This window comes from Quercus lobata, chromosome 7, assembly GCF_001633185.2.
Source record: "Quercus lobata isolate SW786 chromosome 7, ValleyOak3.0 Primary Assembly, whole genome shotgun sequence".
NCBI classification, from domain to species: Eukaryota; Viridiplantae; Streptophyta; class Magnoliopsida; order Fagales; family Fagaceae; genus Quercus; species Quercus lobata.
The window spans coordinates 18,423,818-18,495,906 of NC_044910.1; the positions used below are offsets into that span (position 1 = coordinate 18,423,818).

Sequence of the window (72,089 nt, forward strand, 5' to 3'; positions counted from 1 at the left end):
ACCATGCTAGAGTCGTCAAGAGCTGCCTTTACTCCCGTCAGCTTCTTGCCGTCAATCCCCCATCACATCAAGCGATCTGGTCGTCCAACAGAAAGTTGTCGGCTTGAGGGCAGAATCGTCGTCTATAGTAAAGCTGGCAGGTTCTTTGAGTCCGACGGTTTTATCTTATATGGACAAGACTAATACCTTTCTCAAAATTACCCTTATCACACATCAATGAAAACTAATAGTCAAGAGCAATATTCTTATATTCTAACTAGCACAAAGGAAGCATATTCAAGTAAATTTATTGGTGAATACGGCTATTACCACTATGGTATTGATAACTTTGATCAAAACCCTCGTTTTTGCCTATTCACCATTCTTGTAACGTAAAATTCATTTTGCCTATTCACCATTCTTGTAACATAAAATTCATTTTAATTGGGTCTACAAACACCTCCAAACATATGGCCATTTATGAATAAATCCCATGATTGCTTGATACCAACGTTTAAGTCAATAATGTTAGTTCTAACATTATACCAAAAAAAGAATTTGTGTTTTATGTTTTGACATTAGGTCGTGGAGGTTGGGGGTAATATATTTGCAAATTTATTCCTTAATTTTAACCTTTATTTTATATTTATCTTTATACTTAAATGTTTCAAAAAATTTATTAGCATCATTTGATAGGTGGAAAATACTGACGTAGTAAACAAAATTCATGAAACAAGTCACTTTGATAACATAGATCCTATAACATGCTTAAATTCTATTTGATATGTTAGCATTTTTTAAATCCATTTGATGATTGATGATAAAGACTTTTTTCCTTTTTTTTTTTTTTTTTTTTGAAGTATTCCATCCGTTGATTGGATGATGATAAGACCCTTTTTCTAACATTTTTTAAAGTATTGAGATTGAAATATAACATTTCAACGTATAAGGATTATTTTGAAACGAAAGTCAAAGATTGGGGACCAAATATATAGTTAAACCTTTTTTTTTGGCCCATAGGAGATGTTTATGAATGAAAATACTATGGCAATTGCCAGTGGGAAAGAGGACCTAATAAGAGAGAAGAAATAAGTAACAAAATGTAGAAATAAAAAGATAAAAGTCTAATGGATAGTGACATTTTTTTTTAAACCATCTAAGAGTATTTGCATCAACTCATGTAAAAATTTATGTTTATTTAGTATAAGAACCTACTTTTCCTATTTTACACAACCACTTTTTTAAAAACACCTAAATCGGATTATCTATTTTACGCTCTATTCTATTCAAATAATCATTTCTCTTTTATTTTTCCCCCCTTTTTATTTTGTCCTTATCTCTATTGTCTCTCACATTCCATCTCAAACGTCTCCCTTTCCTCTCAACTCTATCTCCTTTTCAAAATACCTCTCTATCTTTTTGTTCGCCCTTCTCTCATTGTCAAATTCTCTCTCTCTCTCTCTCTCTCTCTCTCTCTCTTCTCTCTCTCTCTCTCTCTTTATTGGTGTGTTCATGTGGATGTGTTTGTGTGTAACAGAGGAGAAAAAAGCAAAATCGTGAGATGAGGGAGAAGAAAAGAAAAGAGTTTGGTTTGCATAGAGAAGAGAGAGCAAAAAGGAGCAAAATTGTGAATTAGTAAAATAATGGAATACTCAGCTACAATAACCGTGCATATTTACATATGAATCAACATTTTCTATCCCACTCTCCCTATACCACTTTGTGTTCCACAAATAAAAACCTACCATGTGTCCACTTATTTAAGCACATCCTAATTTTCTATTATTTTTTATTTTATTACATAAAATAAATTTATAATCCAATACATCTTTGCTGCCACTAGCAATGGTCTAGGACGACATCAACACCGCCACTTATGGTTGCCCACCGCCGCCAAGGTCTTTGAGCAAATTGGGAGAGGGAGAGTTGGAGGAAGGGATGGTGGATCTAGCACAATACACCCCCACCAACATCTCCACCAACCTTCGCCGAAGTCAACACCATCAACCATTGATGGCCATCCACTACTAGTGCCACCAAGGACTAAACCCATCTTAAACCACTAGACTTTTCTTTTAGTTCTAGAGATCCTTTTGGTTTTGATTGTTGTATGTTGGATTTGTTTATATTGTTTTATTTTCCATTCTTTTATTGTTGATTTTGTTTCTTAATATAAAATGAAGAAAGATGAGAAATTTAACTGTTGGGTATTGTTCGATGGGGTCAAATAGAAATTTAAAAATGAAGAAAGATGTGAAATTTTGCATTCTATTATTGTCCGGTGGGATTGAGAGGGGGCAGTGGCTTGGATGTCTGACAATGTTTTAGATTAGGCAATGGTGGTTGCTGTGATTGATCACGTCGAGGGTGAAGGTAGTCAGCACCAGCCAAGGTTGATGGTGGTGGTGTTTGGTTTCTTAATATATTTTGGGTAATTAAATTAAGAAAAAACATAATATGAGGATTTAATTAAATAAGGAGACATGTGGCAAGTTTTTATTTGTGGAACAGAAAGTGGTACAGATGATGTTGATTCTTTACATGGTTATTGTAGCAATTGTGTAAATAATAAATATACACATTTATCTTTCTCAAAAATAAAAAAATATGCACATTTTAGATAGATTGATGTGAGTAATTTTGGGGCTTAAATGTGTAAATTTCATATCTTTTTTTATTATACACAAACTAGTGTGATATATTGTTGATTGTTTTCTCAAAAAAAAAAAAAAAAAAAACTAGTGTGGTGTGGATGCTAACATGACTATTTTAATATATATATTGGAAAACTTAACTGGTAAAGTCTTGGATGATTGAATAAGAGATATATGGTTCAATCCCCGCCTACATCAAAAACTGATTAATGTCTTAGTCTGATAATAAATAGCTATCATCAAGAATGGATCATAGTTTGAAACTATTTTTAAATATTTATTAAATTGGGTAAATTATTTTAGGAAAATTTTTATGAGAGAGTGAAAAGAGAATTAACTTTTTTGACAACTTTTTAAATTTTCCATAAAAAGTTTCCTAATATTGATGATTATTATATGCCTTAAAGGCATACATTAACTAGACCCAAATTATAATTAAATGACACATGCAATTTATTAACATTATATAGTATATTCAATGAGGTAAATAAGGTTTTATTTTATTTTTTTTAAAAAAAACATGAGGTAAATAAGGTTAATGATGAAATTGAAACCATCTCAAGAAATTTTGGGACTAAAATGAAATGAGATTAACAAAAAAGAAAAAGAAAAAACACAAACTATCTTTACTTTTTTTTAAAAAAAAAAATTAGGTATATTCAAACGGGCTTTTTTTTAAAATAATAAATATAAATATAGTGACCAAAAAAAAAAAAAGTTTAGTAGTAAAAAAAAAAAAAAGCTTTTAGTTTTAATGGTTTAGTCTAGGGTTTCCGACCAAGATAATTTCATATTTTAAATAAGGGTATTTTAGTAATTGCAGTTGTCTGCACAATCTTATAAACCGTAAAGATCTGAAACCCTAATCTCATAGTGTGGCAGCTCAAGTCGGCTAGAAAATCAACTTCTTTGTCTCTGTTATTGTGGTGTGGGCGTGTGTGTGGTGTTTGAATTTGGTGTGATGTAAAAAAGTGTGATTGCCTCAAAGAGTAGCCATATGAACTTTGGATTTCATACCTGGCTTAGTTAGGAGGCAGATATCAAACTTAAAAAAAAGGCCTTTTTGAATTTATGGGGACTCTTTTGTTTCTCTCTCATCTGTTTTCCCCCAAACAAGCCTTTCACATTTTTTTCTCTCTTTTTACTTACACATCTACTACTCTTTTTTCTTCTCTTCTTTTATGGGTTTTCTTAAACATTAATATAAGTTTTTTTTTTTTTTTTTTTTTTTGGGAGGGGTTTGATTGCCTCAGAATAACCAGATGGTGCAAATAAAAAACAAAAAACGCCGTGTGGTTCAGACAGGGGCACACAGTAATCTGAATCTGTTTGAGGGTAAGGAACGCCTCTTCTCTTTTACTGTTCCTTTCCTAGATGGCTTCAAACATTCTTTTTTATTTATTTATTTATTTTTAATTTTGTTCGGTTTTTGTGATTGATATTTTGTCAATGTTGTATTTATAATTTTACCATATTTTGTTGTTTTTTTATTTTCGAGGTAATGAAGAATAAAGTCGTGATAACAATAAAAATAATAGTATTTGAGTGAAATACATTTCTATTATAAAGTGATTGAAAAATCTCTATGTGATACATACTTGTATTTGGAAATGGATTCGGCTTACTTTTTTTAATTGGAATTTCATTTTGTTTTAAATATATTACAAATGGAATTGAGTTTTAATTTTTAATTTTTATTTAGTAAGTAGATGATATGACAGTTTTTCATTCAAATAAAAGTAGATTTAACTTAAAAAGTTACTTGAGGCAGTTTTCCATGAAGGGGATTTGTGTTTTTGTAGTTGATGACCTCTATGGAAGAGTTGGGATGTTGAGAAATAGTAGGTGCCAACGTCTAAGTGATGTGAGAAATAATAGGTGCCATTAGATTGTAATGTCTTATTTTTCTATTGTTAAGTTGTAGCAACTGATATAATAAGTTTAATTAAATTGGATTCTAATTGGTATCCAGACGGCATTATTTTTTCAAGTTCATAGAGGTTAGGATTTCCTCAAATCAAATCTAAACTTTATCTGGATTTTTTTCAAAATAACATCATTTTTCTAACAATTTTGTTAGTTAGCATCATTTAATAATTATTTAGGAAACTAACACCTTGGGTTTGTTAGGGTCGAATTCATTGTAGCAAATCAAGTGGAAAAGTCTCAAGTTCGAGGGAATTTGCTCTTTTTCCTTGTTTCCTTTTCCTTCCTTCGTTCTTCATTCTTCAGAGGCCAAACCAAATCAAGAACAAACCCACAAAGACAAAATCAAGAACAACCTTAACAACCCAAAAACAAACCCAGAAAAACCCACCTACCGCAAAAACCACACTCACTTTAGGAACAAATTCACAAATCACAAAAATGGTTTTGGTTCGGGATGAGAGAGATGAGCTAGAGATTGGACCACTGCCAATGGTGCCGAGGATGGTCGGAGGAAGAGCCAAGGAGCTCAGCCACGAAAGTTCAGAGAGCAAAGGATTGAGTTCATTGTTTTTGATGGATCTGGGTTGGTTGTTTCCTTCTTTGTTGATTTGCGGCCTTCTTTGTGATCTCTACTCTTTCTTCTTAGTGAGTTTGTGGAACTCGAGTCTTAGACTTGATTTCCACATTGATTTTCATAGAAATCGAGTTTTTGATACTTGAGTTGCTACACTAAAACCGAGTCGAAGGCATTCGAGATGATAGTTTTCTAAATAATTTGGAAACAATACTAACTAACGAAATTATTTGAAAATTAGTGTTATTTTGAAAAAAATCTCACTTTATCTCTTTGTTATCTTTTGTTCTTGTTACATATCAAGTGTTTCATTAGATTTAGCCAAAAAAAAAAAAGTGTTTCATTAGAAACAACCAAAATTCTATTTCCTATCCCCTAAATATTTATATGTTTGAAAATTGGTGTTATTCCCACGTTATCTCTTTGTTATCGTTTGTTCTTGTTACATATCAAGTGTTTCATTAGATTTAGCCAAAAAAAAGGTGTTTCATTAGAAACAACCAAAATTCTATTTCCTATCCCCTAAATATTTATATTTTCTCTCTCCAAATTGGATCCTAATTGGTTTTCCGGCATCATGTTTTTCTCTATCAAATCCAAAAGGTTCATAGAGGTTAGGATTTCCTTGAATTAAATCTAAATTCCTTTGTTATCTTTTGATCTTATTACATATCAAGTGTTTTGTTAGAAGCAACCAAAATTTTATTTCTCAGCCCTTTAAATATTTATATTTTCTCTCTCCAAAAATTGTGTAGGTATCACTATGTTGTAGCCGCCTCTCACAAAACAAGGCAATTAATAGAGATAATTACAATACATCATCAACGTTTAACAGTCCAAGTTAGACATAAATCAAGGAGGCAAATCCTTAAGAAAAACAGAGACATGAGCAATGGCAGTGGCAGGGTAGCGTTGCAGCAGTTACTAGAGGTTTTTTTACTCCCAAATTCTTTGTCTGAACTAGAAGTATTTTTTTTTTTGGGCTGAAAAACTCTGAAGCCTTTTATGTTTAAAATGGGTAATTTTTAATTTTAGAGACTAAAATGTAAAATGCAAATGTTTGGGATAATTTTGATTTTGATACTTTTGAAGTAAACAATTTTGAACTTTAATCCATAATGTTTGATATCATTTATAATGTTGTCATTTCCATGGTTTAGAAATTTGAACCGAACTGCCCGGTCCAATCAGGTTAACTGCGAACCAAAAGTTAAACCGGTATTTTTCATTAGAAAATCAGACATTTGTTAATATTGTTAGCAAATAGCGCTTGAACCGGTGAACAATTGAACCAGTCACGATTCAATCGGTTAATTAAATAGAGTGACAGACGTTCCATGTTTTGTTTTGATTAGATGCTGCAAGTCTGCTTTCATGTTGATTTCCTTCCTTCTGGGAAGGTGCCCTTTTCCCATTGCAAACTTGTTTCATTCTTCCTCAATCATTGAGGATCATAACATGGTTGAATCAGCTTTTAATAAGGCATCCACCACAAGAAATCCTCCTGGTTGAGGGTAGACATGACAAAATGGGTCAGAATTTTTTTACCCAATCCGAAAAATATCCAACTCAAATATATATGTATATATATATATATATATATATTTATATTTTTTACTTGAAGCAAAAACCGTGTTTTTTGCGAATCAACTCAACTCGATCTGTGATCCAAACCTTTTTTGAGAACCTTTTTTTGGTAAAAAAATAATAAAATTAAGACAATATTAGTTTAATTGTTTGTTATGAGTTTTAAGGAAACAATTGAGATATTTACTTAACTGCATGCAAATGAATTGAAAGATGAATGATTGAACATTTTATAATGATTAAAGATATTTTTTTAGATATCAAATAGAAAAGTACATGTTAAAATAATCTGGTTACAGTAGAGTTAAAAATATAGATTTAAAATTGTAGACATGTGTGAGAAACATTCATAATTGTTGACTTGAATTTGATAATTTTTTTTACCCGAAACAAAAACCGTGTTTTTTGCGGGTCAACTTGACCCGATCTGTGATCAGAACCATTTTTGAGGACTTTTGTTTTTTGGTTAAAAAAAAATATAAAATTAAGATGATATTAGTTTAATTGTTTGTTGTGGGATTTAAGGAAACAATTGAGATATTTACATAATTGCATGCAAATGAATTGAAAGATGAATTGTTGAGCGTTCTATAATGAGTAAAAGATTTTTTTTAGATATCAAATAGAAAAGTACATGTCAAAATAATCTATTTCTTAGAGTGTGTATTGCTTAACAGTGATATGATATTCATAAAACAGACAATGTATAAATAAGTAAACAATCAAACTTCAACATATATTTTCAAATTAAAATAAAGTGCCAACAACAATTGATAATAAATTATAAATTAACTTTCAAGATTGTAAATTTTTTATATGTTTTTATTCTTTATCAAATGAGTTATCTAATTAGTCATTTGTAATTTTGTTTTATATTTTGAGATGTTAATATTGTGTGTATTTGTTTTACTTATCTTTGTGTTACTTTGTTTTAGTTAGCAATATTGGGATTTATATAATTTTAAAATTATTGAATAAGTATTAATAAGTTTAACTGAGTTCATTCTTGGTATAAGTGGTGAATTCAAAATAATGCACTTTACATTAAGCAATTTGTTGCATGACTTTCTAAATGGCAAATACATATGTTCTTTAAAAAAAAAAAAAAAAAAAAAAAAAAAAAAAAAAAAAATTCATGTGAAAAATATGGGTTAACCTGACCTGACCAGTAGCCCGATTGACTCGAACCCGTTTTAACCGGCAACCTGATTGACCTGACCCGACCCGACCCGCCCGTTTGCCATGTCCAGTTGAGGGTGTAATGATTAATCATGCCCTTCTTGTTCGTTTCGACAAATAGGCAATCAAAGAAAGAAAGGGATAGGGAAATATTAAAAATTGGACTAATGTTTGTTCTTAATGTTTACAAAACCCTCACTTTTTAATTTTGTTTTTCCTTGTTCTTTTAGCCTCATTTTTAACAAAAGTGGGTTATGGAACCCTTACTAAGCTAATCTCAAATAGATAAAATGTCAAATTTCAAACCACAGATAGATAAGTTGCAATTACCCTTAAAATTTAAAATAGTTTGTGGTGATGTTGTTCAAATGCTTAATTTAATAATAATAATAATAATTAAAAAAAAATTCCAACCCATGGGTCCAACCCGATTCTTGTGGGTTAAGTTAGATTTTTTTTAACTCACCATGGTGGTTTGGGTTGAAAAAACTCCTTAACTCGATAACCCAACTCATGCACACCCTAAATATAAGATAAAATTCTCAACTCTTTTATTAAAAATTAAAATAAGAAAAATTTATTTTAAAAAAAAGGGGGTTCTATCTTCTTGACCCTCATTTCTCACTTTCTTTATAAACTTCTCGCTTCTCAAACTACTTAAGCAATGTTACATCTCTAATCTATATCATCTCATATTCACAAGGTATGTTTCTTTAGTTGTGCTTGCCTCAGCTTTTGTTAGATGGCTTTTTATATTTCAAAAATTTTATAAATTTTTCATTTTTACTAAAATTGAATAAATAAAAAACCTTTCAAACTATTTTTTTGGTTATTAGTTATTACACCTCTAATAATAGAATTAAAGGTAAATAGTATGAGTACATAAAGACTTAGCTTTGCCAAAGGCAAGCAAAGCAACCAACACCACCAGTGGGTTACCAAACCTAGCTAAAAGAACTTCACATTTATTTGCTTTTTGTTAGAGCATCCACAATAATGAAGCTAAAAATTTAGCTATTTGACACCTACAAAAGTCAATTTATCACCCAACATCAATAGATCTATATTTTTAGCTATTTGATTAAATAATACAAATAACTCATTAGAATAATAATAAAAACATTCACCACAGCCACATCAAAACCAAAACAAACACAACCACCAGATTATGGTGCCTTGGATCCACCCTTAAAACCCAACAGATCTGAGCTTGAGTATCAAACCAAGAGTGTTGAGCCAGCACCCCACCATCGCACACCGACCAAAAACCACATCTCAACTGTCACCCATCTCTGCTAGCGTCGAAAACCCAAATAGCAACCTATCTCAGTCATTGCACACCAACCAAGTCGTGACCCAATTTCGGCGACGCATTGATTTTATACCCAGAGGCATTTGATCGAGAAAGAGAAGAAACAAGACCAAGAGGCACAAAAACCACCGTCGAACTAGACCAGCCACCACTGCACTCACCATCGGAAACCGCCACAGGCACTGCACGAATACAAAAAAATAAACACAGACCCATCAACCACTGAACCCACCACCAAAAACCATCACACCCACTGTAAAAATCAACACAAACCTTGCACCCACTACACAAATCAAACCAAACCCATCAACCACTTCACCCACCGCACAAATCAATGCAAATATCAACCATTGCCGATGACGTTGAGCTTCGAGTGGGCCGGCGATGGTGAGACAGAGAGGTGAGAGGTGAGAGTTGAGACAAAGGTGAGATAAAAGAAATAGAAATAAACAAATAATATAATAAATAGAGGTAGAATAAAAAATATTTGTTTTTAAGCTTTTAGCTATAGTGCACAGCCATATATAGCTGTGCACTGTAGCAATATAGGTAAAAAATTTACCTATACCACCACTATTCCAGCAACCATTTTGTATATGGTGATGCTAAAAGTAGCTTTTTAGCACCATCATTGTGGATGCTCTTACATATGATCCACCTAAAACCTAGTGAATCTCTTCAAGAAGCTCTTGAAGATAATGGACCCAAAAGTAGGCTAATGTTAACATTTGACATAGAAAAAGTGCTCTGAACTTTCTTGAGAAGCTGGATGTTCAAAAATTAAGCACGCAATTCTTTGTCTCTAGTGTGTGGTCCAATAACATTAAGAAATTTGCTAACTTGTTCCACAACACTCCCTCCTCATCTGCCACAAAGAATGAACTTGGAAGGCTCATAATCCTTTAGGTAAGGTTTGCCAAGGAGTTTAGTGGGGTGTGGAGGCTTCCTGAAGTAAAAGTACCTGGGCTCTCGTTCAAGCAAATCAAGTTGTAACATCTGACAAGGTGAGATACTGTGAATTGGGTTTGCCACCTACTACATAACTCCTTCAAGTTGGCCCCCTCTAGAGGCATGTTGTATCTACCATTGTTCATCCTAGCCTCCTTGAGAAGACACAGCTCTTTTGCGATTTCTGATTAGAACTTTTGCATATTTCTCCTTGCTCCCTTTTCTTTTTCCCACTCCCCATGGACTGGAGTCACCAATAAATATAAGGCTTGCTAGGAAATTTAGACCCCAGCTGATAGAATTAACAAGTTTTAAACCCAAGTTGTTAATTAGATTTATTATGAATAAATCTTGTTAAAACAAACAAACATCAATATCATGTCAATATCATACACAGGGGAATAGTAAATAAGACAAGATATGAGACCCAGGAAAACCAATAAAACAAACTAGTTTCACAGTAAAAAACCTGGGGGAAAACCTTCCCGAAAAGGAATTCACTATAGTAAAGAGAAGTTTCAAACCTAGTACAAAACATTTGTCTCTAGACTATACAATCCCTGTAGATGAACTTACAACAGAAACATTCTACTGTTTCAGAACTTCTAACTCTTCAATATATGAATGCCACCCTTTTACACGGATCCCAGTACGTGACTAACTCCACAGCAACCCTTTGATTGATGTAATTGACTTGCAACAACTTCACATAGAAACACCAATAAGATCTTCAATAATGGCGTGAAAGATTTTGCTTGGTTACAGAACCCAAAGGCATACAAGCAACGCATCAAAAACTCTTTCTTCTGTAAAAGTAGGCTAGGGTTTCAAAAAGAAAATCTTATGAACATTTCTAGGGTTAGGTTTTTCTTTTTCCACCTGCTTGTTTAAATAGGAGCTCAATGGGCTCTCCTATTCCAAATAGGTATACACAAACATTGGGCTTTCCTAGTCCAATAAGAATTATATAAACCTATAAACAAATAGTCTTTTAGAATAAAAATGTTGCTGGCTATAGTCTAAATCCCGTAAGCTTGATAGATCGAGACATGTGTCGAGCTTTAATGAATCTCGACAGATCGAGTTTTTGTCGAGAAGGTATCGAGACCTGCAGATTGCACTTTTCTTGAGCAGTTTTTGAGTAATCTTCACGTTTTCAATGTAACCACTTGTAATGATCATCTTGAACCTACTTAGATTTACCCAAATACAAGTGCATTTTGTCAAAAAATATGTCAATTACATAAAAATATGTCCCTTAGAGGGCTCTTTTTTCTTTTTCTTTTTTTATGCCCAGATCCAATTATGAATCGAGGGAAAATTCTTGTATGAGACTGTCTCATGAGTAATTACATGGCAAACATGAAATTATCCGTTAGGCTATAAAGTAATTACGTGGAAAATATTAATTATTTCAAGCCATAAATTTTCTACAAACGGGTTTGGCCACAGGCCTTGGGCCCTAACTTTCACAGTCTTATATATTAGGCTCAAAGCTCTATAAAACTTGTGAGATTTGGGACTTTAGAACAACATGGCTTCCCCAAACATCTAAGCTTACACAAGAGGTATTTTTTTCCTTTCCTTAAAAAGGGTTGATATCTCCAATGGTTTATCTAGGTTAAGATTACTATTTTGGAGAGTTGTGTTGCATTTTGCTTGTTTGTTGATGCCTTCTCCCTTAAATAGGTTGTTGGGGGCGAAATTTTCCCTTCATCAAATATAGTAATTGGGAGGCCAAAACCGAGTCTTGACATTATGCTTAAAATACGGCCCAAAGACTACTAGTGAAATTTTGAAAAATTCTCTTTTTATGCTTTACACCTAGGTCATGCCTAGCAAGGATCTTAATAAGACCCAAAATGTTTCCTACAACAAATGAGTAAAATTTGTCCGCAAACTTTCTTTTGCATTACATTAGTTTCTAGTTGTTTTATTAATAGGCAAAAATACAATTTGCACAGGTTAACTTCACCTAAAAATCATTTTAGTCCATTCAGTTTGAAGTTGATCATTTTAGTTTTAATAACTTCACCCAAAATCATTTTAGTTATTTAAGTTTGAAAAAATTGTCATTTTAGTCACATGACTTTAACCAAAAATCATTTTGATCTTATAAGTTGGTAGCTTTGGGTAATTTTTGTGTAAAGTTATCGAACTAAGTGAGTTTTTAATGGACTAAAATAATTTTTGGAGAAAATTACTAGACTAAAATGACAAACTTCAAATTTAATGAACTAAAATAATTTTTAGGCAAGATTACTAAACTAAAATGACTAACTTCAAACTTATAATTCTCAAACAAATTAACATGTGTAAAATATATTTTTGCCTTATTAATACTAGTACAACAATTATATAGGGAGTTACTGGTTGTTTTATTTTAATAATACTAGAAGATTATCAAAAAAAAAAAAAAATTATTAATACTAGTACAACAATTATGGATTACGATTAAATGTTTCGTATAAAACATAAATAGAAGTAAAGTAACTTGTCATTTATCCATTTGGAATTTTGGACACACCAAACAAAAAAGCAAGAGCAATTACATCATATAGACGACTAATCAAATAAGATTCTAAGCAATCATAGACACAAGTTTAATAGATGGTCTAGACTCTAGGCCTTTCGCCATATTCTGAATCTTCAGTTTTTGGAAATGTTTATTGTCACTTCAAAGGTTACGGCACACAAAGAGTATGTAAAGAGTGTTTTATTTTTTGATACAACTTTAAGTATTTTATTTTTTATCATTAAAGTTTTAATGGTGGACGGTATATCTATGTATAAGTGATGAATCTAATTATGCATTAATAAATATAAAAATGATGTCAAAGTATAACTTTAAACACATCATGTATAAATTTATGTGTAAATGGCACAGTTTAATTATGTTTTAATAAATGTGCAAATTGTGTTAAAGTGAGTGGACAAACGCAAAAACTATCCAACACATACTAAAGCAACCGGGTGAGTATTAGGGTATATTTGTTCATACATTTTGACACAACTTTAATTATTTTATTTTTATCATTAAAGTTCTAATGGCAAATGGTGAGTAACATAATCTAATTATGCGTTGACAAATATAAAAATTGATAAATATAAAAATGACGTAGAAGTGTAACTTTAAACACTCTTTGCGTAAATTTACGTGTAAGCAGTATAGTTTAATTATGCTTTAATAAATACTATGCAAATTGTGCCGAGTGGACGAAAAAGTATATCATATTTCGGTAATATTTGTTCATACATTTTGACACAACTTTAAATATTTTATTTTTATCATTAAAGTTCTAATGGCAAATGGTGAGTGACATAATCTAATTATGCGTTGACAAATATAAAAATTGATAAATATAAAAATGACGTGGAAGTGTAACTTTAAACACTCTTTGCGTAAATTTATGTGTAAGCAGCATAGTTTAATTATGCTTTAATAAATACCATGCAAATTGTGCCGAGTGGACGAGAAAGTATATCATATTTTGGTAATATTAACTCAGCATTTGTTTGGTATATTTTACCCAATAAATGAATGACATCTGTTTCAAAAAATCATATCAGACTACTCCAATAAATGATTAATTTATCTTCTGATAGTATAAAAAATTGTGATTAATTTATTGAAACAGATATCATTTATTTATTAGATAAAAATATCAAAATAGATAGTAAATTGAAATTACCAAAACATAATATATTTTATCCAGTGGACAAACGCAAAAAAAATGTCCAGCACATGTTAAAGCAACCGATTGAATAGTCAGAAGGTAACACCGGTACATGGCACCCGACACATAATTCCAGTTGGGCAATCACATCAATTATTTTCTAGTGAACTCCACGTCACCATTCTTTATTTATTTTTTATTTTTTTGATAGGAACGTCACCATTCTTATAATTGGTCGGTACGTGGTCATTTAAATTTGGTCTAATCAAGAAAAATCGGGGGACTCAAGCTCTAAAGTGGTGGGTCACAACTCAATAAATCTCTTTTGTTTGGACAGACTGATTGTTCAATCAGTCACACTCTTTTCCTTTCATTGCCCAAGCAAAATATCTGCGGTGGATTTGTGCAAGAAATTTAATTAGCTGCGCAATTAGCTGCCATCTTAAGTTGATCCATCATTAAGTTTTTCATGATTGTTTTCATTGTTGTTAAGGTAGAATATTTTGATCGGTATAACAAAATACCTATATAAAAATGATGTTATTTCAATAGATACTTGTGGAGAAAAAATAAATATGAAAATCTTCCGTTCTTAACTTAGAGCATCCGTAGTAGCTGTTGCAAAAATTATGCAATTTTGACACACCAAAAATCTACTTTATTATTTTACCACATCATTTTACAATATCTCATTTATCAAATGTTTTATATTTTTACCATTTCATTTAAAATAATATATACAATACTTTAAAATAATATAAAAACAACCTCCACAACAACAACAATCACAGCCACCTCCACCACAGCACTACCAACATCAACCTCCACTATGGCAACCAAAATCCACCACACGAAAAAAAAAAAAAAAAAAAAAAAAAAAAAAAAAAAAAAAAAAAAAAAAAAAAAAACGCCCCAACCACTACCTTCCTCTTCCAAATCATAAAACGACCACCATCACAATCACAAAACCCAGATCGGCGAGAAGAAAGAAGACAATCACAAAACCCAGATCGATGAGAAGAAAGAAGAAAGAAGAAAGATAAAGAGGCAAACCCATCACGCCGACGAGCAAAACACCAAGCAAAACACACACACACACACACACACACACACACACACACAAACCCACCACAATCCAAACCTAAACCCACAACCCAGAGACCCACGCCGATCACAATCCGAAGTCACAAACCCATAACTCATCACATTGGCGAGCAAAACACCAAGCAAAACACACACACACACACACAAACCCACCACAACCCAGAGACCTACGTTGATCACAATCCGAAGTCTCAAATCCACAACCCAGAGACCTACACCTAGGCCGATCACAATCGGAAATCACAAACCCACAACCTAGAGACCCACGCCGATCACAATTCGAAGTCACAAACCCACAACCCAGAGACCTACACCCACGCCAATAACAATCGGAAATCACAAACCCATAACCAGACCCAAGCTGATAGGCGACTCTAAGATAGAACAGAGAGGAAATCGGGGACTCTGAGATTCTTGAATCAGCGACTCGGAGAAAAAGAGAACAACAAATCAGTAGTGTCAAAGACAGAACAGAGAGGAGAGAGCGAACAAAAGGGGAAAGGGAAGAAGAAAGAGTATGGGAGAGTGGAGATGGAGGCAGTGAATAGCTGAAGGAGAGGAAGAAAGAGATATGTGAGAGAGTGGAGATGGTGGCGGTGAATAGCTGAAGGAGAAGATGAAAGAGATATGAGAGAGAAAGAGGAATAAAAAAAAGAATAAATCCATATGCCACACCCGTTCTGTACCGTGGCAAATTTGTGACTCTACTGTAGCATGTTGCAAAAAATATGAGATATGGCACATCTGATAAAAGGGGTCAAATGGTGTTTGGTGTGTCAAATGTGCCAAATATTTAGCATTTGGCACATATGGCACAGCTGCTACGGATGCTCTTAGAGACATTCTTTATCCCAAAAAAAAAAAAAAAAACTTAAGAGACATTATTCTAAATTGATCTACTTTTTCACTAATATATGTAGAAAAAAACTATTCCTAATAACCAATTCGTTTAACTAGTAAAGTTTCTCTCTTATAATCGAATAAGAGTTTTTGAGTTCAAACTCTACCCATACTAAAAATCAATTGGTGTTTTGATTTGATAATAAACAATAATTGTTGAGGACAAATTTTTCACATTACACGACTTCATTTCATTGGCGACCCGCACCACGTCAACACTATCTTAGATTTTGGGAGAATCTATTTTAAAGTCCAAAAGAATCCATATTCACAAAAATGATGCCAAAGCCCATGGTTCAAAACTCTTAGCGATATAATCTCATCAAGGCCCATAGTTCGTGCTCATGGCACAACATCTCATTTTTGGCTCATGATCCAAGCTCATGAGTCTCATCTGGGGAATTTTGGGAGTCGTGGTTTGGAGGGCCAAGAAGTATATGTTCAATAAAGCTCCAGTGGTTCAAAGTTGATAAAGGAAAGCATATTACTTGGCATATCTTCCCCAATTACCTGAACTCTAACGAGTCAGTGTGCAATAAGTAACATTTAGTAAGCCTCTTATATCATATAACACTTAAAATAATAAAACTTCACATGCTCTTTACATAAAAATTAATGTCCATCATATAATATAAGTTTTAAAATGTAATTATATCATTCCATATTAATTATATTATTATTTTCATATAAATCAATTCCAAGCACATGGCTAAATATATATTAGTATCTCATATATAGCATTAAATGCTCTCTTTACTCTCCAAGATTTGGTTAAAACACAAAAAGACCATATTTATATCTCTAAAACTTCATCAAAAATCAACCAACTAGTCTATTACTTACCCAAATTATATATGGACTAAACTTATAATTTTTTCCAGGAGATGAAACTTAGCCGAAAATACCAACAGCAGCTTTAGCGGAAGCTGCAAACAGCTCCGATAGAAGCTGTTTTGTAGAAACAGCTCCAACTCTAGCAGAAGTAGTAAACAGCTCCAATATAAGCAGAAAACAGCTTCTGTAGAAATAGTTCCAGCAGGTTGACACATGTCCTAAAATTATGTCATTTGCCCATTAATGCCTAATCCCAACAGCTGGTTGTTATACTGAAAGAAACAAGAGGATCCCATGAAGATTATCTTGCCATTTTTAGCCAAACCATGACTTTAATGCCCAATATTTTTTTCCTGCAAGCAAGATGTCATTTGGATGATATCATTCAGCTATGACAGTTGTGATTGACAGCTGTTACAGCTATAATATCAGCCTTAAAGCCTCTAACTTTCTTCTTTTGGCTAAAAAACAAAGTCCCACTAATAGAACCACTTACCTTGTCAAGGACTTTTCCTTATTTGCTATTTTTCCTTCAACTAAATTTTGATCTAGTTAAATAGCTTGACTCTATATAAAGAGGACCAAGCTACACACTAAGGGAGGACCGATCCATCCCTCTCTCACCCTCTTATGCAGAAATTTCACTCACTTTGCAAAATACACATTTTCACACTTCCCCATCTCTTTTACAAAGTCACTCTTCATAGATAACAACACAACACACATATTACAATATACTATTATCCATTACCCATCTTTCCCACACTCCATTATTCTGAAACTTCATCATTTTTGCTGCCCAAAACACATCTCCATCTCATTCTTTATTTCTCATACAAAATCTCCCTTCTTAGAAAGCAACATAACCCATAGCACAAATAATCTCATGTATTCACTATATTTAACATTCATATTATCTATCTCACACTTCCATATTCTCATATATTTTTAAACTCCATGTCTCACAAAGTATACATATACAAGATCCGTGTCCAACAAAGTATCTACATGTAATTCTTATACATATTACAAGCACCATATCTCACAATATATATATTTCTTACCATCTCTACACATCTTAAAACATATCAAAATACTCTTCCAAGAACACATTACAAAAGCCCTTTCTCATGGAAGGCGTATGAACAACAATACTAAGGCCTTTCTCTTAAAAGGCACAAAGACTTCATATTAAAATCTTTCTCATTGAAGACATACATTTCTAATACTTAAAGCTATTCTTATGAAAAGCACGAACTCACTCACGTTTGACTAAAAACTAAAAGGGCATTGCATGGGGAAAATCATTTAAGTGCATGATTAAGGGGGACAAACTTAACCAACCGATGCACATGGCTGGACATGCTCTCTCTCCCTCCAATTGCACCTATCTTTCCCTTTCAAATATAAAGTCACCATGAAAGGATTCACTTCACCATGTTGCTAAAGTGTTAAATCCACTAGTGTTGACTAAAAACTAAAAGGGCATTGCATGGGGAAAATCATTTAAGTGCATGATTAAGGGGGACAAACTTAACCAACCGATGCACATGGCTGGACATGCTCCCTCTCCCTCCAATTGCACCTATTTTTCCCTTTCAAACATGAAGTCACCATGAAAGGATTCACTTCACCATGTTGCTAAAGTGTTAAATCCACTAGTATTGTACGGCTGGATTTGCAAAGTCTGAAAGTTACTGAAATACTAAGTCCACTGATGTTATGGCTGGAGCTGCAAAATATGAAGATAAGTCATTATATTTTATCTTCAAATTTATATTATTAAATATATTTTATTCATTATCATTTTACCACTGGATGCAAGCTATTTTAATATCATCTCACTATTTAATGAACATGATCTCACTAATACTTCATTAATGAACATACATATTACATGATCTCACTAATACTTCATTAATGAACATACATATTAATAAATCAATCTACCATCGTTGCACACTTATTATTTAGACATAAATCACCCTTGGACACATATTTTTTGGACATGAACTACCATTGGACATATATTATTTGGACATGGACCATTGCCAGACATACTTTATCATGTTGAACATGAACCATGAATCGCAACTAGACATGGACTATTGGACTCATCCCATTGTTGGACATTTGACACCTAATTAATTATTTTCTAATATTGGACATCACTTAATATACATAATAATAACGTATCAACTCACCATCTAATCAAAGCTATTATGCTAAGCACAGGGACGGAACCAGGATTCATACCTGGGGGGGGGGGGGCCCAAAGCGTAAAACCAAAAAAAAAATTATGAAAATAAAAACTAACATCTATTTCATATTCAACAAAATACTACTTACAAAATAAGTATTTTTTAAACATTTTATATTATAAAACATATCAACAAAGTATAACATACAAAATAAGTGTTTCTTATTTTGTGTACGATTTTTGTTTAGTCCATTTTTTTTTTTTTTTTTTGTAGTTAAAGGGGCATGAATTTTATTTATTTATTTATTTTCTTGTAGGTCAATATCTAAATATTTTAGAGGGGGAGAGACAAATATATACATATATATATATATAAAAGGGGCAAATCTTAATTTTTTTATACTAGTTTTTTTTTTTTTTTAATTGTTGGGTGGGGGGGGGGGGGGCCATTGCCCCCCTCTTGCATAGTGTAGGTTCGTCCCTGGCTAAGCATATCATTTATTTATTTATTTCAACCATTATCATGATTCTAAGATTTTGAGTTTTATCTATTTTGTAAGCTTAAAATACATCGGAAGTCATTGGTCTATGCGACCCAATGTCGAGTTTCAGGTTGAACTCCCTAAAACAAATCAGGGCCCAGCAAAGTCACACCTCCAAAGACACGTGGCTACGCGCAAAAACCAGTACCGACAATAATCATCATAGAACAAACTTCATAAGTTAAAATACTATTTTATCTATAAAAAAATAAAAATAAAATACACCTTAACTAACTAACGTTATTTCTATAAAATAAAAGGTATTTTAAGTATCATTAAGAGAGGACATTAAGCCGGCCATTGACGATATAAGCCGGCCATTGATGATAAGGGCATTCTAACAAAAACCACCCCAAAGAAAAGGATTTTAATCATAGCAATAAGAAATTGATCAAAGCCATTTTTTCCCCTAAATAAATAAACTCTTTATTAACACAAAACTTCATATAAAACACAATACTTCTCAGGAGCGATCGATGGTTATGTAGCTAACTTAGAAGATTCAATATAGTAATGCACGGCACGGCACCGCACCATGACTTGCGTAGGGAAGTCATATCGAGATTTGATAGTCTCCTTGCCAGCAAATTTTTCGGCTCTTTAGTTTTGTTTTTTTTTTGAGAAACTGCTCTTTAGTGTATTGATTTATGTACAACTTTAGATTCATTTAGTTTATTGGAATATGTACAACTTTAGATTCACAACATTCATTGGCCCCGTCTGCTTTAAATGGGTCCACAGGTGTGAGATTCCTATAACCGGAGGGCCCCATCACTGGATGATCAGGGTTTCTCTCTCTCTCTCTCTCTCTCTAAAAGGATGACCGAGGTCAAGTTAGCTAGTTCTTTGTTAAAAAAAAAAAAAACATTCGGACGAAATACCACAATACACACTGTGCAATGCTCTGAATTAGATGACATTCCTTCCCAAAATATAAGTGGATAAATATGAATGATGAGGAATCTACAATACAAAGAAGGATCCAGAAACTATATATATAGCCCATATAATTTTATTCACAAAAATAGAAAGACCTTATGCAAATATAGTAGGATTGACCATGGCATATCCATCCAATTGTCCACTCTTAAAGAAGGGCCAGGGATCTGTTGAAAACAATGCTTTAAAGACCATCATAGTAACCACCATAGGTAATGTGAGCTCTGGTCATGGGAACTCCTCTGACAGCCGAAATTGCTTCATTCAATTTGGTTGCGTGGTGCACCACTTGCTTAATTCTCTGCAATCAGCGTTGGTGTCAGCTCAGCATAAGAATTTCCATTAAGAAATTCTTTCAATACATGACATTTTAATTCAAGTTTTCCTAAAAAAATATGTTCTTGTTGAATTGTCATATGTGTAAATCAAACTGTGCTTTTTGTTCCTAAGCCTAACAAAATAGAGAATCAGCTCCGACTTAGTTATCCAATAAGGCTCAAACTGTCATACATATATAAAGTGGTGTTTGATGGCTAAAAAAATAAATAAATAAAAAGAGAATAATACTAAGAAACTTGCTGACCTTGTCATCAGTGTAGATCTGGAACCGAAGCTTCTGGTTGTGTTGGTTGTGTTTGTTGGTTTGTTGTGTTCCAAAAAACAGAATACAAATTGTAGCAGCAGCAACACCAAAAGAGCAAATAGCTCCAATCCCAGTTAAGCTCCACTTCCATATGTTGAGCCTACCATTACTCTCATCCCAATTGACCTCCTCTATGTTGGTATCACAATCCATGCTACTTTTCTTGCTCAAAACCATATCTTTCTCAACTTTCATTCTTGGAGAGGTCATACTCATACCCTCCAAGGCCTCACCTTTGTCCTCAAACTGAAAGGTATCAATTTGAGGTAAGAACCCCCTAGCACCAGACTTTGGGGAGTCCATTTTCATGTCGACAAATTCATTTTCCTTCATTTTGAAGAAAACTTGTGAAACCGTGTCTTGATCAGCTTCCATATGATTGATTTTTTCAGTGATAGAAGCTGAGGGCAAAACATTGATTTCAATAGGAACCTTAGTGATTTGCTTCACTAGTTGTTGTTCATCATCATCATGGGCCTCCTTTCCACTTGGTGGCTCCAAATGAATTGGAACAGTGACAAGTTGACTAGGCAACCCTGAATTCCTAGGTGGTTCAATGATTTTCCTAGGAGTTGGTGATGGGCATATGAAGTAATTCATGTTGAAAACAGTTTTTGGATCAGGATTACGTTTGCCCAAGAAATTCTTTTTCTCACCGTCTTCATGGAAATCAAGGAAGCCATCATCATCAGGGAGGAATTCCCACTCATCAAGATCCATTTCCTACCGAGGAATTTGGAAATGGATTATAGATGATGAAAGAGGGAGGGGGAGGGGGGGTTCTGGGTGTTGAAGTATTGAATCAAAGAAGGTGGCTTTCATGGAGTTTAGTGTGGAATTTCAATCACTAGGCCACCGCTTTGGTGTCCTCTTGCTCTTGGGGTGAAAGATTGAACCCATGAGAAGGGGGGTTATATCACATGACAAGGTTTTGAGTGCTTATCCATCCCATAGGAGACAGAGAGAGGGTGGCCCAGTAGGACCCACCTATGAGAATGCCCATCCTGATGGCTGGATATTTCTTTTCTATTGTCTAATGGGTTATTAAATTTTAATTTGATTTCTGTATTGTTTTTTTCTTTTACTAGGTTTATTACTATGTTGTTACTTTGAACAAAGGTGAACTCATCAATTTGCGTCCAAAAGAAGAATAATTCTAGAGATAAAGATAAAGTAAATCGAATACCAAATTTTACAACTTATTGATTTGTGTTATCATAAATTAATGAATAATTTTTTCAATTTTGTATAATTAACCATTTTACATTGATCACTCATAATTATACAAGTTAAAAAGTTACAAAATTGATGTGAGAGTGATTGTATCATAGATTGAGTTCAAAAATAGGCAAATAGCTGCAGGTTCTTTTGTTGAGTTTTCTACGTGAACACGTCTAAAGAGAGAAAAAAAGAAGCATATTTTACTTTGAAGAGATGCCTTGGTTAGCCTTACACTCAGAAGTCATGAGGAGAGAGAGAGAGAGAGAAGAAGAAGAAGAAGAAGAAGTCGGTTGCTTGTTAGAGTTTGCTTGGAATGACAATGATGGGTTAGTGTTTTCTAGGGAAAATAAAGGGAAAAAGTGAAAGTGAAAGCCCCATACAACTGTCCATGGGCTGGAATCTTTTTTATATATATCATACTCTTGTAGATTTAATTCACCCCCACAAAAGTAAATAATTGATTCACGAAAACAAAAACAAAAAACAAAAGTAAATAATTGAATAGATCATTACTGTGCATCATTAGTGCAGTAGTCACTCCGCAAGTATAAATGTTTGTGGGGGTGTGGAGGTCAAGAGTCGAAATTCAAGTCTTCATGATAGAGTTTCACGCATATATACACTTAGATTAAATTAAATTAGAGTAGAAATTCTATGTTGTATAAAATGAATAGATCTTGATCCATAAATGTGTAGAGAAAAAGACACTTGAGAAAGAAGCTAATTCTAAGCATTAACCAAAAATCTAAACTTAATAAGAGAAAGCTACCATATCAAGAGTCAAGCATGACACAGGAATTTATGATTATGGGAATGGTGAATAAAAAATAAGCACAAAATCACCAATAGATTTAGCTGCATCCGCATCCACCATTTATTTGTCACAAGACCCGACTGGAATGGTCCAATGACTCGGTCTTGTGTATGTGTGCTTAGGATAGTATCTTTGCATTACATTTTTCCACTTTCCAGATCTGGTTCCTCTTAGGCCACAAGATTTTGTTCTGCTTGCAAGGATATTAATCTTTCAAAAAAGTCAAATTTTCGGCTGTGGCTATGCACGTCATAAAGAGCTAATTGTGGGATTGCAACTTCAAGTATCAACCTCTAAACTAAACGTGGATACTGTGCTGAAAAGAATTGAAGGATGTACGTACTACTAATTACTATGGCTACTGGATGAAGTAGACTGTACTGTACACAACCTTATAATTATCATCTTGATGAGGAATGTCAACTGGATGAAGTACACCACCATTTACTATGCCGATCTGCTAAACAAAACAAAAGGAAATTGTACTGAATTTACCATTTCGAAACACCCTTGAATTTTAAAAAAATTGTAGTTGTACTACAAGATGCAAGTGCTTGCGAAAGTAGCAAGTACCACACCAAGCCTATCACTAGAAATGACGATCTTACTAGCAAAGATCTAGTACTACATCTTTTATCATATCATTTTCACAACTATCTTATGAACAGCTACTTTTTTCCACCCCTCATAATTTGCCACATCAAAATTATGGCTTAAAAGTGCGTTGTCCTAAACTTTTTCTTACTGGCATGCCAAAGATCATGTTGCATGGGTATTGGCAAAAAACTTGACAAAGGACATCTAATCTGGCCAAAATGACGAAATACCACTATTTGGGAAAATATGTACGAATTTACTACTGTTTGATAAATAATTAAGGATCTATCACTTTTTTAAGACTCGAATTTGTGAAACTCGAGTTTGTGAAACTCGAGTTTGTGAAACTTGAGTTTGCCATGTAACTCGAGTTTCACAAACTCGAGTTCCATGGAAAAATTTCACTAATTTTTGATGTAACTCAAGTTCCAGGAACTCAAGTTCTATAAAAAAAAAATAGCATTGCAAATTTGAAGGCTATTTTTTTTCAAAGAATTCGAGTTTCTAGAACTCAAGTTACACAGCAAACTCAAGTTTCATAAAGGTGATAAATTGCTAAATATTTCACAAACAATAGTATTTTACTAAATATTTTGCCAAATAGTGGTATAAGGCCATTTTGACCCATCTAATCCATCAACAGTTGATTAAAAGGCATACCAATTGAACTTTAATCTTAAATTCCATCATAGTCAGACTGTCACTTTGATTCAATTATCAACATATCCATAGAGCATCTTAAAGGAACAAAAGTTGAACAATCATGTGCTTATGTCTCTGAGAGAGAGAGAGAGAGAGAGAGAGAGAGAGAGGCGTTAATATGCATAAATTCCATCGATGTATAAAGAGAGATGTTCCTCCAAGTGACAGAGAGGTGTTAATATGCTTACATTCCACCAACGTGAAGTAGAGATGTTTCTCCAAGTGACATAATTTATACAAAAAGAAAGCTGTTCTCAAATTTACATGCTTGTTTTCTTCCTACCAAAAAAAAAAAAAAAGAAGTACAACAGCTTCAGCTATATCACCAAAGACGAAACTTTGGGGGAGTAGACAACCTGCCCCAGAGCATCACAGCAGTTTACAATATACTATTTGATCAATAAGCTCTGATCTACCCTTAATTTGATTTAAACGAGACTGTAAGTTACAGTTCAAGATGATGATCTGGCTGATGAAGATTCACCCAAAGCAACAGAAGCCAAAGAAGAAGCCCATACTCGAGCATTCTTTGCACCTTCCTGGAAGTTCCTGGTCTTGCTTAGCCTGAGCTTGGTCCAGACCCTCCTCACATCAATCATGTTAAGGATACGTCCCATTACTTGGCTTGTCTCTCCAAAAATGTCCAAGTTCAGATGAGGAACATATGAGACCCAAAAAGCTTTGAGACAAGATAACACCTCAGGCAATATGTGTACAAGTAGCCTGAAGCAGATGAACAATATGGAGAAGACTAAGTAGGGTTCCCTCTTTGAGATCTCTTTCAGTAACAAACTATTCAAGGACTGGAAAATGGATTTTTCACCACCCTCCAAGCTGATTGGTTGATTTTCAGAAAAATATTGAACTGGTTCAAGACCTGGAATACAGACAGTCACATGAAGTTTATCTTATAGACCAATCTCAGTCATGAGAAACTGCAAATCTGTTCCATGAGTGCAGGGAATTGATTTTTAAATATTCAATTTCTTTGGCTTATCAGGAATTGTTCCTTCAGGCAATGCTAGCAGTCACAATTTTTTAAGTTTCAGGTGTTTGAAGGGAAAAGAAGGAAAAGAGAAAGGGGAAAGGGGGGGGGGGGGGGAGGGGGGAGGGTGTTTGTTGTCAAGTCCATGAGATAATTGTTCCTAGATTTGCATTTGGAAAAATGCACCAGAAATATATTCATATTATCTTTGTTTTTCCCAAGAGAATCGCACCTGTGGTCTTCTTATAAAATTGTACAAGGGAAATGAGATTTTTCGGACCACGATATCGCACCCTTGATGTCCGGTTCACCATTAATATGGAAGGCAAGCTATGGATTCCATATCTTGAAAATATGCTGCAATACATCACATAAATTCAGACAAATAGCAGACCAAAAATAAAAACTCAGCTGCTGAGAAGTAAACAATAAAAGAAAATAATTGGTGTCTGTCCACATTTAAAGAAGGAAAATCCTTGGAGAAAACCCCATTTGGGGATCTTGGTCATACTTGTAATTCAATAGACAGTTTTTTAAGTTTACACACATCAGGTTAGTCTTGAACACACGACCTCTGCCTCCATCTAGCTCTTAAAAGGGAAGGAAGCATTATTTGAGAAAGTTGATTGGCAAAACTAGATATCATCCAGGTTTAATTAGAGGAGGTCAATTGCATGTGATAGAATTTGCACAACACAATTCAAATTTATTTTAAAATGCTTGGCAAGGTAAGTTTAGTTGACATCGTAATATAGCTATTTGGAGGCTTGTGCCACATTGCTTGAGGTGTTGTATTTGGCAAGAACAAAATGCTAGAAGTTTTGAGGGATACAAACGATCTATGCTTGAGCTTAAGTCTTTTTTCTTTCAAACTCTCCTAGAGTGGAGTTTGGTTCTGCTTTTTTTTCTTTTCCTGTTTTACTTGATCTTTGTAATTCTAGAGTACTTGGGTTGGCTATGATTTTTAATAAAAATTTTACATTACCTATCCAAAAAAAAAAAAAAATCATTTTAAAACGCTAAGAGAGAGAGAGAGAGAGAGAGAGAGAGAGAAAGTAAATCTTGAACTTTAAGAACTAACACAGCACCACCTCCAACCTTTTATCACATAAGCCAAGGCCCAAGGATAAATGTGACAGAAAATTAATATATTGCTCATTATCGCCCCCAAGCAGGGGTGTTAGGAATTTTCATGAAATGCTTCCAAGAAGATATGATCATGATCTCAAAGACACAAAACTTTATCTAAACCTGATTTTTGTCACTCCATTTATCTAAGGTTATTTGACTTACATACAACTCAAGTATTAATTTTTCTAGGTACGGCTGCACTTTTGCCCAACATATTTTTTAAGCCAAATAAACCGATGAAAATAATTTCAGTAAATTACGTATTTGATCTCTAGCCTTTACATTGTGTCAATTTGGTCCTTAATGTTTCAAACGTGTCATTTTAGTTTCTAACCTTTTGGTATTGTATTAAAATAGCTCCTATCGTTAAGCAGTGGATGGAAAAAGCTAATGTGGCTAACAGTGCCATTAAAATATTATTTTTTGTGCCATCTAGACTTCCACGTGGACTGACATGGCCTTAATTTGAAAAAATAAAAAATCACAAACCCGATAGAGCTGAAACAATTAGGATTGAAATCCATATCACCAAACATAATTAACCAATCAATTAATCCCAAACTAAGTGAAGCATCTAAATAACTCCAACATACCCTATCAAACTAAAAGAACCATCTGAATCACTGGTATACCATACTAAAACCCAAAAATATTTGAAAACAAAAAAAACAATTTAATAATATTTTTCCTGTTTTCCACTCCACCACCACTGTCTCTATCTCCCAAATCAAAATCAAATTGATACAAAACCCAACACAGTCAGTTATTCCAAATGCAAAAAAAAAGAAAGAAAAAATCACTCCAAAAGTTAATTAATGACTGGGGATTTTGTGAAAGGTGTGGATGATGGGTTGAAGCTCACCAAGCTAGTGTATACCAGAAGTACCAATCCATGGTGGCGATGCCAAAGCTGGCATCTCCGATGGAGAAATCATCAGTGTGTGAGGGTCTGCCACCAGCAGAGATGGTGTGCATGGTGATCAGGTGTCACATTCTTTAAGATTTTGAGTTTATTATTGCACTAGGGTATGACTTATCTTAGCCCGTAGCTGGTGGAAATGACAAAAAATTTGTGTTTGTTGGCTTTAAAGTCTCTATGACTATCATTCTTCATAGTTCATCCAGTAACATTTGACTAATCAACTAATATCAACTTTGACTACAAACTTTAATACCTTTGCCTTTGATTTCTTGGAGTGTACGCTCAATCTATTCAATATTTCCAACTCAAATGCTTCCCTTCTAGCGTGGATCTTTATTTTTTAACTCCAAGTTGGAGACCAGTTGACGGATCAACTAGTCTAACTCCAACAGTCTGAGTTCTCTTAGGTGGAGGCCATGATGAGATTCTGATTTTAGCTAATTGAAGTTTTTATTATATTTTTGAAAAAATAATAATTATAGACACATGGCAGCCTACATGGCAGCTTAGTGGTATAAAAGTAATATTTTAATGTCACTGTTAGCCACATCAGAATTTTCCATCCATCACTTAACAACAAAGATTTTTTTGACACAATACAAAAAGGTTAGAGACCAAATTGACAGAGTGTAAAGGCTAGGGACCAAATATGTAATTTACCCAAATAATTTATATACCAACTGAGCAACTCATTTACTGCATATCTGTGGCAATCATAATATTTTGCGTGGAAAAGCCCATCCCAAACCCAAAGCCCTCTCCAACCTGTCCCTTCGGTAGGCCAAATTCCAAACCCAAAACCCTTCCAGCCAAACCCAATACCCTTCCAGCTTCATTTGGCCAAGCCTCTAACCCAAAGCCCAAACATAAACTTGTTTATAAATGGAAGCCCAAACCCCACCAGCCCTCTTTGACACAATATCAGACCCACCCACACTCTTTATACTCATCGCAAGCCACTCCCTCACACCTTTTCTCTTCGGCATCTTCTAAACCCGGTAGCGATAAGATTGACGCTGAGCTAACACTGCCCCACATGGAACCGACGTGCACCGAGAAGTTTCCCTCAGTGCTCGACAACTCCGATGCCTCCATGACTGAGTCTATGTGTTCCGATGCTTCCGTGGATGAGTCCTTGTGCTCCAATGGTGATGTGGCCTTGCAACGTGACATCCAACAGATCATACATCAGCACTCTGACAACGTCATCAAGAAATGGGGGAATTCTGAGCAGTGGGTTCTTGAATTACGAGATGGGAACAGGGTGGCAATCCCGATTCAAATTTCTTTGCCACCGGGAGATGTCGTTGTCGGAGTGGATGACTTGAACCAGTTGGCGATGGTTCCAGGGGGTGTCATCGGAATCTAAGGAGATTAATTCAGAACTAGAAAAAGGGGTTGATGTTATTGTAGAGGGTTGGGTTTCAGATATTTGCTCCGAGGACGCTTTTCAGTTTGCTGATTCTTCGCCACCTCTAATGTCAATCCACTAGCTTTCTCTTTGCCTATGGGTGCCATGGATATTTATGAACGATCAGCAACTCTAGATGTGGAGACATTGCTGGGTAAGGACATTTACTCAAAATGGTTTCAAGAAAAAATTCAGTGGCTTTGATGATTTTCTTGGGACATCCCTCAAAGGGATGGAAGAGCCAACAACCAAATTCCTGTTGGCTGTTGAAGCTGAGTTACAACAAAGGGCTATTAAGAAAAAAAACTGAAAAAGCCGAGAAGAGCTCAGGGAGGAAAGGAATAAGGGAATTGAGGGGTTCATTTAGCTCTGTCAATTATGGTTCAGCTTCTTCAAGGCGCTCTGGTAATGATAAGGACAAGGCTCTAATTGTTTCCCAATGAATTTGAAGATTCTATCTTGGAATGTTAGAGGTTTGAATGAGAAGGATAAACAACTCAAGGTTCGTAATTTTTTTACGCTCTTGGAAGGCTGATATCGTTTGTTTGCAAGAAACAAAATTGGAATGGGTTACAAGAGGTCTTGTTAGAAGCATATGGAGTTGTCCTTACTTAGATTGGTTTTATTTGGGTTCTGAGGGTGCTTTCAGCGAAATCCTACTCACGTGGGACAGAAGGGCGGTTGAAAAGTTAGATGAAGCAGTGGGGCATTTTTCGATTTCGTGTAGGTTCAAAAATGTCAGTGACCATTTTGAGTGGGCCTTCACAGGTATCTATGGTCCAAATTTGAACAAGAAGCGTCAATTTATGTGGGAGGAATTGGCAGGCTTGAACAGTTGGTGGAATTTGCCATGGTGTTTGAGAGGTGATTTTAATGTCATCCGCTTTCCATCAGAGAGGTTAGGGGCGGGAAGATTTACTCGTTGCATGAATGATTTTTCGGATTTTATCTCTCTTCATGGTCTAATGGATAATCCTTTGGAGGGAGGTCTTTACACATGGTCTAACTCCAACTCAGCCTCTAAAATAGATCGGTTTCTCTTCTCTCCGATTCTGGTAGAATACTTCACTCATTTCTCCCAAAAAAGGCTTCCTAGAGTGTTATCCGATCACTTCCCAATTCTTTTGGAGAGTGGAAGTCATCGAAGAGGGCGAATTCCTTTTCGTTTTAAGAATATGCGGTTGAAGGCGGAGGGGTTTTTAGATAAGATAAAGTCCTAGTGGGAGAATTACCATTTTCAAGGGACTCCTAGTTACATTTTTGCCAAGAAGTTGACTACTCTAAAAACGAACATAAAGAAGTGGAATGAAATAGATTTTGGCAATATCACAGTCAAGAAGCAGCAATTATGGAGTAAGTTGAATGCTTTAGATGTAAAAGAGGACAATCAACCTCTAACAGAGGAGGAAAAATTGGAAAAAGCAACCCTTCACACCGATCTTGAGAAGGCAACCTTGTTTGAGGAGATTAGCTAGAGACAAAAGTCCAGAGTGTTGTTTTTAAAGGAGGGCAATTCCAATACGAGGTTTTTTCATAGGATGGTTAATTCTAATAAAAGAAATAATTGTATTGAAAACCTTATGATTGATGGGGCTTTGTCTTCCAACCAAGATAGGATCGCTGACCATATTGAACAATTCTATATGAACCTATACTCTAAGCAGCAAGTGCAGCATCCTTTCCTTGATGTATTGGATTTTCCAAGGATTTCAGGGGATAATGTGGATTGGTTAGAGAGACCTTTTGAGGAATCTGAGATTTTAGAAGTCATCAAGGAGTTTAATGGGGATAAATCTCCTGGGCCTGACGGTTTTTCGATGGCTTTCTTTCAAGCTTGCTGGGGGATCCTCAAATCAGACATCATGGCTGTGTTCCACCACTTCCATGTCACAGATCAGTTTGAAAAAAGCTTGAATGCTACTTTCATTGCTCTCATTCCTAAAAAGCTGCTGCAGTAGAAGTAAAGGACTTTCGGTCTACCAGCCTTGTTAGGGGGGTTTATAAAATTCTTGCTAAAGTTTTGACTATTCGTCTTCATATGGCTTTAGGAGAGATCATCTCAGCTCCTTAAAATGCCTTCATTCTAAATAGGCAGATTCTTGATTTCGTTCTCATTGCTAACGAATGTCTTGATAATAGATTGAAGTCTGATCAGCCAAGGTTATTATGTAAATTGGACATAAAGAAGGCCTTTGATCATGTGAATTGGGGATTTCTTACTCTCTTGCTTGAGCGTTGTGGATTTTCTGATAAGTGGAGGCGATGGATCTCTTTTTGCATATCAACAGTTCGTTTTTCTATCCTTATTAATGGTACTCCCCATGGGTTCTTTGGAAGTTCAAGGGGGTTGCGGCAAGGTGATCCTTTGTGCCCCTTGTTATTTGTATTGGTTATGGAAGCCGTCGGTAGAATGTTGGATAAGGCCGTCCATGAAGGTCGTTTGTCAGGTTTCTATGTAGGTGTTTCTACTGGAAGATCTTTGATGGTTTCCCATCTCCTTTTCGCTGATGATATCCTAATTTTTTGTGATGCTAATATTAATCAAATGCTGATTCTCTGTATGGTGCTCATTTGGTTTGAGACTGTGTCTGGTTTGAAGGTAAATTTGGGTAAGTATGAACTGGTGGCTGTGGGGGCAATTCATAACATGGATCTTTTGGTGGCTGTCTTAGGCTACAAGCAAGGGTCCCTCCCAATGAAATATTTGGGTCTTCCTTTGGGGGCAAAATTTAAGGACAAGTCTATTTGGAATCCAATTCTAGAGAAGATGGAAAGAAAATTAGCAGATTGGAAAAAATTATATTTATCCAAGGGAGGTAGAGTCACCTTAATTAAAAGCACTCTCTCCAATCTTCCTACTTTTTTTCTTTCTTTATTCCCTATTCCTGCTTTCGTGGCCAACCGAATTGCTAGACTTCAGCGGGACTTTCTGTGGGGTGGCCTAGGAGACGAGCCCAAATTTCATCTGGTTGATTGGTCTACGGTGTGTACACCGCTTTCTTCAGGTGGGTTAGGGATTAGGAACCTGAGAACTTTCAATGTAGCTTTATTAGGGAAGTGGCTATGGAGATTTAGGCAAGAAAGGAATGCTCTTTGGCGTCAAGTGATAGAGGTGAAGTATGGTTATGATTGGGGTGGTTGGTGTTCTAGCTCTTTCTCTGGTCCACATGGAGTTAGTTTGTGGAAAAATATTAGAAGGGGGTGGTACTCTTTATCTCGGTTTATTACGTATGAAATTGGAGATGGAACAAAAGTGCAATTTTAGCTAGATCATTGGAGTGGAACTTCTTCTCTCGCAGACCGCTATCCTAAATTATTTAGAATTTGCTGTAACAAAGAGGCTAGGGTGGCGGATCTAATGAGGTACACCAATGGAGTCCTCCATTGGGAGATTCAATTTTGTAGGGAGGTGCATAATCATGAATTGGAAGTTTTCAGGAGCTTCATTAATTCCATTTATAGCACTCCTGTAAGGGGGATCGGGAAGGATAAGAGATGTTGGCTGCCTTGTAAGAGTAAGGGGTTCACGGTTAGTGCATTCTATCATCTTCTTGTTGGCCATAATGAGTAGTTTTTCCCTTGGAAAAGCATTTGGAAGCAGAAGATCCCCTCTAGAGTGGCTTTCTTTGTATGGACCACAACCTTAGGGAAATGTCTGACAATTGACAATTTAAGGAAAAGAAAGGTTTACATTTTGGATTGGTGTTATATGTGCAAGTGTGATAGTGAAAGTATTGACCATCTATTCCTTCATTGCCCGGTTGCTTCACATCTGTGGGATATGGTTTTTGGTTTATTTGGAGTTTGTTGGATTATGCCAATGTCTGTTGTCGGGCTTTTTGCTTGCTGGCAATTTCGTTTTGGTCGCCATCGTAATGGAGATATTTGGAAGGCCGTTCCTCTTTGCTTGATGTGGTGTATTTGGAAGGAGAGAAATAGTAGGTGTTTTGAAGACATTGAGCGTTTCATGCCTGATCTCAAGCTTCTATTCTTCCGAACCTTACTTGACTGGTTCTCTATGGGGAGAAACCAACATTTTTCTTCTATTTTGGATTTTCTTGACTTTTGTAATTTTCATTTTTGATTTTTCACCTCTGTATGCTCCCTGTGAACTTGGGTGCCTCTCTCTTTTTGATATCAATGAATCTTTATTACTTATCAAAAAAAAATATTTTGCATGGAACATTTGCTTCCTGGCTCTAGAGCCAGGAATTTTCAATTGTCACATGTGAGAAGAGAAAGAAATATTCTCAAAGCACACATGGATAGCATATGAAAAAAAATCAGGACATTTTAGTAAGCATCACACCTTGGCATGGCTGAAGATTGCTCAATTGTCATGTGTTCTATTTGAGGAAACATGGAATTGAGGGTTTCAAATGAAGGAAGCACACTGCGTGAGAATGGACACCAGGAAGCATGGAAGAGTACAACAATATACTCATTTCTCCACTTGGAAGCCAATGCTCTATCAAGGAAGTCTCCATCCACCTAAAGATAGCAAAATGAAGACAAGGAAATGTGAAAATACAATCTTTTTTCTAGCAATAACATAGATGCCAAACTAAGAACAAGCAAGTCATGCCTTTCTTGATTCCTCATATCCATCAATTGATTTTCTTTATAATAGTAACAGAAACTTGGATACAAAAATTATCAAAAGGAAGCAAAACTGTAAAAGTCTAATATTCTTGCATTACAAGGAATGATGGAAAAATATACAGTAAAACTTGTAAACTTAGACTGTAAATTCTGAGCACACATATAGAGAATTCTCTAAACCTTATCTTCTAAGTATAACTAGAAGGCTAATAAAACAGAATAAGAGGCTAACTTAGACTCAGAAAATAAACTTATTTAATTACATAAAATATCCTAAAATTTGCAAGAATTACAGAAAATTACGAATTTTCCCTTCATGACAGAACGAATCATAACTTATAAAATATAAATATAAATTTAGAACTATCTTTTGCTCAGTAAATAGTGGGGGAGGGGCGAGTTGGGATTCAAACCCTAGACACTAGGCACCACATATTGTGCCAACACTACCGAGCAATCACTCAAGCCCCTAAATTAAGAACTATTTTAATTTTTAACACTAGATTCATAGAGATTTGATCTTCAAAACAATATGAGACTCATGGAAAGGAAGATTTGGTCAACATCAATAGCATGATAGTTGGAAAGCAGTTCCCCATTGTCTGATGTGGTGTCTTTAGAGAGAGCACAATTCCAGAGGTTTTGAGGATGTTGAAAGGAACCTGCCGGATCTTAAGCTTCTCTTTTTTTAGACTTTGTTAGACTGGATCTGGATGTCAGCTGTGAGATGTTTTTCTTTTTGCTCAATTTGTGATTTGATAGATCATTGTAATTTGTGAGATTGAATATTTTGTCCCCATCTGTATACAACCTGTATTCTTTGGGTGACTCCTTTTTTGGTATCAATAAAGTTACTACTTATCAAAAAACCCTAGTAATTCTTCATTAGTGCCTGCCACAATTTGAGAGGCGCCAAGGTACTGTTCATTTGCATCACAAGGTAGTGGACATGTTTGGCACTGGTCTATGGATCCATAAGTAATGGGCAGAAGGTGAGGTTATGGGTTCATTCCCCCATCTGTGCATGAGCTTTTTACAGAATAATAAATAAATAAGGTAGTAGAGACGTTCCACACTTCTAGTATTGGAGACTAACAATTAGTGATCACACTAACAGATTTTATCATATAGCAAGTCAATTAGAAAGAATTATTTCAGTCACTTAATTTTAATGTTAGACAATAAAACAACATCTTCAAAAAGATGTAGAACAAATAATTTACAGCATTCATTTAAATTGACCATTCAGGTGCCAAAACTGTCATAACAGTGCTAAGAGGAATCTCTTGGCATAGGAGAGGGTCAAGAGATCAACTCTATTAGTACACCAAAGGTTTTTAGAGACGGAGACAGAGAGAGTTCAGGCAACATATTAAGAGAATGGGACCATCATATGTGAGCTCCTTTCCAAAAGAGAAGCCGAAATGACTGACTCTAAACACATTTCAAGTATTTTCTTCAAAATAATTTCAAAGTTATGAGCTCTGACATTGCAGATTACCAAATTAAATTTAAAAGTCCCTAATCTAGCGAAATATAAATAAGAAAACAATCAAATATTTCAATCACTTCAGTCACATGTCAAGACATCAAAACAAAGCAACCATGTTCCTTTGTACATATTCATATAGGCTAGCTGGGTTTTTTATGCACTGATGCTGAACACACCTTACATAACACAGACTTTCTTTTTACCACCTGATCCATAAGCTAATAAAGGAACTAAGATTCTGGTTACAACTTCAGGTAACGTGCAATTAGAAAGTGCATGTGCTAACTCTAAACAATAATAATGTTTATATTTATCATCTTTATTTAACTTAATCTTTCATATGGTAGGTTTGGAGAAAAGATAAACATCAAATAAATAGTCAAACAAAAGTCCTTTTTGTTTCCTGGTAAGCACAGCTTATGCCTTGTAATGAGATTGAACTCTTGACCTCACCCCCTGACCCCCAACCCCTTGTAAATGGCGAAAGATGTCATTTGATCCAGAGACCATTAGCTTGTCAAAACAGAAGTATCAATTTTTTTTTTTTTTTTTTTTTTTTTGAGCATCCAAAACAGAAGTATCAGATTAACATTATCATTTTAAGAAATATTGAGGGAAATAAAAATGAAGCTATAATTAGTTTAAAAGTTAAAAAATCAGAGGTAAAGCGAGTCAAATTAGTCAGAAGTAGACTTAACTAATAAATGGTTATTGATGAGCTATCTGAGAACAGCAAAAAGTTTTAAGGTTCATAATATCCATGAAAAACTAGTATTGTTGGAGACAGATAGGATGAAGAGAAACTGCCAACTTAGATTTATAATTAACTACATTGTGACAAAAAAGAGTTTCATAAGTAGAGCTAAATTGATTCTTCCAAATATAATTCAAGTAAAATCAAGAGAATGATACAGTACAAGATAAAGAGTTATAACCAAAAGGTGTATAAAATTAACCACATGGGTTAGCTCTGAACCATCCACCAAAAAACTATCTCAAGCATTAACTTAAAAAGATTTTAACTTTTAGAAAGATGAGATAATGGGTCTTTGCAGATTTTTACACTCCCTCTCCAAATTGAGAGTCCCACTTTGGGAATAACAATATAGTGAAAATGATAAATGGTCAAAACTATACCTCAAAAGATTTTATACCCGAGCTCAGACAATATTTTATACATTAATTTTACCTATCAAAAAAAAAAAGCTAAAAATATACTCACAGATTTTCTTTTCTTTTTTTAAATGATTCATTTTTTCCCTCCAAAAAGATTAATTCAAGAAGGTTCTAATTTTTAAACTTTACTTTCAAAAGGCTATATTTAGGGAAGGCAGGGCAGGGTGAATATTCTTTGTTGGAAAGATTAGGGGCAGGTTCATGGTTTACTTTATACCACAGGCTTGCAGTACAGGTGTATCTTTCAAATGCAGAAAGAAAAATGCAATACATGAAAAGCAACTCACATATATATTGAGTGAAACTTAATCACGGCATTAGTTAACGTTTGAGTATGCCTACATAAGTTTGCATGAATGCAAATTTTGTTCACTCTTGCAAATAAAAAATGAGAAACAGAAATTCGGATGTGATGTTTAATTTGTAAATGTAAGAAAAAAAGGGGCAACATAGAACTAAAAGGCAAGCATCCTAATAAACAAGACTATGTCAGGCTTCTTCATGGTTTTACAAGGAAATGGCATCTGATGACACCTTTAAAATAATAGAAGTTTAATGGGTTATTTCTTGGTCAAATTATTGTTACCAAATAAGCATACCAGATGGCTAAGCTGAATTTTAATACTAAAATATGTCATTTGAGCTTCACTAACAAGCCCTCTAAAGCCTTAAGTTCTTATGGGTGCTATACAATGTAATTCAGTAAGGCATTTATCTAATGCAGTAATTCCTTTGCACAATACATGTATTTAAGTTTGTTTAAATAGCAGACCATGAAGAAAGAAAATTTTGGTGGCGCTTCTTTTTGGTACCCAATTTCCTGAAGCAGCATGGGATTTGCAAGAGTAAGGGAAAAAAACAGAACAATCCTATAGCTTCACCACCTAAAAGCCTGGAATCACCACCAAACTAGAGAGACAAATCCCAATTCCATATTAGTATTCAACATGTCCCACAATATTTTTCTGAAGCCCTTAAGTGAAGCTTCCAGGGTTACAACAAATAAGGAAAGAAACAATGTAATCAAATTACATAAATTTAGAAATAGAATTAAAAAAATAATAATTCAAATCTCAAATAAAATCTGTCAACATTAATTTTGGCTGTCTCCTTCATCATTCTCCCCTGGTTAGAGAAAACTCTAACCTCAAGTTCTTGAATTGTTTAAGGAGAAGACCTCTTACACTTGATACTTGCACCAACTCTTGAAACACTTTTGGCATCACTAAGAACAAAGAAGCTTTCTGTTTCATAATATCATTAAATGTGTCTGGAATAATAAAATCAATGGGTCAAATCAGTGTTGCGAACAATATATTATAGCCTCTTAATCCACAGAAAGCACCATTGTACAAGATTTTCCACTTCATGCACCATGGAGTGTTGATCATGAGTAAATGCATCACACTCACTCGTTACAACCAGAGCTCCCTCTAATTCTTTGCTCCTTTTTTAACATCAAATTGTGGGCGCTCTTCCTTCTCAGTAATGAGCAACATATCTGACTCTCCAATAAGTGGGTATTAAATCACCTACATATGTTTCAAGTACTCCAGCATGTTGTTTTGACTCTATGGTATGATCTTCTCACTGCTCTAGCAGTGTAGCAACATTTGTTAGCACTTGTACGTCTCTTTCAGCACCAGGTTTTGGTGGCTCAACATTATTGTCTCCCATGCGTGAAGCTAGGGTTTCATCACTATTGGTCATCCTTTGATAGGAAGCCTCCACTGATTTTAATCAAGCAAACGTATCTTGAATGGTTTTCATTACTAACTCATTAAAAAAACGTTGACCCTCTAGAAAATCACCCAACCCATTTTGTGACCTGTTAATAAACAGGTATTCTCAAATCAGACTCAAATCCAAGAAACAAGAAAGAGAGATATGAAATCCCAGCGCCCGTCCAAAGAATGATCAAAATCAAACTCAAATCTCACCAATTTTCCCCCCTTTTGTAGTTGTAGACATGGTCTATATTAAATGATCAAAATCAAACTCTTCTATATCACTATTAATTATAATTAGGCTATTGGCTCTCTCTCACCTTTTAATGTAGTCACAAATCATGATTAACAAGGCTACGTTTCTCTCAGCCAACAAATTCCTTCAATTTCTCAGATGATATGCCCTCCTCCTCCTACTCTTCCTCTCAATAAGTTTGTTTTACATGTTTGGAAATAATTCCATAATTACGTACCCGAAAAATAACTCTTGTAACGGAACCCAAAAAGCAATTCAAAAGCAAGATACATAGTAACAGATAAAGTGAGAATTTTAATCATTCTCTGGGTTTCAAGAAAAAGTGAAAAACAGAAAATCAAATTCAAATTTGAGAAACAAGAAAGGGAGAAAAGAAATCCCAACAAGTTTGATTTTGATTTGGGAATACCCATTTGCTTACGGGTCATAAAATGGGTTGGGTGATTTTCTAACGGGTCATGGTTTTTTTAGTGAGATAGCAAAGGGTTTTAATTTTTTAATATTAAAATTGATGTCATGTCATTTAAAATTTGCCATGTCAATATTTTGTTAGCCACGTAGGCACTGAGACTAACAACTGTTAACAAAAGGATCACTTGCGCTAATTTTTTAATCTTAAAAAGACCAATAGTGCTCATTTGAAACTTGAGGGACTAATAGTGCTCAACAGGCAAACTTCAGGGACTAAGAGCATTCGCATTAGTCTCAGCAAACTAGTTTGATGTTAAAAATGTAGCTAAAAACTCACAAAAAGCCCACACATCATACTCAACAAACTATTAAAAAAAAAAATTTGGTAAGTAACAAACTATCAAAAAAAATTTAACATTCAATCTTAGCTCGCCACAACCAACAAGACATATCCCTCGCTACTACTAAGAAAATTATTTTTTTATTCTCTCTTCTCTCTCTCCTCCCCTCGCTGACTCATTCTCTCCTCTCTTCTCTCTTCTCTATTCTTTTGGACTTGATCGAGGCATCGTTGATCTTGAAGGGTAGTAGGATTATGATTTTATGTTGGGATTTGAGTGGGGTCTCCAAGGGCAGAGGCTGACCAGAGGGAATGAGAGAGAGGAACTGAGATGGGATTTTTGCAGTGGGCGTGGTGGTTTCTAAGGTGGGTGCGGTGGTTGCTGGATTTTTGTTGATTTTTGCAGTGGGTGTGGTGGTTTCTGACAGTGGGGGCGATGGTTGCTGGGTTTGTGGTTATTTTTGCGGAGGTGTGGTGGTTGGTTTTGGTTTGGGTTTTCTGTGAAAGGGAATGTGAAAATTTGTTGATTTTGTTGGAAGGAAGGGGTGCTTGGTGGTGTTACTGAAGGAGATTCTACTGGGTTGTAGAAGGAGGTTTTTTAAAGCCTGGTATGGTTGTGACTTTTGGTCCCACCAAGCTGACCACTGAAGTTAAGTCCATTGAAATGCATCATGAGGCTTTCCTAGAGGCTCTTCTTGGTGACAATGTTGGCTTCAACGTTAAGAATGTTGCTGTTAAGGATCTGAAGCGTGGGTTTGTTGCCTCCAACTCCAATGATGATCCTGCCAAGGAGGCAGCCAACTTCACCTCCCAAATTGTTGGGTTGCTGAGAAAGGGTTGGGGTTTGGGGAAGATGAACAGAAAATATATATATATATATATATTTGTTTATTTATTTGTAGAGAGAGAAAAACTAATATTTAAATGAAGTGGAGAAAGTGAAGCTTTGCCATTATATTAATTATCCTTTATGCATTGATAATTTTTCCTCACCAATAACGAATTTCGCACTGATTCGAAGTTGATGCAGCATGGAGAAAAAGGAAATTACTTATATAAAAAAAAGGAAATAAAAATAACTCTAGCTTTCACCACCTAAGGTTGTTTAGAATCACCACCAAGCTAGAGAGAAAAAACTCAATTCCACACTATTCATCAAATTCAACAATTCAAAATGTCCTACAATGTTTTTCTAAAGTGTTTAAGTACAGCTTCCAAGTTTACAACAAAGAAAAGAAACAAAATAATCAACTCCAATACACAGTATACACTTTGACAAAAGAATCTAAACTAATTCATACCAAATGAAATCCACCAACTTTAATTTTGGTTGCACTCTCTGCATCACTTTCTCTCCAAATCTATATATACACACACACACACACATACATATAGAGATAGAAAGAGAGGGCCCAAGTGAACAAGTTAAATATATCTTTTCCTCTTGTTCCACTCTTCTCTCCTTGTTTACAAAACAAACGGTGGAAAACCAAAAATAATTTTCAAAATTATCTTCTTTTGTTTGGGATAAGATCCCCTCCCATTGAATCCGCCAATTCCCTCCAATTTTTATTTAGACGCAAGATATGTGCATTTAAAAATCAAATAAACGCCATGCATTATCGCACATCCAGCTAAAAATGGGAGGGAATTGGAGGGGATCCTTTCCCCTTTTGTTCTCTCAAATTTCACACCCCTCAACCCTTCAGCCTAAACCTACCCCAAATGTTAATCCCACACAGCCACCCAAACCTTTAGCCTCACAGCCCAAGCCTAAGTCACAATCAGGGGAGTTAGAGAGGTCTTTAGCATTCTTTCGAATTGATTCAAAGGCTTTTTCTTTAGTTTTTGATGGTGGTAGAATAGATTTTTATGCTATTCATGAACGCCGGGGACAGTTCCATGGCTCAATTAGGGAGGTCCGTTTGGGTTTGGATTTGATTATTGCTAGTTTTGCAGATCTTTATCATTGGAATTTTCGAAAACAACACGTTTTCAAACGTTTACGTGAGAATTCTAAACTTTTGGAGATTACTAGTAGATCTAACAAAGGTGGCGTATTTGTGGAAATCTCTGAGTACCACAATGGTGCAAGACGGGGTTGCCTATGGGTTCCAGAGGGGACCAAGATAGGCGGTTGGGTTTTGTTTGGAACGAGATTTACATGACCATTTTTTGGGAAAGACCACCTATGGGCTGTAGAAAAAGGTGGTGGCCAGAGGTGGTGAGTTCGAAAAAATAGTTGACATGAAAAAGTCTCAAGTTTGGAAAAAATTAAAAGTCCACGAAAATAAAGGGAGTGATTTAAGTTTTGTGAAGCAATTTCCAAATATAACTGACCAGATTAATAAGTCTGAGTCTTTGGGGGGATTTGATTTTACCAAAAAGTCAAGTAACGCTAGTGTGTCAACAGCTGGCAGACCTGTATGTGCAAGTCACCTGAAATGGACACAGGCCCATTTTAATTTAAAAATATTGGTTGATTTGGTGGGTGAGAGTAAGCAGGCTGTTTCTTGGGGTAAAACACAGCCCAATGTAAGTGGGCCTTCTCAAGCTTAAGCCCAACACACAACCACCTGTGAGAAAGGGTCTGGCCAGCCCATGATTGTCCTTCCAAGACAGTCACGTGTCAGCCATGGGGATGATAACATGCAATCTTCTGTGTGGGAGACTGGGGAAGGGTCAAGGACACACAAGGAAGAGGAAGGAGAGATCCCGAGCTCCAGTGAGGGACCGGGCTGCCCTCCCACCGTTGCCACGAAGCCCGATGACCATGTTTCGGTGGCCGATTTCCTTGATGCAGAACCGAGTGCTCACGGTACAATCGTGGAGGTGGGTTTGAGCACCGACGGTGAACTGGCCCACTCCCCTACTGCCACCAAGCAAACTGGAGACCAAGGGGCTGGGTTTTTGGTCGCTGATCCACCTATTGTTGTCCGTTCGATGCATTGCAGATTCTGGGTGTCCAAATTTGGTTCAGAGTCAATTTCTGGTGGGTTCAGACTTGTCCTTTTCTATAACTGAGGTAGGTTGTGGTTTGACTAAATTTGAAATTCTTAGACTGGTTTGGGATGGCTCTTTGTCTTCGGCTAAGGGTGAGGTAGATTCTGTGGACATTACACCTTTGGCTCTAAGGGACCCAAATGGTGTTCGTGATCTTGTCACTTTGGAAGATGATTCAGATGGGTCTTTCTATGGAGGAGGAATTGGAGCCTTCAAAAAGGATGAGAATGATGATCAAAGGGTTTGTTACTTTTGTGGGATACCCCATTGCTTGTTGCGAGAGACAGTACATTGATTTTTTCCAGAAACTTGAGAGGGTTTGGGAGCAGCAAGCGATTGTTGCTACTACTCGCCGGACTCTACCCGAAAAGGTATTAGGGAATTAAGGAATTTGTTTTCTTCTATTAATTACGATGGGCATTCTAGTAGAAGTACAAGGGGCAGTTTGACATCCTCTAGTTTGGGTTTGTCTGTTGGTCAATGAATTTGAAACTTCTATCTTGGAATGTGAGGAGATTGAATAATCCTCATAAGAGAGATGTTGTGAAGAATCTCTTAAGGGAGTGGAAGTGTGATATTGTATGTCTTCAAGAATCTAAACTGGACAACACCAACTCTATCTTGGTAAAAAATCTATGGGGTAGCCCTTTTGTAGACTGAGGGGCTTTAGATACCTTGCATACAGCTGGGGGGTAATTTTGACTTTTTGAAAGTTTTAATTTTATTAAAGGGAGTGTCAAATGGTTTTGAATGGATCTGTTCAGGACCGACTGACGAAACCCTTAGGGATGCAATGTGGGCAAAACTGGACTCTGTGAGGTCACGGTGGGCTAGGGCTTGGTGTTTATTTGGTGATTTCAATGCTATCAGATACTTGGCTGAGAGACTTGGCTGTAACTCTTTTAGTCCAGCTATGTTTAAATTTTCGGATTTTATTGCAAAACATTTGCTAGTGGATTTGCCTTTGGTGGGAGGTGAATATACTTGGTTTAGAGATTCTGATACTCCTTCAATGTCCAGAATTGATAGAGTTTTGATGTCAGCTGATTGGGAGGAGCATTTCTTAGATGTGACTCAAAGGACTCTCCCTAGGGTGGTGTCGGATCATTGTCCTTTACTAGTGGAGGCGGATGGCATGTCAAGGGGGAAAAGTCCTTTCAGATTTGAAAATATGTGGCTAAAAGTGGAGGGTTTTATGGATAAGGTTTGAATTTGGTGGAATGCTTATCACTTCGCGGGACCTCCTAGTTATGTTCTAGCTTGTAAGTTGAAGGCCCTAAAAGGGGATCTAAAGCATTGGAACAAGCATGTTTTTGGAGATATAGCTTTTAAAAAAAAGAGTCTTAACTGAGCTTTTAGACATTGACATGAGAGAAGAGATGCAGGTGTTGATTCATGAGGACAGGTAGGGCTGTCCACGGGTCAATTCGGATCGAGTTTGGGTCTGACCCACACCCGACCCGATTGAATCGGGTGAACGGAAATTAGACCCGCGGCCAATCGAACGTTCGGGTCGAGCCCGATGGAGTGGGTCATCGGTTGAGTGGGTCGGAGCTGGTCAAGTGATTTCGAGTCTCAAGCACAAAAATATTTCAAAACCCAGAACAATCTTCTAAAAAAAAAAAAAAAAAAAACCCAAAACAATCTTCTAAAAAAAACCAAAACAATCTCCTCAAAATCCAAAGCAAAAACCCTAGATCTATGAGACTAAAACAAAATCAAAACCCAGAACAATCTTAAAAATAAATAAATAAAATAAAATCCAAACCAAAAACCCTAGATCTATAACTAAAACGAAAAAGAGAGAAGATTAAACCAGTAGCACCACCACCACTCCCTCCCCCACCACCAACACATCCATCACAAGATCAATACAATATTTTTTTTTTTAATAGAACTTTTTTTTTTACTGACCCACCATCAAAATGCATAAATCAGAATATCAAGAGGAGATTTCAAGTTAATCAAAGGAAGCTCGTGGAGTTGGAGACTCAACCAAGGACGGCGAGTGCAACGACGACACGACAACATCAGAAATAGGCTTGTGGAGTTTGAATCAGCGATAGTAGACTGGGCAACGTCAGCAAGGAGGCTAGGGTTAGGGCAGCGACAAGGCCCAACTTAGTGATGGCAGCAGCAAGGAGGCTAGGTTAGGGATTTAAGTGAGAGATTAGAGAAAGTGAGAGAAATTTTTCTAAAACTGAAACATAGAACAAAGTGAACAGACCCATCATCACTGTGTTTTTTCTTTTAAAAATTTCTAGGTCGAGTGGGTCGGTTTACACGGGTTAGAAGTCAAGGGACCCAAAACCCCCCAAAAAACCAAATATTAAAATTAATTGACTCGCACCCGACCCGTATGGACATTCGGATCCATCCATGGGGCTTCGGGTCGGATCAGGTCGGAGGGGGGGCCGAGTCAGACAGGTTGATGGATAGCCCTAAGGACAGGGCTAGAAGGTTGGTGATTAAATCTGAAATAGATTATTTAGCTTCTTTGGAAAAGATTTCTTGGAGGCAGAAGTCCAAGGCCCTTTTTATTAAAGAAGGTGATAACAACACGCAATTCTTTCATAGAATTGCCAATTCTCATAGGCAAACCAATCAAATTAGGGAAGTGGAGGTGGATGGCATTCATTATGAGGATGAGTCAGATGTTACGGATCAGGTGGTGGGTTTTTATAAGAAATTATATCAGGAACTAGAAGCTTGGAGACCTACTATTGACGGGTTAGAGTTCGCTTGTTTAGACGAAACTGAGAGGTCTATGTTGGAGAAAGAGTTTGAGAAGGAGGAGATCATTGAGGCTCTCAAGGAGGCAGAAGGTGATAAGGCCCCTGGACTAGATGGGTTTACTATGGCTTTCTTTCAGAAGTGCTAGAGTGTTTTAGAAGGGGATGTCATGGCATTTTTCAAGGATTTTCATAGCCATTGTGTTATTGAGAAATCTCCTAATGCCACTTTCCAGTGTTTGATTCCCAAGAAGACTAATGCAATCAATATTAGAGACTTTCGTCCTATTAGTCTCATGGGCAACCTTTACAAGCTTTTGGCTAAGGTGTTGGCTCATAGACTCCGAGGGGTTTTGGATAAACTGATATCTGATTCTCAGAATTCTTTTGTGGGAGGAAGACAAATTCTTGATTCGGTTTTAATTGCTAATGAATGTTCAGATAGCAGGTTGAAGAGTGGCAATCCGGTTGTTATAGTTAAATTGATCATGTGAATTGGAATGCCTTACTTTTTACCTTATGGAAAGGATGGGATTTGGGACGAGGTGGAGTAGATAGATTAAGGCATGTATCTCTACAGTTAAATTCTCAGTTTTGGTCAATGCGTCTCCTACTGATTTTTTTGGTAGTTCTCGTGGCCTTTGCCAAGAGGATCCTTTGTCTCCTCTATTATTCCTATTAGTTATGGAAGTGCTAAGTAGACTACTGAAGAGAACGGAAAATGGTGGTTTTCTTTGTGGTTTTCAAGCGGGGTCACATAGACAACGGGGTGTGCATATCTCTCATCTTCTTTTTGCTAATGATACGATTTTGTTTTGTGATGCTTCTAGGGAACAATTATTATACATTCGGATAGTGCTGATCTTCTTTGAAGCTATTACGGGCTTCAAAATTACTGTAGGTGAGAGTGAGATTGTTCCTATTGGTGATGTTGGGAATTTGAATGCTTTGGCCCGCACCCTATGTTGCAAGGTGGGCATATTGCCTATGAGATATCTGGGCATACCTCTCAAGTCTCAAGGCCCATTATAAGGATTATAAGGATGCACCGATATGGAATCCTATTATAGAAAAGATGGAGAAAAGGCTATTTGGTTGGAAAAGACTTTATTTGTCGAAAGGTGGCAGGCTTACTTTGTTAAAAAGTACTCTCTCAAGCCTTCCCACCTACTTTTTATCTTTGTTTACTATCCCTCAGGCTATGGTAGCTAGAATAGAAAGGATTCAGAGGAATTTCATTTGGGGGGCCTCAGAGGATGTTTTTAAATATCCTTTAGTTGCTTGGGATAAGGCCTATTTGCTTGTTGAGAGTGGTGGTTGGGGATCCAAAGGATTGGGTTGTTTAACAAGGCCTTACTTGGGAAGTGGTTGTGGCGTTTTGGGAAAGAAAGTAACAGATTATGGTGTTAGGTTATAGCAGCCAATTATGGTGAGGGGAGAGGAGGCTAGTGCACTAGAGGGGTAAGAGGTTCTCATGGGTGTGGGATGTGGAGGAATATTAAGGAAGGAACAAAGAAGTTCTTTAGTCAAATTCTGTATAATGTGGGGGAGGGTTGCTGTGTTAGTTTTTGGCATGATCCTTGGTGTGGGCCTATTCCTTTGAAGGAACTCTTTCCTGCTATGTTTGCTTGCTCTCTTTCTAAAGAAGCATGAGTCTCTGACTTGGTAATATCTACTTCTGAAGGAGTTAGAAGGAGTTGGAATTTACTTTTCCGTCATGGTCCTCATGATTGGGAGGCAGACACTATTCATTCCTTTTTTGAGCTTATTTATTCCTCTATGCCGAGGGGTGAGGGGGATGATCACCTGATTTGGAGATTGACCACATTTAGGGTATTTGATGTGCGCTCTTTTTATAAGTTGTTATCTAGTCCTAACACCAATGAATTTCTTTGGGAGTGCATTTGGTGTGTAAAGGTGCCTAAACGGGTGTCTTTCTTCTTATGGATAGCAACTAATGATGGGATACTCACCATTGACAATCTTGTCAAGAGAGGTCGGTTTCTAGTTAATAGGTGCTGTTTATGCTACTGTGATGGGGAATCAGTAGATCACCTTCTCACGCCTAATGGTGCAAAGCTTTTGTAGCATTTGGGATCCAATGGGTAATGCCAAGGTCAGTCAACTATTTTTTCTTTATGTGGAGAAACGGGTTTGGAAAGCATCATTCAACCATTTGGAATATGATCCCAACATGTTTAATGTGGTTAGTTTGGCAGGAACGCAATACCCGCACTTTTGAAGACAAGGAGAGAATAGTAGATCATCTAGAATCTCTCCTCTTTGGTACTCTATTTCTTTGGGCTCGTATTTGGGGGTGTACGAATTGTATTTCTTTATCTAATTTTTTAGTCTCTATTTCCTTTAGTTCTTGATTATATTGTATTTGTTTCTTGTTTAGAGTGTTCACCATCATGAACATGATGTTCAATTTTTTCAATAAAAGTCTTATTACCTATCAAAAAATAAACATTTACCACTAAAGCATAAAAGAATGAATTCTAGTACATAATTTCCCAGAAAGGCCAAGAATTGAAAGACAAGAAAGTTCAACTCAATGACCTAGAACAACACATGAAACTTGTACCGGTTTATTTTATAAAGAAACATCTACATTGTTATCAACACTAATATTGCATGGAAATATTCCATAAAGAGATAAGCAATAACTACCTGAACACAAATATCATTTCCTGTTATCAATCAGCTTACATTATCATATATTCTAGTCTTCAAGCAATATCGTATATTATGTAGCTTAATTACACCCTCAAATCATGCTGGAAACATAACCGCTATAGTGCATATTTTTTCCCGCCATGGATTTAGTAATACTTCCTAGTGCTAGAATGCATAGAATGGACACCGAAACTGTATTATTTTTCCAGGAAGCTAACACCCTGATGTAATCACCAACCCTTGCACCTTAAATAAAAATCTTCCTGTCCCTCTAGTCGATACTAGGTATGCAGACCAAAGCTGATGCAGTTATGCCGCACTTAACACCTCTAAAATATGGCGAACTATATCAAGTATATACTTCTGTTGACCTATATTCATGGTTTTGCTCCTCCACAAGACAAATTCAAACCTTCTAGAATATGAATATTTCTCATAGTTATAAATCTTAACAGTGATTTAAAAGGACTAAGTTGAATTGGCTACAAAAGAAAACCCAAAAAAATAAATCACATAAAAAAGCATTTAGCAACAATGTTTTATTTTGATTTCATTTTTTTTTTGGGGGGGGTTAATACTAGGTTATTACTTATTAGTCAAAATCAGGGAATTTGAATAATGCCCAACTTCATTTCATTTTCTTCTCTAATCAGATTTTTTATCAGAGAAAGATACTTAACATTCAAAAGTCAACCAAATACAACCGAATACGATTCTCCAATTATTCAAAAAAAAAAATTAATTAAAAATAAGAACTTAATAGCCTCAACAACAAAATACCACTAACCCTTTGCAGCAATTTACATATAAAAGTAAAAGTAAAGGAAAAAAAGGAAATACCCAGAAACAAAAGTCAGCCAAGATCAAGCACAAAATTCTCAGAACCCTACAAAATCCCCAAAAATCTACAATCAAGGAAATGTGAAATTGAAAAGAAAGAAAAGGAGAAAGCGTACCTGGAGAGGTGGGTTGGGGGAGATCGAAATAGGGCATTGAGAATGAAGAGCATACAGAAACAAATTGGAGTCCTTTGGGCACAAAGATGAAGAAGAACAAGACCCCAACCGCAGAGAAGAGAACACTGTGATGATGCAAACCAAGAGAAAACAAACACCAACAGCCATAGAAGAAGAACAACAACAACAATAACAACAAAGGGTATGCAATTGCAGACACAATATACAATAACAGAGAGGGGAATAATATTTAACAAAATGAAAAAGAGAAAGAAAAAAAAGTTTCTGAGTATATATATATATATAGATAGATAGATAGATATATGTGTTGTGTGCGTGTGTCTAATTCTATAGGGTAAAGAGCTTTTTTTGGTTGGTGATGTTTGTGTTTAAATGGTTTGTATTTGGGTATTTATTTTGCCTATTAAATCTCAAATGGTATATTTGGAAGTGGGACTGGTGGCGCTGGTGCTGGTGCTGGTGCTGGTTCGTCGAAATGATCTGGGGCCGGGTCCAACTAAGACTAGTCATATGATATGGTCTAGAGACCTACCTTTCCAGCTCCAACATCCAACAAACCTCCTTTTATATCTCTCTGTTCTATTCTATTTTACCTGCTCAACCGTCAACACTCTAGCTTCTTCTTCTTCTTTTCTTTTTCTTTTTTTTGGTATTCTATTCTATTTATATACACCACATACCACTAGAGCGTTCTATGGAAAGCTAAACATAGCTACCAATGGTCTTGTAACTAAATTGATATATTTTTATGTGTAAAGTATTTGGGGTCTAGATTTGCAGTATATTATAATTATTTTTATAAAAAAAAAAATTAAAAAAAAAAAAAATCAACATACCTATAACAAAATTCTTGTTTTAAAAAGCCATTTATCTATTTTATCTACCAATCTTTTTTAATACACCCTTTAACAAAGTCTATTTTTTTCCTCTATCTTATTAAAAAAAATTTCTCATTGTTTTTTTTTTTTTTTTTTAAATTTATCTCAAACAATCATATTTATCACACAACGCACCAAATCCATAAGCAAACCATTGACCTGAGAATGAACCCACCCAGCATACTCTACACCCAAATCTGCACAAACCCAACCACAGCTCAAATCAACACAAGCCCACAACCCAAATCAGCATAAACCCAACCAACCCATAACCCAAACTGGCACAATCACAACCCAACCCATTGTTGCCACAATCAGCCAGTCATTGTGGCTTCGCGGTGTCACTTCCCAGTCATCAAGGAGAGAGAGACTAAGAGCTATTGGGACAAATAAAATACTTCTAGAAATTATTTGATGTTGCTATGGTAGCTCACCAACAAGGTTGTCAAAATCAGGATCTTACATAGGATCATTGAAGGTAGGTGGAATCGTAGATCGTAGGATCGGATCGTGAATCGTAAGATCCTACATATTTTCAGATTTAAAGCAAAAAACGCATTAATAATGACTTTGTATGTTGAATAATCACGTAAATTATAAATTCATTCATAAAAAAACTAAGATTTGCATCATATGATATAATTTGCATGTCATACATTGTTAAGTCTATACTAACGAAACAAATATATGTAAGTTTTGACCCAATGTATTTAAAAAGTTCAATAAATATTTAATTAGCAACCAAATACCAAAATATTTATCAAAACATATGGAAAATATTTTCCAAGTTCTAAGTTCCAAGTTTGAAATCTAAAATAAGTTAGCAAATGGAAACTAGCTAACTACAATATGAAATCTAAAAGCAAGATGAATATTAAGGTGAAGTGAACATTTAATTATTCTCATTCTAAAGTTCTTATAACCACTGTCTTAAATTCCTAATCATCATCTATTTCATCATCTATGTAAACATTATATATTTGTATACAAGAGCTACAAAAGATATCAAGATACAACTTCACACTCAACTATTCAAGTTATATCACTTAGCAACAATTAAAAAGCATGTTCAAAAAAATCAATCAATCAATATATAAATACAAGCATAACTGATAAAATTATATATAAAAAAATATTTTAGTAATATTAGAACACAAATTAGTATGTTGATCAAACAAATTTAACAACATTATAGCTTAAAAGGCAGCAAAGCCAACATCAAATTCTTCATTTAGAAATGATGAAGCATTCCTTTATTTTGATTACAAGTGAACTAGAAACTAAAAAACATTTACTTAGATTAACATAATTTTATAAAAATAAAATAAAAAGTCAACGATCCTACACGATCCTACCATTTTTATGATCCTAGTGCGATCCTAAACGTTTTGGTGAGGTGAAATCGTAAAATCATGCGATCCTACGATCCTGATCGCGATTTTGACAACCATACTCACCAAGCAAAAATCTATCATTGATTGTAGCTCAAAGGATTGAAGTCAAGGTTCTTAATTTAAGAGATTCTAGATATAATATCACTCCACGTTTGCTGGATGATTTGGAATAAGCAAAATGAGGCTCGCTACAGTACTCCATGTCCTGATCTCCCTTCTCTAGCCATGTCTGCTGCAGCTCATGCTTTAGAATATTTTGAAGCTAATTATGGAAGCTTGTCTTGAGTATTTGTAAGATTGTCTTGTTTTTCTTAGGCATTCCTTGGTGTAAATTTGTATATAGTTGCTGTATTTTTTGTTAGGTGAAGAGAAAGCTCTGTAGCGAGTACAATCTTAGCATGCTTAATCTATGGTGCTACCTTGCTTTTGTATAGACTTATTACTTTCTTTGAATAAAATTCTGCCGTTTATTCTCAAAATATATATATATATATATATATATATATATCACTCAAATATCAAGGCTATGTTTGGTACACTGAATGGAGATTATAACAAAAATTATAATTTTTATTTTTATGAATAAAATGTGTTGTAATGTAATAATTAAATCTATTCATAAATTTGGTTGTGATTATAACATTAGAATAAAACTTAAGATTTAGTTTAGAAAATATCTTGTTCATACAATTATATTTTCTTAAACATAACATTCTTTAAATTGAGAGAGATATAAGTTAATTTTTATGATTTTTTATTTTTATAATTATTACATGTATATGGAAAGTTTTTTTATTTGGAAATATATTAATTTTAGAAATTATTACACATACTAAGGAATAGCTAATACAACCCTTTTAGAGAGGAATAATTATTCTTTTTTTTTTTTAGAAAAATAGCTATTCATAAGGAATGGCTATTCTTTGTAATAAAAACATAACCAAACTAAAGAATAGTTAAACTATAAGAATAATTATTACATTACAGTATCTATTACAGTCTACTAAATATGTCCCAAATAAAATTTTGACATTTTCAAAATATTAATAAGTTAAATAGTAAAGTAAATAAAAGCTTGGACCAAGTTGGGTTCTTTTTTGGAGAGCAAGCCAAGTTGGGTTTGGCTAATTCAAATCCATAGCTCCAATCCATGATTGTCTATGAAAAAATAGAGAGATTGGTGAGTTAATAATATCTTCTTCATTTTTACTACCCAAAAAAAATAAAAATAAAAAGATATATATACACACACACTCTCTACTATCTAAGGGGTTTCCCCTATTTAGGATTCTCTCTTTTTTTCTTTTTCTTTTTTAATTCAAAAATGTCCCTACACTCTTATGTTTAAGTAGAGACAAAACTAAAAGACAATCTGATAAAAACAACTCTAACTCCCACTAAAATATTGCCTAAAAAATAGGGTCACTCTCCTATTGATTTTCAAATTACTTTATCCACTTATAAATTCTAAATGCATAATATTAATGAGAAAACATGTAAATTTTAAATTAGAATGAATGAAAAATTATGACATTAAAAAATAAAAAAGCCTCATCACATGCACGAAGCGCGTATAATAAGGCTAATGTGTGTGTGTGTGTGTGTGTATAGATAGATAGATAGATGGTCCTCTTTTTTTTTCTTCAAATTTAGCAAATCTTATCAAATTTTGGGACTAAGATTTTATTGTTGTTGTAGTAACAAATCATACCAAATTGATATTACCCTCTAAAACTCATTAATTGAGTTCACCTAAAGGTCGTCAATGGGTAGGGTCAAGCCGGCCCATCCCATTTTTACTCAACCCATGGGCACAATTTCATAGCCATATGGTAGTGAAGTTATATAGCACCACTTTGTTACAATAATTTTTCTTTTTCGAAAATTATCCACAACGAGAATCCTACCCAAAGCAGTATTCCAAAAAAAGAAAGCAACTCTAAGCAGAACTTTCAATTTCCAAAGAATTTTTCATGGTTAAGATACAGCTGTATTAAACACCAAAGAATTATAATAACCTCTCACTTCAAAACCCCTACTTTTTAGCTAGTTTCCAGCAAAACTTATCTTCTCCATTTTCTCCAACTAGGTAGGAATAAATTAAATCCATTTAACTCCCAATCTTGCTCACATCTTAAAAATTGCAAATCCCAATGCATGATGCCATTGCGGAATATTGCACAACATCAACTCAACTTTACCCATTTTTTTATTCATCAAAAAAAAAAAAAAAAAACTATAGAAGTATCCTTTATACAACTAATTCCAAATAAATTTGGATAGGACTCCTTAAGAATCATATCTCCACACCACAAATCATGCTCCACTCCACAAAATCATGCTAGAATTTCACTCTAAAACAATCCCCTAACTAAAACTAAAGGTGCTTGGAGAAAGTCTCTCACTCTTATATTATATTATTCCACAAGCCAACTCCATAAGGACCTAAAACCATTTTAGAACACCACCCCCAACCACTACCATACTTCCTTAATCACCCTTCACCAAAATATATCTCTTTGTACGTTATCTCTTCAAACATTTTCGAATCAAGGCTTAATTGAATTTTTTTTCAACTTCCTTATACCTAGTTGTGAGCACACCATCTCACACTAAATAAGTGGTTCATGCTCCCATAGGAAGTATGCCTCAATCGTATGGACTGGAGGTGGAGATTTGGGAGTTACCACCCGGTTTAGGTTTAAGAATCAAATTGGGCCTTTGGGCCACTTCCTTACATAGGTCTACGCACTAGACATTGAGTTCAAAGTTAGGGTATGGCTTGGAAAGGTGTTAGGCACCCAAGACCACCCGGCTTATGGGTCGGCCTCTATTATATGTTAATAGACCATATTTAATTAAAGACATTATTAAAAGAGCCAAAATCCCTAATCCTAAACATATATAATGCACTTAAATAAAATAACACAAACGACATGCTAAATATCACATAACAACAGAAAATGAAACACATTAAAACACAACCAAACAGATTATTATAAAATAAAAATAAAAATAAAAAAACAAATAAAATCAAACACACAAGGATATATATCAAATTAAACCTAACATGGCAAAATTAACTACATAAAAAAATGAAAACAAATAAACATAATTAAATAACCTAAAATAGGGTTAAACAGAATCAAAGAACAAATAGAGAAATAATCAATTAAATAAAAACAAGATTTTTGCCAAATCTGGGTTTGGGGTGCATACGCATACTTAACCATACGTATGCAAGGTCAAAACCATGTGTGTGCATCATTGATCATGCACAACCATCCTTAGCACATAATTTGTAGAAATCACATGTTTAGCTTAAAACAACTTAAAGTATTAGAACATATATAAAAGAAAATACGAAGGAAAAACTAAAGACTAACAAAATTATACTATGGTCATATTAACATCATCAAGCAAAGATCAAAACAATCAAATAAAGAACATGTGAAAAGTTCTACATATTATAACATATTAGCTTCAAAACTAAGAACAAGAACAAAAGGAAATACAAAGGGAAACTAAAACAAAGAAAAAATTAGATCACATGGTCAGATTAAAACATATCACATAAAGTTTATGATGATCACATGCAATAAACAAAACTTGAATAAACTATATCAAACATTAGAGTTCATAGCAAAGGAAAAGTCATGGAAGAAGACTTACCTTACTTGAAGATCACAAATCAAAGCTTTGTTTAACTGACCCCTTAGTGCCTAGAATAACAACTTTAGATTGAGATTACAAATGAATTAAAGAACACAATAGAACTAGGTATCACAACTCAAAAACAATATCATTTTGAAGAAGATTTAGAAAAACCAATTAGAAAACAACTTTCTGCCTTAAGAGATTACTAAAGAAGGGTTTTGAATAATGTAAAAAATGTGATAGTGTGCTTTGTGAGTGAATAGAGAAGATGAACTAGGGTTTTAGAAAACATGGATGCCAAAATAAACTCTCTCTAGCTAGAGTTTTGATTGGAGACATAAGATGAGTATTTATACATTAAAACTAGGATTTTATGGGCCTTTTAGAAGCTTTTGGATGTTCTTAATGGTTTGAGGGGTGGCCCAACCCAGAGATTAAAGTTTTGGGGCCCCAAATATGAAAATTTCTGATTTCTAGAACTGAAGGTGGGTGCACATGCTTACGAGGGTTCGTGCATGCCCTCAAAGGTGCCTACGCATGCTTGCCAAAACCCTAATTCCTTACAACATTGATGGTCTGAATTCTAATGGCTATAACTACTTCGTTTAAATCCAAATTAGGAAAAATTTATATTCAAATTGAAGCCCATGATGTCTACTTTCCAATGAAATAAACTTCACTCAAAAAATTCTTTTTGGATCAAAATTTATGGTCAAAATAATAAGCAAAGGTCATTTTTGAACATCGTTTTCAAAACTCTTTAAGCACTTTTGAGTTGTGATTACTTCTGAACTATTGAAAACACTTTAATTACCCTTGGTTGATGCATGTCAAGCTCATCATTGAGAACAAGGACCAAAAAATATTAATGGATACAAAATGAGGTGTCTACACTAGTCCCCATTACATTAAAGGAGAAAAAATATGAGGCCATTTCATTAAATGGACTTTGGAGTCTTAACCTAACCCACTCCATAAAAAATTTCTTTGTAACTGTTCAATACAGTTAGTCACATCAACTGGAATAGGAAATAAAGACATAAAGTAAGTAGGCAAGCTTGAGAGAGTGCTCTTAATCAACATAACTTTACCTCCCTTAGATAAATACAAAGTATTCCACCTTGCCAATCTTTTTTCCATCCTCTCAAAAATAGGATTCCATATTGTCTTCTCTTTGCATTTGGCACCCAAAGGAAAACCCAAATACTTTATCAGAAGTTGTCGCATGTTTGCAATCCATAATGGCCATCAACTTCTACAAGTTAGTTACATTTCCCGCAAGAATCAATTCTGACTTGCCCAAGCAGTAGCAAAGCAAGCAAGAGTAGTCCTGAAATGGGCAATTTTATGCATGTCAGTATCACAAAAAATAAGAGCGTCATCAACAAAGAAAAGATGAGACACCATTATTTCATCATTTTCTAGAGACCCAACAGAGAATCATGCAATAAAGCCATCTCACACAACCTCTATCATATAGCTCAAAGTTTCCTTTACAATAGCAAAAGCATTGGAGAAAGAGGATCTTCCTGGTGTAAGCCCCTAGAACCCTTAAAAAAGCCACTTGGGCTACAGTTAATCAAAATAGATAAACACACCATAGAAACACAATACCTAATTCACCTCCACCATTTCTCCAAAAACCCACATCTCTAGAGCATATAGATTAAAATATCCCAATTGACATGGTTGTATACATTTTCCACATCTAATTTACGTAACACCCCTAAAACTCTTGACTTCATACGACTATCCAAACATTCATTGGTAATAAGAACTAAGTCTAAAATCTGCCTATTTTTCATGAAAGCATTTTGGAAGGTAGAAATAATATCCTAAAGGACCGCCGTGTTGGCTAAAACTTTGGCAATAATCTTATACACCCCGCCTATTAAGCTAATAGGCCTAAAATCTTTGACCTCCATAATGTCTCTCTTTTTAGGAATAAGGCAAATAAAGGTAGCATTGAGACTTTTTTAAAAATTTACTGTGGGCATAAAATTTTGAAAGAACTCCATAATATTAGCCTTGATTACACTCCAACAAGATTGGAAGAAGGCCAAATAATATCCATCAAGGCTTGGAGCCTTATCAACATTGAAATTCTAAGTCACCCCAAACACTTTCCCCTCTTCAAATAGTCTTTCCAACCACTCAGATTTTTCCTTAAGGATGCTATAGTGGACACAAGGGGCGTTGGAGTTGCCATCTAATTTTTGCAATGGTCTAAGAACCATAAATATAATGTTCTCTCAAGGAAGGACCTTTGATTTTACTACCAGAGTTTGGGTTCGAAGTTTAGGTACGCTCTTGGGAAGATGTTAGGCACCCAAGATTGTCCAACCCTAAGGTTGGCCTCCCATCATTATGTCTTACATATTAACCTTATTAAAAACGCTTTCAATACTTGTGTCTTAAACTCACACACACACACTAGCATGCATCTAAACAAACAATCATAGCATTATTATCCCAAAACACATACTTATCTACCCATAAAGCAAAAGAGAGCCAAACCCAAATGCATGTAAGAAAATCCTAGCATTCATCTAACCTGTGAAAACCCTATCATATATCTAAAACAAGGCAGCAACTCAATCATGTCAACAGAGCATAAATATCCATATGGTAGAAAGCAAATCATATCATGAATCAAAAACAGGGCATCAACTTCGTACACATATATCAAGGGAGGATTAAACAATCAACATGCATGTTCTGTGAATGCATGACTTACCTTACTTACCTTGTAGCATCTTAGCACCTATGGCATTGTGCATGGACATGTGAATGCATGTTCATGGTATTTAAACAAGATGTAAACATAAAACCCTAATCTAAACATATTAAAGATAAGCAAGCATACAAGACAGAGACTCAAATACATATAAACATATGAAAAGGGTTTAAACAAAGGCAAAACATGTGAAATAGGTTAACCAAACAAAATAAGAAATCTGAACTAGGGTTTCTGGACAAGTGCCTGTGTACGCAACCAAAGGCTTGCGTATGCAGGTTTAACCTGCATACGCATGCTCATGGCATACGTGCGTGAGCTTGTTCATAAACCCTAACCCAGAAACACGAAACAGAAAAATAGAGCACAAAAGAAAATCCTAATTCTAACAACCTAGCATGCTTATAAACATTAGACAAGCATAAAACTAAACTGCACAAGCATATATAAGCATAAACAAAGCCGAGAAACAAGATTAAAGCACAAGGGAAAGACTTAAAAAGAAAAAAAGAAAGGTTGAAGCTTGATACCTCAAAAGGAGTTCCCAAGCTTGATTTTGACCATTTCCCGTAGTTAAATCTATCATAAGTCATTAAACAAGCAATTAGCAATGTTAAACTAAAAGGATTGAGGCCAAAAAAGGTCATAATCAAATAAAATTGACTTGAGGGTATTTTGTGAAAAATTCAATTTTGATTTACTATTTTCCAGTGAATCTTAAGTTTTTCCCCATGGGATTTTTGTGTGTTTTGAAAATGTACCATATAAGACTTTATACAGTGGAAAAAAAATGGGGTTTGGAATGGTTCTCATACAATGTGGGATTCATTCCAAACTTCAGCCATTATTGTAGAAAACTTGCCTTTTTCATGTTTCTAAAACCCTAGCTGTGTATGCAGGAATATGCCTACGTATGCATGCTTTGGTCCACATACGAAAGCCGCTGATCACGTATGTGCGCCAAGAGCCATTTTGGTCATTTTATTTCCAAAAATAGATTTTTGCTCATTTAAAAGGTTATATTTTACATTTTAACACTCTTCAAGTCAATTTGATATCTAATTGGGCTCTAAACTGGCATTGGGCCTTAGAGTTTGAGCATCATTAAGGAATGGGGGCTCGAGTCATAAGGGGTACAAAATATAGTATCTACAACTATTAAAATCCATAACATCCAAAAAATGGCGATGGAAATCATCTTTAATATACAGACAACAATAAAACTGCATAATACATTTAGAAATACTTGTTAGATCTGTAATCAATTCTCCATCCACTAGGAGATTGGTTATAGCATTACGCCGCCTATGAGAATTTGCCACTCTATGGGAAATTTTCGTATTTTTGTCCCCCTCCCTTAACCAAAGAACTTTAGATTTCTGTCTCGCACTAATCTCCTCCAAAAGAAAGGTTTTTTCAAGATCTATGCAAATATGATATTTTTCCAATTTCTCATCATCATTTAAATGCCTGCTCTCCTTAGTATCATCCAGTTCATTAAGAGCATTACATAACTACTTTCTCTTAATTTCCACATTCCCAAGCTCTTCCTCATTCCATTTTTTCAAATCTAACTTTAAGGCCCTCAATTTATTTGTGACTTTATAACTTGGATGCCCTTGAATCTAGTAGGAATCCCATCACAATTTTACTTTCTCCAGAAAACCTTCAACCTTAAGCCTTATGTTTTCAAATCTAAAAGGATGATAGCTTCTTTGGAAACTACCACAATCTTAGAGAATTGGAAAGTGGTCAGACATAAGGTGGGGCATCCTTCATTGATAAACATTTGGGAACTAAACCTCTTGATCCATTGAGAACAAAAAGCAGTCAATTCTAAATCAACCTACTTACGAGTACTAGACCAAGTAAAAGAGTCACCTTCCAAAGGTAAATCAATCGTACCATAAGTTGAGATGAAATCAAAAAAATCAAACATAACTTGAGAATAATTCTCAGTTCCCAGTAGTTTGGTAGGAAAGCAAATCACATTGAAATCACCTCTAACACACCATGGTACATTCCACCAATTAAGTAAACCATACATTTCCTCCTATAACAACCTCCTATCCCTATCTATATTAGGCTCATAAACCCTTGTGAATGCCCATTCGAATTGATTCTCCACATTTTTTTAATCTACAAGATATTGAAAATTGACCCACAGCTTCCTCCATCTTTTCCACTACCCTTTTATTCCACATCAAAAAAATACCCCTTGAAGCACCAAGAGACCCTAAGTATATAACCAGTCAACATAATGACAACCCCACATACTTCTTATCAACCCACGAGTAATTAACTCCAATTTAGTTTCTAGTAAACATATAATATTAGTCTTCTGATCCCTAATCAAGTTTCTAATTTGGGCTTCTTATCTCGATCGTTTAGCCCTCTCACATTCCAAGAAATAATTTTGAGATTCATTAAGACAACATGATAACCCTCTCCCTGTTAAACACTTCTAGTCTTACTTGAGTTGGTCTCAAAATTCCAAGAAGTCACCTAATTCTTTAGCTACCTATTGCCCTTTGATACTACTTTCAATAAATTCCTCTAGATGCCACCCCCCCGTCTATTCTTCTCTTCAATAGCTTGGAATAATGTTGTAACTTGATTTTCAAGGCCCTCATAAGACCTGCCCACCTATAGCCAAAACCTTTGGTTTTCCTCTTTCACTCAAATCAAAGCCTGAGGTTTGTTTGCAGTCTCCACTGGAGTCACCTTATTCTCCACTGGAATGGATACAACTAATGGCTCTAGCCATATAGAATCACCACCATCTTCCCAATAGAGCATGTTGATTTATGGCCCAATGATTGTACTCCAATCACCTTCATCATCGTCCCCATCACACTCATCTTCCTATAGGCTCAAAGCTTGAGTACCCTTTGTCACTACCACCGTATCTCTCGAGCTCACCCCTTTCAAAATTTCGTTGTCTGACTCAACTTCTTCCGACATCTTCTCTAGTGGATACACAAGCTTCAACTAAACATAAGTAAAAAAAAAATCAACGAGAGCATCAAGAAAAGACATGTATGCGTATACCACAACTAGAGCATTTTTTGGCATGAGAGTGAAATTTGCTTATATAAAATTGGTAACTAACAAAATCATGTCTCAAATGACAATGTCATTTGTTAAATCTTAGCTCCCCATTTCTTTGAAGGGTTGGTTTAGCGGTTTTCAAGCCATCATAAGATCCATGAAATCTTGAGTTCAAAACTCTCAACACACACCTTGGAGCTACTTCTGAGGGATTCTTCCCTATAACTACATAGTGTTTGTGTAATAGGGAAACTACACACATCCAAGAAATTAGTCAGTACACTTAAAAGGCTTAAACACCCTTTTTTATCAAACACCACCCCCCCCCCCCCCCCCCCCCCCCCCAATGTATCTCCCTCTTCCTTTGGAAGCAAACTTACTCATCCAAAAATCCAAATAAAATAAAGGGAAAAGAAATGGTGGCCTACTAGGGATGTAAAATATTTGGCTTACTTCAAGGTTGTTAAAATTGCATTCAACGCAACTAAAACTCTCTTTTCACGTACCATTACCAATATAACTCAAGGAAAAGCACACATGCTCTTCTCTTTTCTAGGAAAGACTGGGCATTCATCAAAAAGCGTAATACATCTATATCTATATATTTTTAAAAGCTGAAGTAGCATTTATTATTATTACGCTCCAGTTGAGCCACATCAGAGTCCACGTCATTATCTTTTCTTTTCTTTTTTCTTTTTTTCTTTTTTCCTATAATTGTTTTTAACATTTATTTTTTTAATATTTACATTTCTCCAATCTTTCTCCCTCCCTCCCTTACTGTTTCATCTCCCCATTACTTATCCAATCTTTCTTCATTCCTTACCTTTTCATCTCCCCACTACCCTCTAAATTAATATCGTTCTTCATCTATCCCTTCATCTTTCTTTATTTTTGTCTTTTCTTATTCATACTCTCTTACTATAAATTTGTCACTATTTCTTCCATTCTACGCATAGTTTTCCCTCACAACAAAAAGGTTATTTCTCTCTCTCTCTCTCTCTCTCTCTCTCAAATTTTTGGTGGATTTTTTTTTTCTTTTATATCTGCTTTAGGTTGGTAATTTTTTATATTCTTTAAAACTCTACTTTGGATTAATGCGATTTAGTTTGTTTTATTTTTTTTTTATATTTTTTTTTTTGTTCTCTTTGATTGTTAAATGTTATTTTATTGCGTCATAAAGAATTAAATATAGTATATAAAAATATAATATTATTCTATTACACAGCATGATTTAATTTGGATAATTTGGAATTTATTGTAAATTGATATTTCTTCTATTACATAGCATGATTTTTTATAGTGCTCAATTTAGATGTTAAACTATGAGGCTTTACTAATTTTTGTTTATTCTTTAATCCTTTGTAGTGGACAAAGTACTGTTAATAGTTGTATTAGAAGTACACTATAATGCCATTTATTTAAAGAAAAGCAAATGTTAACCAAACGAAAATAATCAGATGGGTGACAAATTTTAGTTTTTGCAATTTTATTTTAATTATTATTATTTTATAACAATGCATATATAAAAATTTAATTCTTAGATTTTGCTAATAATTTTTTATTTGATAATATGTTTTGGGTGAATGAAATTACAACAAATTTTTTTCCTAATTGGTCCAATTAATCATTGTTAAATTTTATTAATTTTCTTAGTTACATTTTTTGGTGTTTTGGATTGTAGGCAGAAAAAAAAAAAAAGTTTGTAAAAATTTGTTTAAAACTTAAAGAATAATTTTCAAATTTTATATTCTTTTTAATGATTCATAAAATGTTATAAATAACTTTTATTAAAAAAAATGAATATTTTCGTTAATTTACCTTTTAAATTTCTAAGAAAAATTGTATTGTATTCATTTTGGTACAACAAAATTTATATTTATGATTGTTCCTATAATAAATTAAAATATGATTACGAAATACATTACTCTTTATTAAATTAGTTTAAATTGTAAAAAAAAAAAAAAAATTAATAAAACCACCTTAAAATAATTATCACACGCAATGTGTAAGTTCGCAGCCAGTTATCTTAGAAGTTAAAACCAAGTTATGATATGAATTTTTTTCCCAGGGTTTTCCTATAATACATTTTATGATGTGCATTTTGAACCGCTAACTTTTTTTTTTTTTGAACCACTACTTATATGGGAAGTCACTAAAATAAAAACCACGGTAATGGACAGCATCAAGTTTTAGAATTAAAAAGTTTCAGAACTACAAAAACCATTACAGAATAATCTCCTTGACCCTAGACTGACAAACAGTTACTGTGCAGGCATTATGTTATCCATGACAGCATGCTCTTATAATTCATGTTAATGCAAAGCATCACCAACGCACACCCCTACAGCAATAATACACACGGGACTCTTTGAAAATAAACAGGAAATCTTCCAACTTTTTTTTATGAGAAACAAGAAATCTTCATCATTTGCAAAGAAGAATTGGAATAGGGAAATAAATAATTCTACAGATGCAAAATTAATTAGGTAGTGAAAAAATAATTCAAAGAGCATATGATCTCCGAGTACACAAAATCCAATTCTCTCAAAACGCTAAGGAATCCATATGCCGCAGATTACCAATACTGCAGAATATACTAGGAATGGCTAAGAGATAGAGATGTAACCAGTACAGGAAAATAGACAACAATAAGAAAATTTCATGGTGGCAGGGGTTCATAGCCAGATCAGAACTTGCGACTGCCCACGCCCGTATCACGCATCTCCCATGATGGTCTACTCTCCTTTGCAATATCATTCTTGATGGCACGTTCGATTGGTTTAATGACAAAGAAATACTGCAAAGAAGCAGAGAGAAAAATTGAATGAATTTCATTGATCACTTATCCAAAGATATGAGAAACAAATAAGCATCTAAATTTAAGAAACTTACTTGGAGGGCAAAAATAAGCGGAATTAAGAACTTCCCTCTCTCATTAGGGTTTGGCCCTTCAATCAGCTTCTTGTCAACAACAATAGACTGGCTTCCATTCAACACAACTTCTGTGATTGTTTTAACTAAATGAGGAATCCAAGCAGTCCCGTTTGGAAGAACCTGTCACCAAAGCACAACCATCTTCTCAATCTCTCAAAGATGAAAAAACATCAATGACGTTTTTTTTAGAGAAAAATCATCAATGATGAATGTACTAAAAGGTAAAAACAACAAACATGTGGCAACAGGAAAATGACTAACCTTTTCATCACTTTCATTCTTATTACATCTCCCACTGTTCTCAACCAAAACAACTGGGATTGCAAAATCCTATAGAGAGAGGCAAAATAGACAAACAAATTCATTAAGTAAAATAGACAAATGAATTTCCTAAAAAAATTTCTTTCTAAACAAACATTTTTCAACTTGTTGAGCTCCAATTTAAATAAACTATAACTCTATGGTGAACACAAGTTGGAACTCTGTTGCAAGAAATATGATAGTGACACTAATGCAAATCTTTAGACATGGAAACTCACTGTCAAAATCACTTATCAAGGAAAAAAAAGTTGAGGGTGGGGGACTCGCTGTAAGTTTTTCTTTGTTGATAAGTAAATTTGTACTTAGAGAAAAAGGAGTTCTAAAAGGGGTGCAACCCTAGAACACTGGTAGTATACAAGATTAACAACCAAAGAAAAAACAAAAACGCTGACTCCTAAAACTTAAAAAATTAAGTACTTCTAGCAATATAGAGGAGAAGCAAATAGTAGCTTCTTCTCTCTCCAAATGCCCCACATTATGCATAAGTGAATAAATAGCCCAAATGCTTCCCTCAACAGAAATAACTCACAACTCTCAAACGTGTGGGAATTCTTCTCTCCAAATGTCCCACATTTATGCACAAGTGAATAAATAGACTTCCAAATTTTTGCAAAGTGTTCCTTCCAACTAGTCAATAATTCAGCCAACATTCCAGCCATTATTCCACATCAACCCAAGCAACAAAACATAAGCAACCATAATTCTCTCATTGTTACGGAAGCATGTAACAGTGTAGGTATGCATCTATCAAATTAATCCAAAGCACAAAAATCTTAGGACATGTGGGCACAGGTGAACTGCCAGATGACACAACTGTAATTTTTTTACAGCCTGGCATAACATAATGTATGTGTGTAAACTGTGGAAGAACATCATAATAGGTTGGAATAGTTGAAGTAGGGTCCACGGGAAGTGGGTCCAAAGTTCAATTGTGGCACACACACACACACACATATAATTTTTTATTTATTTTTAATAATGTGCTTACAACTGTCATCATACTGTGCTCTCCAAAGGGCAACTCTTCTCAAAATCTCAAAAAAGGATGCTGAGTTGGAATCCCATTCTAACTACGGATTCTTGTGTTTCCAAAGGATCCAGCTATAGGAGAACCAAGAAGGGAAAGCCCCCCCCCCCCCCTCTCTTCCTCCCGGTTCTTTGGTCTTAAGAAACCTTAGCAAGGCGGGACCCACCCCTTGGGAGCAAAAAACAGATACAAGACCCCACCCGCCAGAACCGTGTGGCATGATATTTGGAATGGCAAGACTACAACTTTTTGATAATTCAATTGTTACAACAAGTGAGGGAAGGGGGAATCGAACCCTTTTTTTGGTAATCTGCAATGTCATTAAACAAAAGAAGAAGTACAAGAAAGGTAGTCCACCTTACAAACAGACTCAATATCAGGTGGGAGGATACCATTATTGAAAAAAAAGGACTGATGTGAGCTTAAAGAGAATTTTGCGACTGCATGAGCAGCAGAATTGCAAAGTCTCCTGACCCAACAAAACCTAACAGAAGGAAAAGCAGAAGAAAGACTCAGAATATTGCTAATATAGGTACTGATGGACCAGTCAGGGGAAGAAGCGGACGAGGATAGCACATTAAAGCAAGATTTCGCATGACCCTCATAGATAACCTGGTGCCACTGTTCTCAGCTTGCAAGCTCAACTGCCCATTGAAGGGCAGCAGCTTCAGCTTGGAGAGGAGAGCATAACGGGCGACATCTGCCCCAAGCACGAATGACCTCGCCCAAATGATTTCTAGCCATCACCCCCTAGCAACTCTGTATTCAGAAGAAGCTACATCCACATTAATCTTAATCCATCCTAAAGGAGGGGGAGCCCAGGTTGTGGAACTAGATGGTGGGAAGGCAGGAGGAGAAACAGATGCAGCTTGGAGTACTCTAAGAACTTAGCTTGTACCGTATGGATAGATTTGGGAATATCCACCCAGGCATCTTGGTAACAGATGTGATTCCTTAAGTACCAAATTTCATCCAAAATGAGGGCCATATTGAGAGTTATGAGCCATTGGTCATGGGCACTGATAGTGGATGTTGGAGGCTCAATGATAAGCTTGATAATGTCTTCATTAGTCTGCAGCATGCTAGTATCTACTCTGAGCCCCCAGCAGGAAGATAGCCATAAAGCTCTAGCTATGGGGCATTCAAAGAACAGAGGTACGCAAGACTCCCAACCATTCTTACATAGGGTGCAATTGGGGTCGATGTACTCCAATCTGCATGACAAATTTTCACTGGTGGGGAGAGAACTGTTACCGATCCTCCAAATGAGCATTTTAATTCTCTCGGGGAGCCTTGCCTTCCAAAGCTTCTTCCAAGGTACCTCGGCTTGACTGGGATTAGGTTCTTGATCAACTGAAATTCTAGAGGCTGACTTAACCAAGAACAAACCCTTGGAGTTTAGAGCCCAAATGAGTCTATCAGATTTGGGGCTGATTGGTAGGGGGATAGACATGATGGCTGAGCAGAGGCAGCATCGAATAACTCGAGGATAAGTCTAGAATTCCAACTGTGAGAAGTGGGATCAAAGAGCTGTGAAACAGTGAGAAGGGGGGAGATTATCAACCAGAAAAGTACTCTGTACACTGTTTTTTCTTTGTTCCTTCTTGTTCTCTTCCTCTTTTCGTGTCTCCTTATTTCTTGATCTTCCTAGATTGAGGCAATGTCAAATTGTTCTCTCCCTCCCCCACCCTCACCCTCACCCTCACCACCAACCCCCCCCCCCCACCCCCAACTCCCTCTCTTTTCCCCTGTATACCACCAGCTGTCCCACATACCAATCCCCTCCCTCCCTATCCTTTTCTTTTTCCACCTCTACTCCCACCTTTTGGTCTGCCCTCTTACACCTTTTGTCATCCCTCTTTCCCTTCTAGTTTATGCCGTCCGCCATCCCCCCTACTGCCATCCACTTTGCCTATTAAACCTTCTGTGCCTTCACCTCCATTGTTACCCGTTATCTCCCTATCTAAAACTGATACCAAACCAGCTTCAAACCTTAATACCACTCCATCTTTATCGGTTCAGGGGGGAGTAAGATTCCTTTCCGAATTGATGCACAGTCTTTCTCTTTTTCTTTCAATGGTGGGCGACATGACTCGTATGCTATTCATGAGAGTAGCCAGCATGTCAAACACACTCTTTGGGTAGGACGTAAAGGATTGGAGTGGATCCTTTCTTGTTTTGCGGATATTCGTGATTGGATTCCGAGGGAAGTTCCCATTTGCAAACGCTTCCGAGAAAATAACAAGTTGTTGGAATTCTGTGGGAGGTCGAATAAGGCTGGTGTTTTTGTGGTCATAGCTGAATACTATGGTGGGGCTCGCCGTGGGTGTGTTATGATACCAGCAAGCTCCAATCGTGCAGGTTGGTCTTTGTTTCAGAGAGAAATGAGGAACTTTTTCACCGGTGCTAAACCGGTTGCTATGGCTGAAGCATCCTCCAAAAATGGTGGTGGTGGAGGTGGTTAGTATGCTAGTGGTGACCGGAGTGGGAACCTTTTGTCTACTTATGGTCATCAGCAAAAGTTCAGGGATTTTGAAAAAGTTAGAGCAAATTTGGGGCAGAGCGGGATTCCTGAAGTCCCAACAGTAAATGGTTTGGTCTTAAATGGTAATGTTTCAGTCATCAATGGCAGACCCACGTGGACTTGCACTTTTAAACTGACTCCTGCTACTTTGGCTCTGAAAGTGTGTAAGACTGAGGGAGGGAAACATTCTGTATATGAGATGAATAAAAATGAGTTCAGTTGGCCCAGAGTGTTAAGTGGTGGGCCTGAACTTATAATCCAATCTGATGGGCTTGCCAAAGCCCAGCCCGTGGAATCTCTCAAGGGCATTTTGGTCAAACCCAGATCTGAAAAAGAGCCAAATAATGGTCATGCAACGTGGGTACAAGGGGAGAGCTTGAGCAGTAGTGCAAAGTTAGTAGCCGGGCCGCAGGTGTCAGCAGCGACGCTGGCGAGGGCGACGATGGTTTCTGGGTCGCCGGCGGTGTCAACAGCGTCGCAGTCGAGAACGACGGTGGTTCCTGGGTCGCCGGTGACTACGGTAGTGCCGGCGAGCGCGACAGGGGGGTCCATTTTTGGGTTTTCTGATGTGGAGGGGACCAATCGGAGGTCCATGGAAGAGACCCAAACTCCGGCCAAGTTAATGGGACCTGGGTATGCCGTTTCTTCTGATCTTCGGCATTAGGGAGCTGCCCATAACTCTTTTTCTCCTCTACTGGGTCTGGGTTGCGAGGAGGGTCTCTATTTTGGAGTAAGAGATGAGCCCACGGTGGTTTCAGGGGAGAAAGGAGAAGCATGGTGCAATCCTAGTGCTAAGCCAGTGTCGCCCAGTCATTTGGATGGGGTTGAGAAGTTACAGGAAGGGACTGAGCATCTTCTAATTCAGTGGAAGCACGGTGAAGTTTATCCTAGTGGCTTCTGTCATGGAGAGGACGGGAATGCATCTTTGGAGTGCTCACCTCTTTCTAAATGGGATCCCAATGATCACAAGGAGTTGGCGGTGATCAAGGAAGGTGGCAAGGGAGAGGTTCGAGGGTCAGCGGTGAAAAATTCGAAATGGGTTTGTAGCCTAATGAAAAATTTCTGTAGAATTGTGGGTTTTCCTATTGTCAAGCACGAAGATCAATGCCTGGCTCTATTCCGTCTTCTTGAACAAGACTGTGTTGATGTTGTTAGTGCTGGGTCTTCTAATGGTATTGTGAACTCTAAGCAGAAAGGGTTTAGGGAGCTCAAAGGTTTGTTTTCTTCTATTAATTATGATGGGGCAGCTTCTAAGGGGAGGAACAAAGACTGCTCAGTAGGTACAGGGGCGATTACCAGTTTAAAATGAGTTTACAGCTTTTATCTTGGAATGTTAGGGGATTAAAAAATCCTTAGAAGCGAAAGGTATGTAAAAATCTTCTCAAGGAGTGGAAGTGTGATATAGTTTGCTTTCAAGAGACTAAGTTGGCCTCTTTAAACTCTTTTATTGTTCGAAGCCTTTGGGGTAGTCCGTTCCTAGATTGGGTTGTTCTAGATGCAGTCAATACAGCAGGGGGGCTGTTATTGGTTTGGGACAAGAGAGTTTTTGAAAAAGTTGATTGTGATGTTGGTCTTTTTTTTTTTAATGTGTTACTGAAGGGGGTTGCAGATGATTTTGTATGGGCTTGTTCAGGAGTGTATGGGCCTAATGAGGATAACCAAAGGGGTGCGTTGTGGGAAGAACTTACTAGAATGCACTCTAGGTGGAATACGGCTTGGTGTGTTTTAGGGGATTTCAATACCATCTGTTATCCGAGTGAGAGATTTGGCTATGAGGCTTTTAGTCCGGCTATGCTTGCTTTTTCAGATTTCATTGAGGCTAATTACCTTGTGGACTTACCCCTTGAAGGGGCTTCGTTTACTTGGTTTAGAGATTCGGGGTCAGTTTGTATGTCAAGAATTGATAGAACCTTGGCATCAGTGGATTGGGTAGATCACTTTGGAAATGTGTCTCAAAGGATTCTTCCTCGTGTAGTTTCTGATCATTGCCCTCTTTTGGTGGTGGCGGGTAATGTTAATAAAGGTCGGAGTGCCTTTAAATTTGAGAATATGTGGTTGAAAGAAGAGGGTTTTGTAGAGAGCGTTCGGCAATGGTGGAATGGGTATTGCTTTTCAGGTTCTCCTAGCTTTATTCTCTGGCTCGTAAATTAAAAGCTCTCAAAGAGGACTTGAAAAGTGGAATAAGGAGGAATTTGGGGATTTGGCCTTTAGGAAGAAATGTCTCTTATCTGAATTGCTGGGTTTGGATGCTAGGGAGGACTTGTCTGGTCTTTCTCTGGAGGATCAAACGCATCGTATTCAGATTAAAGGTGAGATTGCTAATCTTGCCTCTTTGGAGGAGATTTCTTGGAGACAAAAGTCTCGAATTTTATTTGTGAAGGAGGGGGACAATAATACTCGCTTCTTTCATCGGGTTGCAAATTCCCATAGAAGAACTAATCATATTCGAGGTATAGAGGTGGATGGTGTCCTTTATGAGGATGAGGAAGAGGTGCGATCTAAGGTGGTCAATTTTTATCATAGGCTATACACTGAGTTAGATACTTGGCGCCCCTTTATGGATGGTTTAGAGTTTGATAGAATTGAGGAGGTTGAGCGTCTTGAATTAGAGAGGGATTTTTCTAAGGAGGAAGTGGTTAAGGTTCTACATGAGATAGAGGGTGATAAAGCCCCAGGTCCAGATGGTTTCACTATGGCTTTTTTCAAAAATGTTGGAGTGTTGTGGAAATAGATGTCATGGCATTCTTTGATCATTTCCATAGAAGCTCAGAGTTTGAATGGTCTCTGAATGCTTCTTTCCTTTCTCTGATTCCCAAAAAAAATAATGCTTTTAAGTATCAAAGATTTTAGGCCTATCAGCCTAGTGGGCAGTGTGTATAAGCTATTGTCTAAGGTTTTAGCTAACAGATTGAGGTGGGTGCTGGATAAACTTATTTCAGAGTCTCAAAATTCTTTTGTTGGTGGCAGACAGAGTTTGGATTCTATGCTTATTGCTAATGAATGTTTAGACAGTAGACTGAAACGTTGTACTCCAGGGGTGGTGTATACGTTAGACATTGAGAAAGCATATGATCATGTGAATTGGGACGCTTTGTTTTTTCTGTTGGAGAGGATGGGCTTTGGGGATAGATGGAGGAGATGGCTAAAGACTTGTGTCTCTACCGTTCGCTTCTCTGTTCTGGTTAATGGATCTCCTGCTGGTTTCTTTAGTAGCTCTAGAGGTCTCAGACAAGGTGATCCTTTGTCTCCCCTTCTCTTTCTTTTGATCATGGAGGTTTTAAGTCGTTTCTTGAAGAAAACTGAGGAAGGGGGTTTAATTTAGGGTTTTCATGTGGGCCTTGTTAATTCGACTGGTATCCGTGTTTCTCACCTTCTATTTGCTGATGACACCATTCTTTTCTGTGATGCCTCTAGAGAGCAGATTTTTTCTATTAGGCTGGTTTTGACTTGTTTCCAAGCTTTTACTGGTTTGAAGGTGAACGTGGGGAAAAGTGAAATTGTCCCTATTGGGGAGGTGCGTAACATTCAGTCTTTGGCTAATATCCTTCAGTGCAGGGTGGGCAGTTTGCCTATGATTTACTTGGGTATGCCATTGGGTTCTTTGTACAAAACAGCCTCTATTTGGAATCCGATCCTTGAGAGGATGGAAAAGAAGCTTTCAGGCTGGAAGCGGCTTTATTTGTCAAAGGGTGGTAGACTTACCTTGCTAAAAAGTACCCTTTCAAGCCTTCCGACTTATTACCTTTCTCTTTTTACTATCCCTAAAGCTGTAGCAACCAGATTTGAATGCATTCAAATGAACTTCTTGTGGGGTTCTTCAGTTGAGTGTTTCAAATATCCATTGGTGGCCTGGGAAAAGGTTTGCTTACTGCGTGAGCTGGGTGGTTTAGGAATTCGAAAGTTAGCACCTTTTAATCAGGCCCTATTAGGGAAATGGCTTTGGAGGTATGGCCATGAAACCTCACATCTGTGACGAAGGGTCATTGCCATGAAATATGGGGAAGGAAAAGGGGGTTGGTGCACTAGAGTTTGTAGTAGGGCTCATGGTTGTGGGTTATGGCGGGGCATTAGCGAAGGATGGGAAACTTTCGCAAAGCATTTCTCTTTCGTGGTAGGGGATGGTGCTCGTATTCTGTTTTGGCATGATAAGTGGACTGGGGATGTTCCTCCCAAAATTCGTTATCCTCAGTTATTTTTGTGTTCAGCTAATAAGGAGGCTTGTATCTCTGAGGTGTTAAGCCCTTCAGTGGGTGTTAATGACAGCGTGTGGAGTTTAAGATTTCAGAGGGATTTCAATGATTGGGAGTTGGCGGATTCCTACTCATTTCTTCATTTCATCCAAACCCGTATTCCTAGGGGTGGAGGTTGTGACAGTCTTTGTTGGGATCTTAATGGCAGTGGGAAGTTCGATACTCGGTCCTTATATCATAAGATTCGAAATGCAGATCCTTCCACCTTCCCTTAGAAAGGAATTTGGAAAGTTAAGGTTCCTAAAAGGGTGGTTTTTGTTTATGTGGACTGCAGCCCATGATCAGATTCTAACTTTGGATAATCTTATGCTTCGTGGTCGCCCTTTGGCAAATCGTTGTTGTTTGTGCTGTAGCAATACGGAATCTGTGGATCACCTGTTACTTTTCTGTCCGATAGCTCATTCTTTGTGGATGTATATGCTTCGGTTGTTTGGGATCGAATGGGTCATGCCAGGTTCAGTTGTGGACTTATTATTTTGCTGGCATCATTAGCTTGGGAAGTATAGCTCTGATATTTGGGATTTAGTTCCAAGTTGTTTAATGTGGATTATTTGGACTGAACGGAATCGGCGGTCTTTTGAGAATGAGGAGAAAACTGTGGTTCAGTTATTAGAGTATTGCCAACGGACACTCTTTGATTGGTCTAGACGTTGGGGTTATTCGGATTGTTCTACCCTTTTGGATTTTCTTTCATCTGTTAGAATAGATTAGTTGTTTTTTTGCTGTTTTTTTGTTGGTCTTTTTTCCTTTGTTCACTACCGTGAACCCTTTGTGTTTTCCTTGATTCTCTTTTATTAATAATATTCTCTTCTTACTTATCAAAAAAAAGAGAAAGGGGGGTCTGATTTTGTGACTCATTTCTTGGTACAGGTTTGAACCCTTGTAACTGAGGCACCCATGGATCAGACCAAACGTTAATTGATTGGCCATCTCCAATAATGTAACATGCACCTTTAACTATCAGTTGCTTGACTTTTTCAATGGCTCTCCATGATGGGGAAGCTGACTTGGGGGGGTTGCTATAAAGCCAATCATGTCTTACCTTGTATTTAGCTCTCACCACGGGCACACAAATGCTATCCCTCTTAGAGGCAACCATCCAGGCTAATTTAGCAAGCATCGCATTATTGAAATCTT

At 35.9% G+C, this 72,089-nt stretch overlaps 3 protein-coding genes, 1 long non-coding RNA gene and 2 other non-coding genes across 13 annotated transcripts in view; 3 read left to right on the forward strand and 3 right to left on the reverse strand.

The window, feature by feature from the left end:
* The first annotated feature begins 3,514 nt into the window (after positions 1-3,514).
* On the forward strand, positions 3,515-5,997 carry LOC115952240. Of its 2 annotated transcripts, XR_004083301.1 has the most exons (4): positions 3,515-3,559; positions 3,870-3,968; positions 4,764-5,749; positions 5,892-5,997. It is a non-coding gene; the product is annotated as an uncharacterized LOC115952240 (long non-coding RNA). The 2 variants fall into 2 exon arrangements; XR_004083300.1 differs by lacking the exons at positions 3,515-3,559; positions 3,870-3,968 and having other exon boundaries at positions 3,975-5,749.
* On the forward strand, positions 3,649-3,762 carry LOC115954358. The gene has a single exon (XR_004083895.1). It is a non-coding gene; the product is annotated as a small nucleolar RNA U19 (small nucleolar RNA).
* On the forward strand, positions 3,877-4,023 carry LOC115954364. The gene has a single exon (XR_004083901.1). It is a non-coding gene; the product is annotated as a small nucleolar RNA snoR138 (small nucleolar RNA).
* Positions 5,998-20,319: 14,322 nt separating the features above from the next.
* On the reverse strand, positions 20,320-21,914 carry LOC115954152. The gene is made up of 2 exons (XM_031072054.1): positions 20,942-21,914; positions 20,320-20,659 (listed from the first exon to the last, which is right to left on the reverse strand). The coding sequence occupies exons 1-2, from the start codon at positions 21,719-21,721 to the stop codon at positions 20,543-20,545; spliced, it is 897 nt and encodes a 298-aa protein (XP_030927914.1). The 5' UTR covers positions 21,722-21,914; the 3' UTR covers positions 20,320-20,542.
* Positions 21,915-24,444: 2,530 nt separating this feature from the next.
* On the reverse strand, positions 24,445-48,822 carry LOC115952176 (5'-adenylylsulfate reductase-like 7). Of its 2 annotated transcripts, none has more exons than XM_031069249.1 (4): positions 48,159-48,822; positions 33,094-33,275; positions 25,553-25,677; positions 24,445-25,212 (listed from the first exon to the last, which is right to left on the reverse strand). In XM_031069249.1, the coding sequence occupies exons 1-4, from the start codon at positions 48,324-48,326 to the stop codon at positions 24,788-24,790; spliced, it is 900 nt and encodes a 299-aa protein (XP_030925109.1). In that variant the 5' UTR covers positions 48,327-48,822; the 3' UTR covers positions 24,445-24,787. The 2 variants fall into 2 exon arrangements, with proteins under 2 accessions (XP_030925109.1, XP_030925110.1); XM_031069250.1 differs by lacking the exon at positions 48,159-48,822 and adding an exon at positions 48,043-48,152.
* A 13,449-nt stretch (positions 48,823-62,271) lies between these two features.
* LOC115952807 (translocase of chloroplast 34-like) overlaps positions 62,272-72,089 on the reverse strand; it is a 15,440-nt gene continuing 5,622 nt past the window's right edge. For all 6 annotated transcript variants that reach the window (XM_031070093.1, XM_031070091.1, XM_031070090.1 and 3 more), the window contains exons 6-8: positions 63,092-63,160; positions 62,789-62,950; positions 62,272-62,693 (exon numbers count right to left, since the gene is read on the reverse strand). In XM_031070093.1, the coding sequence (XP_030925953.1) occupies positions 62,583-62,693; positions 62,789-62,950; positions 63,092-63,160 (342 nt within the window). In that variant the 3' untranslated portion in view covers positions 62,272-62,582. The remainder of the gene's footprint in view (positions 62,694-62,788; positions 62,951-63,091; positions 63,161-72,089) is intronic.

Coding starts and splice junctions, on each gene's coding strand:
- LOC115954152 (XM_031072054.1), bottom strand. CDS start 21,721: ATGGATCTTGATGAGTGGGAATTCCTCCCTGATGATGATGGCTTCCTT. Junction 20,660..20,941: donor AGATCTACACTGATGACAAG/GTCAGCAAGTTT, acceptor CGCTGATTGCAG/AGAATTAAGCAAGTGGTGCA.
- LOC115952176 (XM_031069249.1), bottom strand. CDS start 48,326: ATGGCTGTTGGTGTTTGTTTTCTCTTGGTTTGCATCATCACAGTGTTC. Junction 33,276..48,158: donor CCCCCAACCCACCTCTCCAG/GTACGCTTTCTC, acceptor TGCTATCTTTAG/GTGGATGGAGACTTCCTTGA. Junction 25,213..25,552: donor ATTTTATAAGAAGACCACAG/GTGCGATTCTCT, acceptor TCTGTATTCCAG/GTCTTGAACCAGTTCAATAT.